Source organism: Mustela nivalis (assembly GCF_964662115.1).
Source record: "Mustela nivalis genome assembly, chromosome: 3".
Taxonomy (NCBI): domain Eukaryota; kingdom Metazoa; phylum Chordata; class Mammalia; order Carnivora; family Mustelidae; genus Mustela; species Mustela nivalis.
Genome location: NC_139022.1, coordinates 178,400,404 through 178,472,055, shown reverse-complemented (window position 1 = coordinate 178,472,055; position 71,652 = coordinate 178,400,404). Strand labels below are relative to the sequence as shown.

General features: G+C 50.8%; 1 pseudogene across 1 annotated transcript; it reads left to right on the top strand.

The window, feature by feature from the left end:
- Positions 1-32,814: 32,814 nt before the first annotated feature.
- Positions 32,815-53,875, top strand: LOC309860977 (ras-related protein Rab-7a pseudogene; annotated as a pseudogene). The gene is made up of 3 exons: positions 32,815-32,944; positions 38,659-39,274; positions 53,794-53,875. The product of its transcript is annotated as a ras-related protein Rab-7a pseudogene (transcript).
- Positions 53,876-71,652: the final 17,777 nt, after the last annotated feature.

The following is a 71,652-nucleotide window of genomic DNA, read 5'->3' as shown; positions in this document are numbered from 1 at the left end:
GGGATTTACTCCAATTCCATCTTGTTTCCATGTAATAAACAACGCAATGCCTAGTTTTGCATAGCTGGAGAGTTAGGCGTCAGCAAGTCAAAAACAAGCTGTCAACACAGTGTTGCTTAGCGCAGAGCTCTGCGTTATTCTGAAGGTTAATTGGGAGGAAGGGTGCTTTTTTAAAAAAGTTTGATCACTTTCAAAACTTCCTGAGTATGGTCTCTTGAAATGGTTCCGTAAAACGATCCACACTCAACAGGCTCATGTAATCTCAGAACTTTGTGTGGATGGATCTTACAGAGAGTTAACGGTCCGAAGCCAACATCGGCCCGGTACTCAAGAGTCTGCACCTTCTCTCACCATGAGTGATGCTGGGAAGAGCGGATGCAAGCAGATGAACCTCGGGATGGTAAATGCATCCCCTATACCTTGATATAGACCCTCTATGCCCACAGTCGTAAGCCCTGATTTCATCATCTTGACTCATTAATGAATAAAATATTAAACCAGGCTCTCAAAAGATAGAGGATTTGCTGTTTTCCAGCTTCTTCTCACGTACTTTGAGGCATGCAGAGACAGTGTTTTTCTGGACTCATCTGTAGAGATTCTGTTTGTAGGGCAAATATGCTGTGGTGACACAGAGCATTGTTTATGGTCCTTTATTATTGACTTGGGCATTAATGGTTTGGTTAAAAAAAAATGCCTTAACTGGACAAGGAAAGAGAGGCTTTTATTTCTGTTCTGTTTCCTTTTAATCCCTAGCAACTTGGCCAGGTGAGCCGCACTAATGCGACAGGTACCCAGTGAAAGACAGCTCCTGTCTTTTCATCCGGAGCTTTGCTTCAGGCTTTTGCTTTTGCTTTTCATCCGGTCTTTGCTTCAAGCATAGAATCTAGAAAAAGAGAGGCGAGATCACTCTGCGAGTTCCTGGGCTGGTTTATGCTCTACAGTGGCCATTTCGTACCTGGAGTAGCACATCTGGTTTGAGAAGCCACATTTAGAAAAGAAGCCCGAAGAAGACAATCATTAGAAGGGGCTCTCACCATGGCAAAGGTCTTCGATGACACGGTATGAGGAATAGTTGAAAGCACTAGAGAAATTCAAGCCAGGAAGTAGGACGCTGAGCTGGGATCTTGAAGGATTGGAAAATACATGGGGAAGAGACATTACAGGATGGTTCTGGTCACGTTGGACACCTGCGCTAGGATCCCACGAACAGTCAAGTTATAGTGAACTAGGCATGGGGCGAATTAACGACTCTGCTCGGGAGAGTCTCACGCCGCGGTATTCAGTGAGCATCTGGGAGACGTACCTCAGGAATGCTGGAGAGCAAAGTCCTTCCTCCGCGTGGGAGTTTGAAGTAAAAGCGTCCGAATGTTTTCTCCAAGTGTACGATTCAGTCACAAACTATTCAGAATTCTTGGGCCAGGATGGAGCCAGGATTTCCCTTTTCATTATAGATCATTTGAGCTTTTTCAGACTTAACACCATGAAGGTTTGTTTTTAAACATAATAGAATCGATTTATCAAGTTTTCTCCTATTAAGTCACACGTTGATTGCATATTCAGTTTGGGTGGCTATATGTCACCTTGGAGACAACCGGCTAATATGAAAGAAAAATGGAATGAGCCTCAAAATGGTAAATGTTGACCGCCTGATAAATAGACCCCGAAGATTCAATAATTCAGCACTTTGAGTTATTTATCTCTCTCAAAAGGTTTCTGAAATCACTCTTTACTGTTTCGCTTGATTAATTCTTTCATCTCCACGATGAAGATCACTTTATCCATGGCCACTGCCCAGACGGAGTTATTAGACCAACAGCGAGGTGATCAACAAGATGCTGTTAATCAGGTAAAACTGTGAAGAGCCCGGGCGGGCGGGCTGGGGACGGCCACGTCAGGACTAATCCCGGCTCGGAGAGCCACAGCTGCCTGCGCCTGCGTATTCAAAAGGCAGAAGTGGCTACTTTGCAAGCAAACTGGCCACTGGTCCAGTGCTATCTACGTGGCGAGGAGCAAGTCCCAATCACTTGTGTGAAGCACCTACTTGAATTTCTTTAGGGCAAACTGGTTGTCAGTCTTTTTATTGGGAGAGGAAATCTGTAGCGGCGGCTGGAGTTTTACCATGGCCCCTGAGTGAGAATCTGGGAATCGCATAGATGCCCCAAGAATCACGGGTTTGGGAAGGTCGTCTTCCACTCCAGAGAAAGAGTCGGTGCATACTTGCAAAGACTGAATTAACATCCGTGGTTTATTATTATTATTATTTGCACGTTATAGGAAACCCTGAGGTGAGCTATAGCATCACTTTGTCCTCGACACTCCACAGACACGGAGCCAGGACCCAAGTCGTCATCATGGCTGGCTGATGAGAGGTGACAAAGGTGTGCAAGGGGTCAATGCATGCGAGCAAAGTGAGTCATAAACCTCCTTGAAGCTGCCTCTTCTCATAAATGGGCACAATAAGCTGATGACACTTTTCTAGGTAGAAGATGCTTCCTTTGGTGAAAAGATCAGATCCATGGTTAATATTTAAATATCTGAGCAAGGGTTTGACCCATGAAGCTGCTGTCCCTGTGCAGACTGGAGTTACCGGCTGGGGGCCTCCAGGGCAGGGCAGCAGTGGAGGGCTGAGCGTGTCCACACTGGATTACAGGGAGAGCTACGTGTCCCCACCGCCTCCCCCGAAAGATAAAGCAACACAAGTTGGAGAACAAGGATAAGATATCAGATTTCTCATTTTATCTTGCCCAGCCTCCCACCTTCCACGGTATCCTGTGTTGGCTCCAAAAGCTGCACATGACGGTTGTAGAAAGGACACTCAGCTTTATTCATCACACATCTTCCCAAATTACTATAGATCGTTTTTCTGGAAAGAAGGAAAGAGAAGTACAGGGACATCTTCATTATTAGCTGCTCCTGGGCAATCTGAACCAAGCCCAGTAGGTTTTCTGGGATTCTCAGGAGGCTTTGGTGTGCCAGCCTTATGCTCTGAGATGGACAGCACATAGGGCTTCCTCAACGTATTTGCCTGTGAAATCCTTTTTCATGGAATACTATTCATATCTCAGAACACAGTATGGAAAATCCTGGTTTACTCTATTAATTTGCTTACTAAACCCTTTCTCCATGCATAAGGCAGCAGCAAACATGGTCCTTGGTCAAGTCTGAATTTGTAACAAATTCTAAATTGGCAAAGACAAATTGGTGACATTTTACCCTTGTGACATTTCTTTTTTAGGATGTGCACAAAGCAGCAGCTACCATGATACCCAAAGTGTGCTCAGAGTTTGCCTGTTCTGTGAAGTGTCTTGAGAAAAAAGTCTTTAGTTCAAAATCTATTTGCTCTACCTGATGCCAAACTCACATCATGGAGATTCCCCCAAATAATAATAGTAATAGTAATAATGATAATAATAATAATAATAATAATAAGAAGAAGAAGAAGAAGAAGAAGAAGAGGAAGAAGAAGCAGCTGCATCACAGAAATAAATGAAAAAACAACAAAACCAAACCCAACCAAAATCTGCATACATGTTTTAACCTAGTATTTCACAAACATAAGTGACATTAAATTGTTTTTTGCAAAATACAGAATCACCTCCCCACAAACTGGTCTTCTGACGCGACCTTGCTGGCAAGCAGATGTCAGCTGGAAACATCTTGGAGAAGGCGCAGTGGTCATAGCCTCCTGCCCTCGCGATGCTTAGGAAAGCTTGAAGCGGGAACAAGGGGGGGTGCTAACCATGTCATGCTGGAAACTCTTCGTGGAAGTAGAACAAAGCCGGAGATACAGTTTAACTACATTGTTTTAAACTGAGCTGCTGTGAAGCCCTTTGTTTTATGACCCGGCTAGGATGGGGCGAGGGGGGGGGTCATGGCTGAGACACACCCGGTTCTCATTGAGCTCATTAACACTGTTCAACACTCGCCCTCCTCTGTACGCAAGAAGACACTGGATCTGGGTATGGATATTTCTCGGGTGTAGCTGTTCTATTTTACAACAAAAACAAATCTGATCTCCGTCTGTTGTAGCAAACTGACTCGACCAGATACATGCGGCACTGCCATGGCCAAATTCTGAGCTTGTTCCCATATTTAGGCTCTTAGACTTATTAGTAAAATAGTAAAAATTATTTGTAGTTTCATAGCATGTGAAGATTTCCTAAAAATAATCTCAAAAATCGTCTAGCTGGACGGCAGTACACAATGACTCCTTGCTTTAGTACGTTGTCCAGGGTTGACAGAGAACGCACAAGTCCTGCTCCAACCTGAGATCTTCCTTTAGATCAGTGCCCTGCAAGCCCACAGCTCTGTTCTTCCCCTCTTAGAGTCCAGCTTTTATCACCTTTTATAAGAGTGATAATCCCAAATACTAATATGTTCTCTCCATGGTGTGATTAAGTTTAATAGATAATGGCAGTGTGGTATATCTATCTGCAGGTAGAATTGTTTTATGATATCAAAATTGTTGTTAATGTTATCACCATCATCATTACTAATATTAAAACAAGTAGTATTTGCAACAACTCAGTAATTCTGACTGTCTTAATGTAGATATTTTTAAAACTAATAACCTAAAATTATTAGGTTTGATTAAAAACTTTAAATAAGAAATAAAGTTTTTGTCTTATTTTTTTGAAAGCCAAAATGATATAAAATAATTGATACTCCTCATTCATCTAATTATGCTCCCAGAAATATATATATATAATTACAAAGAAAATAGATTTACAAAAAGGACATCAGACTGTGTACCAACCACGTACTGGGGATTTTCCAGCTGTTGTTTCTAACATGTATGAAGACCGAAGGTGTTTCCATACAAGGCACTGAGTCTTAGAGTAGGAACAGCCCGTAAGGGTGACGCTAGGACTGCAGACTCTTCGGTAGCACTGGGCTCCTTGGCCGGCAGTCTCCTGGGTGACAAAGTGTTAAATGTACCCGAAAGAACCACGGTCACCAACAGAGCCACACTGGCTAAGGTCTTAGGCTTGAACTTAACCGTACCCTTCGGTTGTGTCCGTTACACGAGAAGTACTCAGTCATTCCTACTTATGGTGCGACGGGGTTGCACAGGGGACGTTCTAGGTCACGGCAAGGCTGTCTGCTGCTCTGGGCGAATGCATATCTGATCGCTTTTGCTAAGAAATCATTAGGAAAGATGTCCGAGCACTTAGACCAGTGCTACACTCTCGCGACCCGTAACCCAGCCGCCATGTACCGATTGTCAGAGTCCCGCAGCCAATCTAGAAACACGATGTCCACACCAAGCAGAAGATCAAGGACGTCAACACATGCAGCGTTTGGTGGTGTTTACCTGTGCGTTTCTTCTGCTGTGGCTGAAACAGGCTTGGCCTGTTTGTCCCGTTAGGTGTCCTCCCTGACGGTTTCTGAAGATGACAGAACCATCGTCCCCGAACCCCTAGCCCTTCAAACCTGATGGAATTTTATCTCCCCAATGATTGTTCTTGTTACATCTTATTTATTAATATAAAAAAACTAAATAATACTTATTAGTACTAGTTTAAAAAAAGTGCAGATCAGTAATTTTTAAAAGTAAATATCTTTCCTCGTCTTCTACCCAGAGACTTGTTTCGGAGCTTAACCCGTTAATAATTGTAATATCTGTCCGTTCCTTGGTGTGGCCAGGTGGTGAATGAATCCAACAGCACCCACAGAGAGGGCTTTGTCGTTGTTGTCATTTAGCAATCATAGGGAAAAGATCATACCAGACCCATTGCTCTATGATTCAGTTTTCTCAATACTGCTTTATGGATATTTCTGTGAGTCAGTAGCTATACAACCCATTCTTAGTAATCGTTGTATCAAACTTCAACATAGGGGTAGATACACTTTGTTTACCCACTAGCGGATAATAATAAATATCCTTATAGATCTTGATTTCCTGGCATCACGCAGAGCCATGTGGAGACATCCTTACGTATTACTGATGCTTGCATTTCTGTATTTTATGTTCCCAAAAGAAAGACTGCCAGAACAAAGAAGATGCACTTCTTAATTTAATAAATGACTCTCCGATAGACTGTAAGAATTTAAATTCCTGGTAATTTGTGAAGATGAGTGTTTCTAAGTACTCTCATTCATACTGCTTATTACTGTGCTTTAAAACATTCAGGAACTGGTGAGGTTGAATAAAAATCTCCCACTGTTGCCTTAATTCTCATTCCTGCAACAGTGAGGTTCAGCATCTTTCCTTATGCGTACCGGTCATATGGACTGCTTTTTCTGCAAGGCAACCCATCATTAAATCTATCTTGTCTTTTTCTGGACGGTCTGAGGAATCCTGATGATAGTCAGTCTTTGCCGTGTGCATACACTGCAAGCATATTCCTGGTACATTGTTTGTCTTGGACAATGTCACCTTCTGCCACTTAAAAAAATGTGATCAGATAGGTTTTTCATTTCTGCATCTTTGTTTTTTAATAACACAAATATCTCCCAAAGTGTTCCCACACTTTCTATGTATTTTTTTTAAAGATTTTATTTATTTAATTTACAGAGAGATCACAAGTAGGCAGAGAGGCAGGCAGAGAGAGAGAGAGAGGGAAGCAGGCTCCCTGCTGAGCAGAGAGCCCAATGCAGGACTCGATCCCAGGACCCTGAGATCATGACCTGAGCCGAAGGCAGAGGCTTAACCCCTGAGCCACCCAGGCACCCTTTCTATGTATTTTTAAAAATTTTTAAAAAGATTTTCCTTAGTACATAGTATAAGTAGCGATTGAGTTTTGTTTCCCTCTAAATGAGTAACTAGCTATGTTTAAACCATTTTTAGGTACCCCTTCATCACACTCCTGAATTGAAATGTCCCTTTTGTCATACTCTGCTTCCGCTTGCACTCTCCATACACACTTTCCAGTATGTTCTTTCATGCCAGTGTCAGATTTCTTGTCATGAGAATGACCTTATATACATTATGTATATGAGAATGACCTTGTCTACGGCCATACCACCCTGAACGCGCCCGATCTCTTCTGACCTCGGAAGCTAAGCAGGGTCGGGCCTGGTTAGTACTTGGATGGGAGAATGACCTTACGCATTAAGGCAAGTGTCTGCTAAGTATTCTGATATTTAAAATTCTACCTGGGCTCCTCGGTGTCTCAGTGGGTTAAGCGTCTGCGTTCAGCTCAGCTCATGATCCCAGGGTCCGGAACTGAGCCCCCTTTGGGCTCCGGGCCCAGCAGGGAGCTTGTTCCTCCCTCTTCCTCTGCCGGCTTTCTTTCTCTGTCTGCTTTCTCTCTCTCTCTCTCTCTCTTTCTGTCAAATAAATAAAAATGTTTAAAAAAGAAGAAGATAAAATTCTACCATCCATTCTAAAATATTTACTTTCCCATATTGTTTCAGTCAGATTAGTCTAGGCAAATAGGACAGAAATAATCCTGAAGTTTTAATGCTTAACCAAAACACAGGTGTATCTCACTCAAACCCCCCGTGGGGATGAGTTAATGCAACTCTTCTCCACTTGATGACTCCCATGGGATCCAAGCCTTCCAACTTGTGGAACCACCATTTTAAAGTGAAGCTTCTGAATTTGTCTTCACAAAAGAAGAGTTAATAGAAAACAAAAACAACAACAATACACACTCAGTCCTAAGTACTCCACTGTCCAGACTGGTCATGTGGTCTCAAATCAGAGTAGAGCAGATTGTGATATGCTGATAAGCACATGGAATTTGGGTGAGCAGAACTGTCTCTGCCTCATACCTGGCCTTTTAACCCACTTTGCTCTGTTCAAAATAAACTTTTATTCTAAATAAAATTACATCACATGTGCATGTTACATGAGAAAATTAAATTTGTTTTATGATTTTAAGATTTCCTACTCAGGAAAGTGACATTTGTAGAGAAATGTCTCCCTGGCCTGTTCTATATTCTTCAATAAAATTATGGAGCACGTCTTTCTTCTTTCTCACTCTTCTTTTCCCTAAGTATTTTATTGTTCTCGTTCATTTAGAAAGATAAAATAATTTGTTTCTGGTTTTATTTCTAATTATTGACAGTGTAAAGGAAAACTGTGCTTTCGTTTATTTAGCTTACATCCAGCCACCTTACCAGATTGTAAGATATAGTCTATAATTTTTATTAGCATCTTTGTCTTTTTTCTGGAAAAACAATATCATCCTCAGAATCAATGCGTTTCCTGCTCTGCACTGTAGTAAGCCAGTTATGTAGCATTTTTTCTTGTATGACCTCGACTCTCAGAAACAGTGTGTCACAGCTGCATTTCTTCTTTTCATTGACGGTCCCTGACAGCCACAGTAGAAAATGCTGTACTCTTCCCTCCTTGCGATCTCCTCCGAAGCCCTCCTGTGATCCATCATTGAGTTTTGAGCTCTGTCTCTTCCTCTACATTCTTTCAGCTCAGACCATAGTTCCACCATTTTTACCAAATTATTAGAATAATCTTCTCATTGTCCTCTGGATGAAATCTAGTCTGCCCCTAGCACTGCGTTTCCATACCAGAATCTAACAATGATACTCCTCTTGCTAAAATTCCAGTTGCTGACAGTCTTAAGAACAGGATTCTTAGCATTTACTCTCCACTCATGTCCATTCACATCGGGTACTTATCTAATTTGGGGTCATTATGTCTAATTTTTTGGTCAATATGCACTCAGAGTTCTGTCAGCCTGTCACTCTGAGCATGCTTTCTCCTCAGCATAGAGGAGAAAAAGTGGGTCATTTTAGGCCGTATGGGCAAGTCCTTTTTTGTCATTACAATGGCTTCTTTCTTGCAGGATTATGATGTTTTAACTGAAGTAACTTTCAAAAACCACTACAAAACCCTCTCCTCAGATTGTTAATGTTCCTCTCCATTCTTATCATTGACGTGACTCAGAATGCATAAGATGGGATCTGACCGACCACCAGATGAAGCTTCTATGAAGCACCAAGCTACTCAGTGTAACAGAGTAATGTTTCTACATTACTCTACGGAGCTTGAAGTAGCTGCTCAATTCAAAAGGTTCAGAAAATGGCATATTACAAAAGAAAAGATTGTGGACTTTGTGAAAAAGCAACTATTGTTACTTTTATAATATTTACAAAATATTGTAAAATTTGAAATACAAAATTTACCTTTTCAAATTAGTTGTTGTTGTTATTTCTAAAGGAGATTGAAGTGAAAACAAAACAAGACAAAAAACCCCTCGCAAACTTAACATTGTTAAGACCAGATATAGAAATACACACAGGCTTCACTTCCATCCAGAAGCAGCAGAAAATATAATCAAGATGCAGTTTCATGAATTCAGATTTTTGTGTCTTTCTTACTCATGTACTGCTCAGCACTTTCTGCCTGCCCCAGAATATGGAGGCAACAGGTCTTTTCCTTTTCAGCACTTTCACTACTGGGAGGAGGAAGAAAAGCCCAGTCTCAAGCCAGTTGCCAAGGTAGCTACCGTCCATTCTGTGCCGTGTAACTCCTCTAACATCCCCCATGCTGTGCTTCTCCCAGTCGCCGGATACTCTGCCCGCCCTGAAAATTTTGAGTGAATATTTCAATATCGCTGTGATTCTGTTTTACAACAGGGCCATGGAATCTTGGCCACAGATCCATATCATCCAGTTTTTCATACGCGGAGTCTCTATGAGGATTCAAGTCCAGGGATGTCTTTCAGGAATGTACTCAGCGAGGCCCAAGAGATTAAAGATACTACAAACATGACCTTATCCTTATTCTCATCTAGAGAAGGAAGCACCAAAAATAGGCCTAGTGGTTCCCTCCAAGAGTAAAGAAAACAGTGGTATAGCTTGTCAGTTGTCATTTAGTCTTTGTTTATAGAACTTCAAGGTCACAAGAGAACCACTGATCCCTGGAGAGCTGTGTTCAACTTATTCCTCAGAAACTATGTTTGGATCCTTTAGTAGCAGCTGGCTTAAAACCATTTTGCAAGACAGTCCCCTGCCTGACTTTCCTCCCCGTCTTTTCCTCGTCTTCTTTCTTCCTTGATGTTGTCATGTTCAGTTCCCAAAAAAGCACAAAATGATGGGCAGACTTGCAAGCATGACCCACAATGGAGGGTGAAAGCGTGGAGAGAGCAGGGCAGCCAGGCCTGTGTTCGCCAGGGCAGCCCCAGGCTCTGCATGGATACCGAGCCCCGAACCTTCTCCAGCAAGGCGTGAGCACCTGCCTACATTCCAGGAGGCCCATCTCACCAGAAAACCCACGAGCTTAAATGTGATACTTTGCCACTTTATGGCTCAGGCTTCTGATTCCTTCCATCTTCCTGGAAGGGGAAGTCAGCCCCATGGGAGGGTCTGACTTGGCACATGTTCCATCCCTCTTTCTCAGACTTTGGTCAAAGGAGCTAGTGTTTCTGATCAATTCCCATAACTCTTCACTGTTGGGTTGATGAACAAGTAGAGACACAATGTGCCTCTGCTGATCATTTTAATCTAAAATGACGCCTTCTTCATCATGGATTTTTATGTTGCTGTGGTTACTGCTGCTGTTTTACTCTTGCCCTGTGATGTGATTTATCTTGCTTACCCTCTTCGGTCCCTTCTTAAATTTTGCGTCTGTGTTTAGTGTCTTACTCACCTCACCTCACATGGGTCCCAGTCCTCAGATTAAGAAAAAGCCCAAGAAATGCTAAAAATGTCAAATGAATGGCCAGACTGGTTTAAAAATGTTTAAGAACAGTTAATTTTTACTTCTCATTCTTTGTTTTCATCTGCAAAAAAAATAAAAATACCTTTATTTTAGGTGAGAGGAAGGAAAAAGGCTGAACAATGATCCCAGGGGGTTCCATACCCAGGTCAACACATCCAAGTAGTTTTTAAAATAAACAATAAGCTTCCCAAACAAGTATTTGGTCAGATGTGTGTTGAAAACAACTATGAAATTGATTTAGATTTTTTATGGATCTCATCAAACTTGTGGTCTCTCACTGACGAGACGGCGCTTGGAAACCATCTTCAGTGGTCCCTGCTGTGGAGGTCTGCTTTCCTCCTGGAAAACCAGTTACCAGAAGGGCATATCACGGAATTGTAAAGAAGACAGTACAGATGCATTTCTTCTATGCGGGGACCATTTTCATGAAAATGTAGAATGGCTTTAATTATATTCTATAAAAACTATGATAAAAAACATTCTAAAGTTTTTTTTTAAATAAGGAAATTGTTTAATTGTCTTTTGTCTACCAAAAAATATCAAAATATGGATTTTGTGTGTGTGTGTGGAACAAGATTTTAGAACGCATCTAGCACTGACCCATAACTTTACAGATGAGGAAACCAGGCTAAAAAGAAAGGGGCAATTTTGACTGGTTGAAGTTTTACACCTCATTAAGCAATTCCAGTTTATTCGTGGAGAAACTTAAATATCCAGTGTTTTATGGCTTAAATAGTAAAGTCTTATTTCAGTTAGTTGATTGCTGGGAGTTACTGAATATTTTACTTTTAATAGTAAATTTTCCCCTTAGAAATCATGGGAGCCAAACCATGAGAGACTGTGGACCCTGAGGAACACACTGAAGGTTTTGGTGGGTTGGGGGAACCTGGTGGTGGGTATTAAGGAGGGGACGGATCGCATGGAGCACTGGGTGTGGTGCATAAACAGTGAATTCTGGAACACTGAAAAGAAAAATAAAAAATAAAAAAATAATTTAAAAAAAGACAAAGAGGGTAACCTGGGTGGCTCAGTGGGTTAAGCCTCTGCCTTTGGCTCCGGTCATGGTCTCAGGGTCCTGGGATCAAGTCCCCCATCAGACTCTCTGCTCCACAGGGAGCCTGCTTCCTCCTCTCTCTCTCTGCCTGCCTCTCTGCCTGCTTGTGATCTCTCTCTGTCAAATAAATAAATAAAATATTTTTTAAAAAATAAAATTAAAATTAGAAAAGACAAAGAAAGAAAGAACAAAGAAAGAAGACATGAAGCTGGTGCTTCCCCATTAAGCTGTGCCTCCCCCATGGGAGGGAGCGCCTCCAGCTTTATTTCCCTCCCTGGCATTAGACTCTTTCTCCCCAAGTAGTAAAGACTTCACGACCGATGGAAACAGATGAAGGATCCCATGATGCTTGTTTATTTACCTCGCTCCACCAAAGTACTAGATAATGTAGCACAGTAGCGCGTTCATAGATGACAAACGGAGCGAGGCTAGCTCGTCGTCGGTCACTTCAATCTGGCCTCTGCTCTAGCCACGCCATCAAAGAGACAGAAACGAGCGGGCTCGCACTGGGGAGCGCGTCCCGTGAGGCCAGCCACCCTGAAGCCCCACGTTTCTGGCCCTTACTTTCTTCTTTTCTGATATACTTGAGAGTGACCTGCTGATGAGTATCTTTCAACATTCCTATTTTCTACATTTTAGTTCTTTCCCTCTTGAGCGTGGGTTCTTGAGCATATGTGTATGTGTAACATATTTAGTGCATATGAAGAGACATCTATTAATATAAAATATTTTCACTCTGCACTTTCGGAATAAACATTTAGGAAGTATTGCTAAAAATATTCATAGCTATAAGCCCCACTGAAGGTAGAATTTATGTCTTTTTCTGAAGACCTTTGTACAGTTGCTGGCACATGGTAACCACTCCAGAAACCTTTAAGAATAAATGAATGAATATAGGATGAATCAATGAATATCACCGACACTTCTTATCTCGTCCTTTCAGGGAGACCTTCAGTTACTTATAAAGCTAACAATTTCCGTAGATCAACAACATATTGTCACTTTATGTATCATCTTTCACGGACTTTGAAAGGCAGACAATTTTAATTTGCATTTAGACAGATCGAAGTCAGTAAAGAATAATAAAAATATAATCAATGTGAGAATTGTTACTGAAACGATGGATTCAAGCACACACTAAGCTTTGTTGTTTCTCTAAGGTTTATCATGGTAGAACTATCTAAATACACAGATTTGAATAACTCCCTTTTTACCGATTTGTCTTTTAGAATTCGGGAAGCATATTCTAAGGTTGGACAGAGAGTACAAATCGGAAGGAGATCGATGCAAAGTATTCTTTTAACGTCCTTGGTCCAAGCTGCCTTGCCACTGAGGAAGCGTCGGGATTCCAGGCTTGAAGCCGAGCTCTGCGGCAGCCAGGCTAGCCGCCTGACCGGTCCTGAGCCGTGCGGCCCTCCTGCAAAGTCTGCCCTTGGCTCAGAATTAAGGAGGCGCAAACGTGCTCCGTCATTGAGATCATTAATATTTCAGTGCAATACTTTTAAAAAAATATTTTAAAATCACAGCTTTTAGTAAAGGCAGGCTCAACGGAAGAGCTGACGTTTCTGACTGTCCGTCCAGCCAGCAGAGAGGATTGTGCAAGCGGATGGCAAACACTAGCTGAGCTGACCAGAGTCAAGGGTGGACGAGTTGGCTTCCTACGGCGTTCCGAGCCTCCCCACGCCAGCAGGCCACTGCGCCCCCCTCTCCCCGCTGATCAACACTTTCCTACCCAGAACCTCTCATCTGGGGCACACGCTTATTGAAAAATAAGGCATGTAGTATTTGTAAGCTTAGTCGAACAAATTTTGAAAATATCATCTGTGGGGAAGTATTTTAATACTTTGGCTTAAAAATGTCTTTAGAATATGAGATAAAAATATTAATTTGGTTCTACAGAATAACTCCGTCCTAACACAACCCATTATTATGTGACTTTTGGTGCGCCAGGCATCTAACTGAGCGACTCCAGCAAAAGGGCAGCATCTAATAAAATGCACAGCCGGCCCTGCCAGCCCATTGGCCGTTTCTAATTCTGAACATAAATATTCGAAGAGCTACTAGGGCAGTAGGATCTGCATTATTTCCAGCAGATAATGCATCCCTGGGACTGTCCCTACGCAGCCCCGGGAGACAGTCTACTCTCTGCTCTGGTGAAAAGATGAAGTGCGTTGAACGCGAAGACGTGTGCTGTGCTGTAGTGTGGGGGCCAAGGCCACAAAAGGTGCCCGAGGCAGGAGCAGTTGTGTCTGGGTTGCTACTTGTGGGTTTTGGACACTCGGCTTCTTACAGACACGTCAGACAGAATAAAGCTGGTTGAAATGCTCGTGTGTTGGTACAGCACATCCCCAGCTGCTTCTGGAAACTTCTGCAGTCTCCGCAGCCCTTCGGCAGCCCCCCGGGTGTCCCGCAGGGCCTCCAGGCTCCCTGGTCTAGGCGGCAGGAGTCCTCTGTGTGGCTCAGGGCTGCCATCTGCACAGGCTCTTCTGGAAGAAGGCTACACTCTGAGGCCACGGTGACCAGCAGCAGGCTTTGCCGGGCCGCCTGGGGACCTTGCCCTTGACGTACAAAGTTGGGGGCCCGGCCTCCTAAGCCGCTCCCTCCAGCAATTTCAGGTCTGTGCTAAGAGCGTTAAACAAATTATAGCCCTGGGGGAAACGCAGAGAGAAAGATGGAGCTCGGCCCTCCCCGTGATTTAGGTTAAAAAGAAAATGAAAACACAAGAAAGACTTGGTCCAACCAGCCATGTCTACAGAAATCTTTTTTTCCCCCAAGTCCACAAGCTTCGTTACTGAACTTGCAGATGAATGTGGTTCTGGGCATCACACAGCCCCCCGGCCCGTCCAGCAGGCCTCTGGGCACACGGTGCTGCCCGACTGGGGTCGACCCCAACAGGCTTTGGCGGCTGCTTGTGCCCCGCACGCCCCACGGCCGTCAGACCTCTGGGGTCTGACCTCAGTGACTGGGCATGGCAGCGCCGTGCTGGGGAGGGTCTCTGCTGTCCTCACTCTGCAGGCCGGCCGTAGAGGCCCAGCTGCGGTGGGAAGCCTGCGGCCTGGCCCCACACCCTGGGGTCCCTGCAGCGCAGCAGGCACAGGAGGGCCCCGGGCGGGCTCACCCCTGGCTGGGCTCTGCTGCTCCCCTGCAGCTGAGCGTGCCCAGCTCTGCACTGGGTCAGCCACAGGGGCGCTGAGCTGCCGCGTCTGCTCTGATGTCCTCGGGCATCTCCTGGAGCAGCCCCGGGGTCCGATCGCCTCCCCGGCAGCCCACCTGTTCGCTGGGGGCCACTGAAGGCTTGTGCGATACTGCTTGGAAGTGTGAGCTCGGCGGGGCCCCCCGCAGCTTGCCACCCGCCGAGCCTGCCGCGGGTCTGCCTCGGACGGCCGCGCCCTGAGCAGGAGCCGCTGGCTGCATCTGTTCCCCGGAGCCACAGGAACAGAGGACCAGAGCCTGGGGGCCCGACGTCCAACATCCTGTCGTCCCAGAGCCGAGCTCCTGCCGGAGGCCAGCACCCCAGTGGCCGTGGGAGCTGGGGTCCCTGACTCGTGGTCACAGGGCTTCATTCTCTGCCTCCACCTTCACGTGGCCTCCGTCCGTGTCTCTACGTCCCCATGTCCTCACAGGGCCTCCTGACAGGGACACTAGATGCTGGATTCAGGCCGCACTGACTCCGGCACGACTCGGCTGGGCGCGTCTGCGAACACCCTGCTTCCCAACGGGACCCCGCGCGGGTCCTGGGGGCGCTGCTTGTCCTCGCAGATGAGAACTAAAGGCGCTTTTAAACCAGGCCGTGGCAATCAAGAAAAGGAATTGCGTTTTTACCCTCAGAAAATGTGAGACAATATGATTTAGAATTTGCCACTGTTTGGAGTTTTAAATACTTACCTAGTTGTTTTTCCTCTTTACTGATTAATTAATTCTGCAAGCTTATGTTTCCACAATCAGATGAAAGTATTTCGATGTCTAAGTGTTTGCTAGGTACGTAGCGGTCTTAAAACTTCTTTAAATAGAGAGGGTTCGCTTGAGGTACGCTGACGAGGGAGGGAGCGGGGTCTAAGGACTTGCCCAGCCCCACAGCCCTTCCTCAGAGATGCGCTTGTTCTCCTCAGAGCCTGGAAAATCCAAACAGAATTCCGTTCCCGCCAGAAGCCGGAGCGGGCTTTCTGCGCACACCCTCCTCCCACTCGGAAGCAAGACCTGGCGGAGAAGGAGTGTGAGTCCCACCGGCCCGCATCGGCCAGACCCCGCTCTCGAGCGCCTGGGCTTTGGGGTCCGAAGGCTCGCTGTCGTGTTTCAGTGACGTGAATTCCCCCACCCAGCCCGTTCCTGTGCCTCCTGCCACGCGTCGAGAACCAGAGGCGTGGCGAGACCTGGACTAGAGGCCATGCAAGCAGAGCAGGTGTTCGCCGGCCGGCCTGTGACCGAGACACACGGGAGCCAACGGTGAGGGCTCGGGCACAAGTCACCTAATCCGTTTCCCAATCATTGGCAATTTGGAGACCCCCCAATAAAAACTAATCCAAAGATGTCTTACTTTTGGATGCTTCACGGAGCGTACGGACGTGGTGCACGCTGGGGAGGGTGAGTCTCAGGGTGTCTGGGGAAGGGCTGGCGAAGGGCTTGTTTAATTCCCAGAAAGTGTGTCTGAGCTCTGGCTTTACGTCGTGACCACAGTTCTTCTTCTGCAGACCGTCTTGACTCAGACATACCACTGCCTTGGCCTCCCTCCTAATGCCCAGACGGCCGTCCCGAAGCCTCAAGTCACCACAGGCAGTGGAACCCAGCAGGCCCCGCTGCTGCCCCACCCAGACAGCCCCCAACCCCAAGGTCTGGGAATGCAAGAGCCAGTTGAGGTCCTCGCAGTGATGCGTGAGGCTTTGCCTCGTCGCCAATCCAAAGTAAGAAAAGCTGACAGCTGGGGGGGATCCTCTCCAGAGTGATAAACAGCCGGAGGACAGTGAGCAGATCTTGAACCAGAATGTGTGGAAGGACAGTTGGAGCCACAGGACAGGACAACAAGTTGGAAACACCAGGAGGGAGAGGATGAGGAGGGCCAACAGGATGGCCCAGGAGAAGGAATGGGGTCCAGCAGTCGGGGGACCAGACCCCGGGGCTGTTGTAGTAGAGGTCGGAGGAAATGAGGAAGGCAGGGCTTAGGCTGTCTCCGCTTCTTCCCTGGCCACATCTGGGTGACAGCAATGCAGAGAAGAGCTTTGGAGCCCACGGTGCTCCAGGACACTCTATGCACATCCTCAGGCAGGGGACCCCATCGTCTGGGGGAAGCCGTGGTTGTGGCATCACGTTGTGCCCAAGCTGGGGCTATGCTCAGCGCCTTTGTGTCCCACAGGGCCTCTTCCTCCCAGATGTCCTAACTCCCCGTTGGTCGCCTACAGCGCCCCCAAGAATGAGTGTTCAATGCCCTGGACATCTACCGGATAATTCTTTTGAATTCTTTTGAATTTTACACATTCCTGACCCAAGACTCAAAGGTGCTCCTTTGACCGACCAGGCTAATCCACAAGTCCATGTCCTCCGTGGCCCACCTGCCTCCGCGCCTCCTCCCTCCTGCCTGCGTTCCTCCCTCCCCCTCCCCCTCCCTCCCCCTCCCCCTCCCTCGCCCTTGAAAGTCGGTCCTGAAACCGAGTCTTCCGCTGCCGTCTTGTCGATGTGAGGAAGCGCTCGCAGTTTCGCATGTTTACTGTTTGTACGGCAAATACTAAGCCAAGGGATCGAGTAATCCTGGTTGTGCACAAACCAGGAGTGACGAGTTACTGTATACCGCAGGGTTTGCTGATCTTGCTACAGTCTTTGGTCGTGTGCACGTAGGGAAGTCACATGGGTTACAGGTTCTATCTGAGTCACGTTTGGAACTGTAAACTTTGCGACACAGGGTCTTTACCTAAGAGGGCCAAAGCCCTGATACTGTTCCTGTGCTGGGAAGACAATTGTAGGAGTTCTGTTTTCGGATATTAAAAGTTACTTAATGCTTGTTTCCAGTCAAGAAAAAGAAGAATTTTCACGTAGCAAACTCACGTTTTGATTCCATGTTTTCCAAGCTTCGAGGTCTACACGCGAGGAATGAGTAAACCCTCTGAGTGCGCTCTCCGCTCCTACAGCGCCTGGTGCGGGTCAGGGATGAGACTCCCCCGCAAACACCGACTCCGACTTCGCTGTCGACCCTCCTCTGGCCCCTCCTCGCTTCGCATCACCTGGTGTCCGGCTTGTTGTCTCTGCGTGGCACACGCCCTTCAAGCGGTTCTCCGCTTGTTCAGAAGTTGTCGGCAGCTCTGTGTTTTCCGAGTAGGTAGCCCTCTGCTTTGCTCCCTCATGGCAAGTAATTTTGGTTTTCGGTCTTACGGCCACTCGTTGACAGGATCAACTGTTTTTTCATTTCCACACCCTCTATTTCCTTCCCGGCGTTTTGTCACTTGCCTGCTTGTGCCGACGTCAGAACAATGTCAAATGAATGTAGGACAAGCATCCCCGCAGCATCGCAGCAGCTGGGAAGACTCGATCATGGGTCCATGTGGCGGGACAGGAAGCTGCAGGTCTGGTCCCTGCGGATCGTGGGATGGGGATTCTCCACTGGTGGCTGCCCCAGGGAGAGCCGCACGTTTCCTCCTCGTGCGCGGACACAGGACTTGTGACAGATCTTCAGCTCTAGCTGCGCGGGGGCCTCTGCACCGGTTCTGAGGTCTCAGAGCTGGCGTCTGTGGCCCATCTCAAACGGACTGTTTGCAAAACAGACTCCCGTTTCAGTGCTCTTCTGTTTACCGCTTGGGGCAGAATCGGAAAAACTCCCAAGTATCCTGAGTCTTTCTCACGTCCCCGGAACGGTGGTCCAACACTTTGGTGATGCAAAAAGCCCAACGGATGTCGAGGTGAATGACGAGACGTGGATTTCATTGCTTCTTATCCTGTGGGTGACCCCATCACCCCCGCGTTCTGATCGCGTCGGGCGTCCTGAGCAGCGCCGGAGACGGTGAGGACAGATGGAATCGTGCCTGGAACGCTCAGATGGGGCAGGGCGTGGGGACACGGGGAAGCGGGCCCTAGATCCGGCTTTGGTGTCAGACTCGCGGAAGCGGCCCCGTGGCCCCGACGGTAACAGGAGGTGGAGCCGTCCCCCGGGCTGACAATGGCAGTAAGTGCTGTGATGACGGACAGTGCAGCTGTTTCTAAATAAGTGCCTTTTCCTTTGTTCTGTGGGGGACCTGTCGCGACCACCGGCACTCCCGGACAGGGAACTGCCCACGGAAACCCACTAACGGACTGTGGGTGCATGGACGCTGGGGCCCTGCGGGCTCTGAGCTCACGGCCCCCCAGGCCACTGTCCTGAGAGAAGCTGCGCTGGTTCCCATGTGAATTTTAACATGTGGAAAGCTGGGAATTGCTTGAAACGAAAGACGGAGACCACGGCCCAGGGCGTGAGGCGCTTACCAAGGGCGGTCAGACGGGAAATCACCATCGCCACTGAAAACATGGCCCGTGTGGCAGTCCCTCGGTGCTGCGCCCGGACACCGAGTCCTCCGTGACCGGTTTTCCTGCGACCTGAGTCCGGGGCCCCTGGCCTCCAGGCCCGCCTGTCCACCCCTGCAGGCAGGACAGCCACGCCTTGCAGGGAGCTGTGAGCGCAGACCAGAAACATCTAACACTCTGGGATGCATTTGGTCTTAGTTGCCTTGTTATTGAATCGAATGTCAGCTCCCTGATTAGAAGCTGAACTCTGAGACAACCCACCGCAGCAGCAGCAAAGAGCCCTTCATTCAATTTCTAACTCAGTGAGGAAAGAAAGACAAAAGACTTCTTGCTGGTGACACATGTGGCTCCCGGGTCCCGGCGACCTCCAACAAGGATGAGCCAGTGACAGCGAGGGGGCAGGCAGGGTTTCGGACGGGGCCAGATGGCACGGCACCGGCCTTTACAGCCCACAGGACCCCGGGCAGCGAGGAGGGGAAAGCAGAGCGGCCGCACGCAGCCTTGTGGGTCCCAGACCTCCGCGCCAGCCTGCAGGTGTGCACACCTGCTCTGGTATGACAGGGCCCCCACGGCTAGCGTATACACAAGCAGTCTGGGGCGAGAAAATTGAGAATGTGACCCAGTTGTGCCAAAGAAATATTCTGGATGGGTCTCCCATTTGCTCCCATATAGCTCTGAATTCTGTCTTGTCTTGTGGGAGTGATGCCTCAGAGACAGCCACTCCAAGACATCGTGAGTTTAGCCTGAATTGCTTTTATGAATCAAGGAGCAAAAACCAGAGAGGGAGAGAGACAGAGAGAGAGAGGGAGCGCTAACATGTTGTTTTTATTAAATTGAGTTTAAAGGAGCTTCTTTCAAAGATTCATGTTTACCCACATAATACCGGGCGTTAAGACCGCCCTACCGAATGGACCACCTTTGGAATTAGTATTCCTGGAGCAGAGGGCTTTAGCACCAGTGCGTCAGACTTTCTGGCAATGCAGTGCTGCTGAAGGGTGAGTGACTTTATTCTTTAGGGCAGGAGCAAAGAGGAACGAGGCGGGAGCCGTGGGCACCGCGGCTGGGCTCCCAGGGAGCGTCCTTGAGCTGCGCTCGGCGTGCGGGAGACCGTCCCGGCAGCCCGGGTGATAGCCACACTGGAATCAACACTGGCTTGATGTGGAATAAAACTGTGCGAACATTTTGGGCAATTGAAAGATAAAACATGTGTGGCTTACTGGGCTGAAAAGGATGACTTCTTGTTTCTTTTTTTCTTAAAAGAGTATTGAACATAAAAGCCGGTCCCCTCAAGACCCAGGAGAAGCTAACGGGGCTGTTCGCTGGAAGGCCCCTCGCAGGACGCCGGGCTGTTGTTCCGGAGAACAGAGCCGGAGCCCCCGCGACGTCAGCGACCCTTGTGGCCCTCGCACACCCGGCACCTCGCCCTCAACTGCAAGCTCCCACAGCCACGAGGGGCTTCGTTCTGGTTCAGTGAACAAAACCTTCATCTCAAAGTGATAATGCGTACATTTGGTTTACGTGTAACTTATCTTTTCTGATAAGCACAAACAAGTCATATTACTTTAGCATTAAAATAATGATTGTTTTATGTGCCTTATAGCATAAGCCCACACTGAACCGTGGGGATGCTGAACTTGTATACAAACAAACGGAGCAACCATTTACTTCTCTGGGCTCCTGCTGTTTCCTTCTGGGGGTGTGTGTGTGAGCCAGACGTTACCCAAAACGGACAAAACAGACCCACATAATTAAGTAACTTATCATCTTGTATGATAAAATAATAAACAGGTTTATTTAGCTGTATTAATCTTTTATTTGTTCTTAAATGTGGTGTTTACATTTAATTTCAACAAAACATATAGCATGTAATTTCAACAAAACGTGTAACAGTAACATTTTAATTTATAAAATAAACTTTGTTGATTTTGTCTTTCTCCTGCCTGTTCTCTGGGTGCACATCTCTACCCATACCTAGATCGTGTATATGTATGTGCAGGTACATGTGTGTCTGTAGGGGGGGGTGTGTGTGTGTGTGTTATATGCAGATGGGTAGGTAGACAGATGGACAGAAAGACAGACAGACCAACAGGCAGACAGACAGACAGATAGATAAGCAGACAGATAGGTAAATAGGCAGACAGGTAGATAAGCCCCTATCCTCACCCGTACCTACACCGCCGTTCCTCCGAGTACCCTGTCAAAAGTGTTGAGCATCTACGCAGAATTACTCAGTTACCAGAGTTCCTGTATTCGGCTCGCGCGCGTCATAAACAACCAAATACACTTTGCGTGCCTTTTCCAGGGTTTCAGAAGAGTTGCGCTGGGTTCCTAATGGAAGCCACTGTTTGCTCAGATAAAGCAAATCACTCTGGGGCTTCCCAGTGCCCGGACAGGGCACGGTGCAGACGTTAAAAGATAAAAGAAAATGGAGCTGTTGGCCGAGCGTGTCAAGCCTGATGCTGTGCAGATAAGGTCCGGGTTCTCTACGGGGTCTGAAGCCAGCCTCGTGTGAGGAGCTGCAGCCCACCCCCCCGGCGCCCCCCTGAGCCCCATCTCTGCCGAGCCCCGTGCGGTTGCCGGACGACGTGCCTCGGCTCTCTAGTACTTGCCGGTTTTCCAGGCACGGCCGGTGCACTTTCACTGATCACGCACTCGCTCAAAAAGCTCCTTCACTGAACCAACAAGCCCCTGGGGTGCGGCTTCACCTTATGTACACAGGCCGGCCCTGGCAGCTCACCGCGGTCTCCACCCTTCCCCGGCGGAGCGAGTCGGGCTCGGAACTCACCGATGCCAGGAGGGCAGAAGTCAGGAGTATTAGGTCCGGGTCTGTATCCACAGGTGGGTCATTGTCACGGAGTCTACCGTACAAAGCTCCCGTCATAAAGCTGATGAGAACGAGACTCAGGAGAACATGGCTGTATCTGCCCAGATGTCACTGGGGCCATCCAGAGAAAAAAGAATTCTGTTTCAGGATAGTACCAGCTCCTGCCTGACCCGCCAGCCTGCAGGCCTGTCTGCCCTGTATGGTGCAAGCTGTCCAGGAAACCCTGGTCACCCAGAGGAGAAACGTGGTGTACCTACGGAAATTAAGTGGTCACAAGTCAATGTACAACAGAATAATTTACATACAAGGAAACACAATGAAAGTACCGACATCCCCGCCCCAGAAACACATCCGTAGGCTTTCCCTATGGACTTCAGACTTGCTGGCTCCAGCACCGTGAGAGCCAACTATTGAAAATGAACTTGTTTTTCTAATGAAATCATGTAGACCCCATAATGTTAGATCAGTGTGTATCTAGATATATAGAGAATACATAGAAATGTGTAATACATACAGATATAAATATAGATACAGATACCGCATGGGTCCTATTTCCCTGGAGAACTTGACTGACGGTCCTCCAAGGCTACGACTCCGTCCCTGGTGGGAAAGAGGGGTCCCAGAGGAGAAGTGGAGGTTCCTTACTGCTCTCGGACAGGTTCTGACCAGTTATAGTGCGAAGTAGCCTGTGGACTTCATAGTGGTCAGTCGGGACTCAACGAGGCCCAGGGAGGGCAATAAAGGCAAAGATGACCCATCCTCACGTCACCGTGGGCATCGACTAGATGACCCATCCTCACGTCACCGTGGGCATCGACTAGATGACCCATCCTCACGTCACCGTGGGCATCGACTAGATGACCCATCCTCACGTCACCGTGGGCATTGACTAGATGACCCATCCTCATGTCACCGTGGGCATCGACTAGATGACCCATCCTTCACGTCACCATGGGCATCGACTAGATGACCCATCCTCATGTCACCGTGGGCATCGACTAGATGACCCATCCTCATGTCACCGTGGGCATCGACTAGATGACCCATCCTTCACGTCACCATGGGCATCGACTAGATGACCCATCCTCACGTCACCGTGGGCATCGACTAGATGACCCATCCTCATGTCACCGTGGGCATCAACTAGATGACCCATCCTTCACGTCACCATGGGCATCGACCACGCGTTTTCATCAGACAGAGCCTGTGAGGACAGAGGAAGTGTAAGCAGAGTACCGAGTCGAGTGCCACTTCCATCCTCACAGCCAAACAGGAGGCCTGCAGTAATGTCCAGGAGCCTCCACACATCCCTCCCTCTTGAGCTGGGATGCCTCAGAGATGCCTTCACATAGGATAAACTTACGGTTGACCAAAAGACAGTGTCTCCTTCCCCATGTCCTCATTCTGGTGCACTTGCCTGGGCTCGTCAGGCTCAGACCCCCAGGAAAGGGGTGTCTTGCCGTGAGCACCAGGGTTGACCTCCGGACGCACCTGGTTCACACAAGTCAGATGGGTCTGCCGTCTCAAGCCTGGGCTGGTCTTACCTCACACACCTGAGAGGAACTGCAAAGGTATGGGTGAGTTGTTTATTAAGAGCAAAACAGTCACAGTGACTCCAGTTTCTGTGGCCGCTGTCACAAATGAGCTCAGCCTAGGTGTCTTAGAACAACAGAAGTTGTTGCTCCCACAGTTCTGGGGCGCAGCAGTTTGAAATGAAGATGCTGACAGGGCCACGCTCCATGCAGAAGCTCTAGAGAAGACCTCCTCCTCCCTCCACCTTCTGATGGCTGCTGCCATCCTTGGCACAACTTGGCTCGTGGACGTGTCACCCAATTCCTGTCGCGGTCAGCACGTGGCTGTCTTTTCCCTGAATGTTGGTCTTTTCTTCTAAGGACATCACTGGACGAGGGCCACCTAAATGCGCTACAACCTCATCATAATGGGTCATAACAGGAAAGGATCTGTTTCTAAATGACACCACATCCTCTGTTCCAGGTGGACATGACTTTGGGAGGGGGCGGGGACACTGCAGCCCGGAGAGCCACATGCAGTTTCCATAATCCCTGCAGTGAGCGTGTGAGCCCAGAGGAAACCTGAGCACTGGGGTTCCTGCTCAAGCAGAGCCCTCAGTAAGGACAGGATGAGGGGCCAGTCGCCCAGTCTACCAGAAGTGAGGAGTTGCCAGATCATGGACTTCCAGTGCTAACCTTACAACCTGAAAATCCCGTCACCTGCAGGGCCCTACTTAAGCACATTGGCCACAGGTGAAGCCACCATCCAGCCCAGCTCTGCCGTCCTGCTCTTTGGGAGAACGTGTGCCTCTCAGACTTGCTCTCTCCACTTCTTGGGTCTCAGCTTTTCTCAGCCTTGGGTCTTCTCCGTCCACTGCCCAGAACTCTGCCACACCGTGCTTACTGGTTTTAGCACTTGATTTCCTTCCCACAGAATCCTCCGCCACTGCTGCGTTTTCTCCGTCCTTCTATCGTCCTACCAGGACATTCTTTTTCTTCAGGCTTTCTTATTTCCTGAAGGAAACCTGGACCCTAGAGTTTACAAACAATGGAGCTGGAACAGAACACAGTCTCTCAAGTTCGATACTTCAGTTTTTGCCTGTTCTTATGGACACTCCAGTCTCCGTCAATAACAAATTCCGTATTTCTCAGACATCTAATGTTTGGTGGTTCTAGTATAGACCATGACCAAGACCTCATTTCATAACTCGTGGAGCTGGACCAGAGCACCAAGAACTCAATGAGCCCTTCTCCTTTCCCAGAAGACCTTTTGAGAAGTCCGAATTTCTGACAGGTTCAACTTTCTGATGAAAGTGAGTTCCTACTGACCCTAGTTACTCTTCTGTCGGGAGTCACGGCTCTGATTTCTTGACGTATCCACCTGACAGGGGTTCTGTAACAAGGCATGGCTATTTGGCGATCTTACCTCAACTCTGATCACCTGACATGTGCCTTTGACTGAATGGGACCGCAGGGTTTACACACTCAGGTAACAAATTCAGAGCAACTTCATGGAATCTGTATGGTACACAGCTAGGTTAGCAGAAGAAGCCCTCATTGGTCCTTTGATATCACTGGGGTTTCACCAAAGGATAAAAGAGTAACCTTGTGGCTCTGTATCAACATCCCAAGCAGACCCCACACACTCCAGTCACAGTGAATTCCTATTATAGGAAAGAAATAGCAAGGTGGGAGCCTACTTAGAAGGCGGCTTGTTCAGAGGAGTCCTTTCAGATCTAGGCAAATTAAGTATACAGTAATCTACATGGTGCGAATCACGGGGCATGGACAGCGGTTGACAGCAGCTTTGCTTGGTCCTTCAGTCGGTGGCTCACTAACCAGCAAGATGCCTGGTCAACACGGTGTTTCCTGCCAGTGATTCCTAAACCCTACCCTCGTGCCCAGAAGAAACGTTCCATCTCCTCTAGAGAATGAAGCACCTCTGTCCCGCGAGGCACTGGAAGGAGGAGCAAGTCAGACCGCTCCTCCTGGGTAAGAGCCGCCTCACTTTCATAAGGAAGTCAGACCTATCAGAAATGCGGTGTCTTCAAAGTGACTTCTAAGGTCCTTGGCAAGGGCGGCCAGAACCCACATGAATGCAGTGCTGCTGTCCAAGGATGTTTGGAGCCTTGAGTCCCGCCACATCTTGCCTCTACAGCATCTTGAGCATGCATAATTGTTGTCTTTGTGTTTTTCGTATTCCTACTAACACTAAGATTTTCAGGAGAACTGAGGGTTTGTAGACCTACAGGTATCGTGTCCCTGGTTCTCCTGATGCGTGTGTCCTCAGGGCTCCCGTTAAGCACGAGGTAGACACAGCCGACATGTGAGAGCTGGAGGGACAGACGGTGCCGCTGCCTTGGTAGGAGACAGCGCCCGGCCAGAGGCGCTCGCCGGCGACCACCGTGCGGAAGTCGGGGCCCGGGGCACCCACGCTCCCAGGGCTGGACACAGACTACATCAGAGCCAGAGAAGCCTGGGCACCGGGGGTCAGGACGGAGGCCATCCGTAAGCCCAGGTTGCCTTGTCAAATCTTCCATGGTGGTGATTGGGACATGGACAGTCCGCGCATGGAAAACAGTGTAGAGCTACAACGGGACTCTTGAACCGAGAAAGCTCGGGAAACCCACATCAGGAGGCCAGTGTCTTATCCATTAGGCCACTGGGGCCTCTGGAAACTGGCGTCAGAGCCAGGTCAACTGATGCCCTCATGGCCAGACTGCTGGTTGCCTTACTCTGCAGGTCAGTGGTACTAGTCTAGTTCCCCGAGAGGAGGCCAGGTTGCCGTATGCCTTCCAAACGCCTTGGCCATGAAAGCTCTGCTGCACAGAATGTCCCCAAGGTGTGGGAAGCCTGCTATGGGAGAGGTTTTCATCCCTGGGTCACAGGAACGTCTGTAAGAATGGTACAGCATTAGTATCTTTCTTGAGGGGACACGCAGAGGCTGGTGGACACAGGGGACCCGGCTCCGGGCCTCCCTAGAGAAGACATGTCCACCCCAGACCCTAAGTTACCACATTTGAAAGGACGACGTTGTCCATCTTTCTACACCAACCATTGTTGAGTGTGATTCATCCTTTTCTGTCTAAACGTGTGTGAGTCTGAGTGTGCGTGTCCAAACCCGGGTGTGCATAGAGACCAAAAGCTGAGCCTTCACAGAAGACTGACCCTTGAACCTAAAAACAATAGTGATGAGAAAGTAGAAAGGACTGGACATGGTGAGTTCACCCCCATGGTTCACCCAGTACATTGCACACAGGGGGTTGGTGGGTATTTTGCACTTGACCCCTTGGTCTAAAGGTCAGAAGTCAGGCCTGCCCAGGCTCAGGAACAGACTCCCTCCCCCAGCCCTGATCTGCTACGGCCCTCCTACTGTCAAAAGACTTGGCCAAATATATGCCTTTTGTGCCTACTTTTCTGCATATAACTGCATTTTCTAAATTTAGACCAGCCTTCTGAGATTTAAAGACAGCTTTGACATTTTTATCTTACTTTTGTCTCATTTCTACTAAGTTGTGTAAAATATTACAGTGAAACACTGAGTGTCGCCGTTGAAGGGCTGGGTTGAATTGGCAGTTCTAGAAATGAGTTTGTCCTTTTGGGGAAAGTCTAATTATTGAGGATTAAATGCTCTGCTACTTTCTAAAAATACTCAGTAAGGATTCAGAAGGCAGATTCCCAGAGTAGTATGACAACAGCTGACAGCGGAACCGAGCTCTCCCTGTGTTCTTCAAGGCGTATTCTCATTACAGCGGGGCCTCGCGGCGGAGCGGGGCGCAGACGCCCGGCACCGTGGTAGATGCGACTCAGCAGATCCTCACGAAAACAGAATATTCTATGGAGTTAAAAATCAATAGATTTTAGCCAGTCTTATGCTAATGAACTACTCAGTTTTCTTTATCAGTCTCTCGGGGGTTTGAGAAAATTATAACAGCAAACCTCCCCCGAAGTCAGGGTCAGCACTTTTGCCGGTGGGTTCTTTCTAATGCCCCCTTTCGAACATGTGCCGCGGCGGATAAAGCCTGGATGCTCAGTTATGCCGTATTGATTTAAAGACATATTTGTTCTCGTCTGTTCAGAAAGAATACCGAATCCAAATGCAGGATTCTTGTAATTGGATTCAGCATGTTTTGTATTAACTAATTAGGAGTTTCGCCTTTTCGAGCTTGCTCCTTTTTGCCCGCTCAGCTCTTTTAATCCTCTTTACTCCGTGAAGCTAGAACGTAAGATTCATGATTTTCTTTTTCAATATTTGACGATGCACTTTCAGCCAGATCGGGGTGACTGGGGATACATTAAAAGAAAAACTGATCTAATTCCTCCTTCCCTTTTGAATGTTCTTTTGTAAACTTTCCTGTAATGTTGATGTCCCCTCCCCTGCCTCCGACACACGCACACGCACATGCAGCTCCTCCTGACCTCGGAGCTCACATGTGTGTGTCTGAAGGCTCCGATCAGATCTTTAACAGATAATCTTGTGTTCCATTAATACAATGCCCTGGATTGCAAGAGAGAAGGTGGCTGGCCCTTGGTGCAACTTGCTGGCTACACCAGCCTCAAATTAAACCCAGTTACTGAATGGCTGTATTTAACTTAGCATTCCAGAGGCATTTGATCTGAGTGAAGCAAATTTTCTGGAACCAAGAAATCCTGAGTCTGACTCTGCATCGCCTTTGTCCTGGCTGAGTTCCCCGAGCCCGGAGCGTCTATTGAAATCCATGGGAGCCCTGAGCCTGGGCCAGCTCTGCAGAGATGGGCAGGGAGGGGCGAGGCAGGCCGTCGTGGGGGCCGTGGAAGAGGGGAAGGACCCCTGCGACCAGGTCATGCAAGCCGGGGCAGGGGAGCTGAGCCGGGGGAGCCGTGTGGGGGCAGATGGGATGCAGCGGACTCCGCGAGCTCTGCCCGCCTGTTGGACTGCGCCGACACGGAGGACAGTCAGTCTTCGACCGCAGAAACTACAAAAGCGTTCCTCCCTGTAGGTTATATCCCTCAGTCCTTTCTGACAATTCTGACCTGACGTGTTCATTTTAACTGAAATCTGATAAGTGGTTCAATTCGGGGCGCCCCGTCAGCAACGAGCCAAGACGTGGCTTCCTGGCGCCCCGCGGCCCGTCTCTCTCCAGCAGCAGGACGCGGCTTCTCTCCGGGCGGGCTGAGTGGGCAGCAAGCACGGCTGTGTTTTCATTTTGGAAGTTTAAAATAATGCACTTTTTAAATCAGACAACGTCCATCACCATACCTCCGTGGATAATCGAGAACACGGGCCTGTGGCCGCGTCTGTGGTCCCTAGAGGTGGGAAGCAGGTTAAAGGTAGGCTCCTTGGGCCGGGCCTCCCCGCGTGGGCTCATCTGCCAAAAGGAGGAGATAGCGGGCTGCCTTCAAAGGAGCCGCACGGAGTCGCGCAGGCCTCGCTGTGCCCGCGGCGTCATGTCCACCAGGCTTCTCAGCTCACCCGAACCTCGTACTCAAAGCACTTGGGACCAGACCCGTTCGGACGGCTGTGAGACACCGTGGTGTCCTCGGTCACCTGAGAAAGTGTCCTGGGGTCAGAAGACCTGCATGCCGGGGAGCCTGCTCAGCGCCTGTGCTGCCTCGTCTTCCGGAGCTTTCGAGTAACAGAAGCACCAGACATGTTTCTCTCACTTCCAAAAACCCACATTGAGCAGCGTTTCGTTTGTCAGATACAAGGAAACTCTCCCCTCGTGGGAAGCCGTCCCGTCTGCGGACGGCGCTCTTTGCCGGGCGCGGCTGCCAGCCGCCGGACTCCAGGATTCCTCCTCTCGGCACAAGGTAGGTCGGAAACGGATTTGCTCCATCTGGTTTGTCCGCTCCGACTCCCTCCTGGGACGGCGCCGCTTGCTTCTCGCAGGAGCGTCTGCAGCTCCGACCCCGAAGGCAGGGCCCTTCCCAGCCTCCCGGGAGGGCACCCCTGCTCTCTGGACCCCGCTCTCTGGATCCCACTCATCTGGGACCCGCTGGGGTCGCCCTGTCCTGAGTGCACCTGTTCTGCTTCACTTTGAGCAAAACGACGCACGACCTCGCGGGGTCCCTCGAGCCCCGGGTCGTGTGAGATCCCAGCGGTCTGAGGAACCATGTCGGCCTGGCTGCTGGGGCCGGAGCGGTGGGAGGCACGGAGGCCGGGCCGGCCGTGTCGGGGTGCCGTGAGGACATCGCGTGCCCCCCAGGCTCTGCGCAGGGGTGCGAGTGTGGGTTGTGGCAATGAGCATGCCTCCGCGCATTCCATCGTGACGTCCTGCCCACGGACAGCTGAGAATCATGCTGGCCGGCTCTCCTTCGGCCCGGACCTGCTTACCTCTGTTTTACTGGGAATTTTCTGGAATGGGAAGGGGGAGAGGTGCCCTCTTAGCCTCTTATAACTGTTTTTAATGATGTTTCTTTCTGTCACTTGACTCTTCCCTATGTGGTCCTTCTCTTGTCCTGAGAACACAACATAAAGCATATATGAAATACTCATCCTCGCTCTTCAGCCTGAGAGAAAAAGGAAGGAAGGAAGGAAATCCTGTCCTTGGCAACAGCACGGATGGACAGAGGACATTGTGCTGAGCGAAATAAGGCGGACAGACCAAGACCAGCACTGTGTGATCTTACGCACATGGGGAGCTTATGGAGTTGAACTCAGAAGCATGGGGTAGAGCGGGGCTTCCCGGGACGGGTGGTGGGGACAGCGGGGCAGGCTCGGACGAGGTACAGTCTTGTGGGTGTGAGATGAGTCCGTGCTCGGGACTGAGTGTGCAGCGCGGCCGACGTAGTTAGCAAGGCTGCTGTACACCTGGAACCGGCTGAGGGCGCGGATCTCAAGTGTTCTCACCACACACACACACACACACACACACACATGCACACTCTTGCACACACTGGCACACACACACACACACTCATGTGCACGCACACACGCCGTGACCGAGCGAGCCGAAGGCTGTGCTGACCCATGCGACTCTGGTAACTATTCCCTGTGTGTGTGCTCGCGCACATGTGACGGTCATTGCACTGCACACCTCGAATATATGTGATTTTATGAAAAAACAAGAGAAACAGATCCCATTCCTTATCACACCCCGGTGTCTAGGCCTATTTAACAAAATCCCAGCCAGGAGGTAAGAGAGGAGGAGGACAGCAGAAGGTCCAGGTGGTGATGCGTGGGCCTCCGCAGCTGCCACAGCCTTTGCCTTCTCGGGGCCCTGTGCTGGGGCGCACCCGGCTTTCCTGTGGGCGGGTTCCCAGGCGGGGGCCCTGGAAAGGCTGCCTGCCTCCTGCTGTTCCGCTTCCGCTTTGGGAGGTAAACGCCACAAGGCAGAACCAGCGTCTTTGTGTGTGCTTAACCTGGGACTGAAAACACGAAAGAATCAGACGATAACAAAGTACAGGGACAGGGCCGGGCTCCCTGCGTAGTTCGTCTGTCTGCCAGGGAGGACGGCCTTTGCAAACCTTCTCCAATGGTCATGCTGCTGCCCCTCAGGGGCCTTCCTGTCCCCCATCCTTGGAGGCCCTACGTCCGCTCCCTCAGCTGGTGGCCCCGCTGGGGTCAGACGGGGAGAGCTCGCTGCCTTTGCGTCCCTCTGTGCCTTCCTTCCCGCCCCACGTACCCCCACAGGCCAGCCCTGTGCACACGGCCACTTCTGTCCCCGCCTATGAGGACCCCCCCCCATCTAGTGAAGGACACACGCAGGGAAGTGTGTCCTCATGACGGCAACAGGATGCAGGTGACAATCCAGACGCAGGACTCAGGAGCGGAGGACGGATTCTCCCGTGACGTTACAGTGAAGGTGCTTCCGACCCGACTGTAAGGAAGGAATAGTAGTTTGACCGTTAAGGGGCAGGAGTAGGTGTGTGAAATGCCAAGGGATGAACCAGCACGACGGATGCAGGGGTACATGTGACCAAGTGTGTGCCTCGGCTGTGTACGGGAACAGTGAGCTGTCCCAAGCTTTCAGAGAACACAGAGCGAAATACAATACATGTCCACTTACCTACCAACTAAAGTTACCATTCTGTGACAGTTCTCCAGGGAGAAGAAGGCCGATGAGGTGTGTGGGCTGAGGTGTGCATAAATGAAAATCCCACGCTTCTCTGCTGAGAGTATCCGCGCCTGAAGACCACTGGAGACAACCTGGTTGAGGCTCATGGAGTCAAGGGGTTCACCCAGCAACGTCCCTCTGGCAAGTCCATCTCAGTGGTCCTGGCACAAATGCCCAGAAGCTCATGAAATAAGATGATAGGACTGGGTGAAGGCTGGCCCAGGTGAGTGAAAGGAGCATCGTGCCAGGCAGGTGGAGGAGGTCGTAGGACTTGCCTTGCTCCTTGTCTGGGAGAGCTGGCAGTTTCCAGGAAGGGCATGGCTTGGTCACATTTTGTTTTTAGAAGATGTACCAGTCAGGTTGTGCTAAGGTCAGGTGTGGTGACAAACATCCCCAAAAACTCAGAGCAGGACAGGATGGTGGGGAGGCTTGGAACATGCCGGATCTTCCAATGGAGTGTCCAAACTCTCTTTAATCACTCCTAAGTTCTGTGCAGATTTTCCATCTTCTTTGTTGTCTATCCCGCACTCCCCTCCCTAGACACCCTGTAGTGCCCGAGGCAGAACCGTCCCCTGGGAACTGACAGACCCTCGGGATCTGAATTGTGAGAGGTGTAGGAAGGAGTGGGATAAGAAGGTTGGGGTCAGGGGTTACTTAAACCTTCCTGATCCTCACATGTGAGATCCAGATTCTACTCAAGGTCTAGATATATATACCCATTCACTTTCGAACTGCATCTGAAGGAGTGATCTCACTGTGCTTTAAAGCCAGCAAACAGGTAATAATGATGTCCTCTAGAAGTGAGTGTGACTCCAGGGAGAACCTTCCACATTTCACACCGATGTGTTTACCACGCAGAGAACACTAACAGGAGAGCCTCTGCGCAGGTTGGAGCCGTGTGCTCCTATGCCAGGAAGCGGCCATAATATACTTATCTAGAAGACAGGGCAATTTTAAAGTTGATGCAAGGAGGTCTTACTTTTGTGCAAAAAAAAATGAATTAATGTCAACATACACTGAATTAACATCAGACAGTGAAGCAGAGGTATTAATGCAAAACCAAACTGACTTCTCAAAGGCTCAAGAAAGCACATACATTTTTTTTTAAAAAAAGTTTTATTTAATTATTTGAGAGAGAGAGAGAGAGATTGAGAGAACCAGCGAGAGGAGGGGCACAGGGAGAAGCAGGCTCCCCGCTGAGCAGGAAGTCCGATGTGGGACTCCAACCCAGGACCCTGGGATGATGACCTGAGCCGAAGACGGATCCATTCTTCACCCCCATGAGTGCCATCACCCTCACCCAGTGTTTGCACTCCCCCACGGAAGGGAGGAACATGCCGGTCTGCCTCAGGTGTCCTGGGGAGCACCATACTCGGCAGGAGAGGGAGCTCATCACGCTGATTGACTCAGGTAAGGTCTTAAACAGGTGTGTCTACTGAAGTAGAGCCAAGATATTTATGCAAATTCTTAAAAGGTGTGAGATGCTTATCACTTCTAATCCACCAAATGAATCATTTAAATAAACTTTTCAGCACATCGAAGAAGAAACAGCTCAAATGACAGCCAAGATTCAATGTACTCAACAGATTTCTGCCAAGTCAATCAACCAAGAGGAGAAAAATGTATTTACTCTGACAGAATGTCAGGAATGGATTGATGACGCGGCTGCTTCCTGCTCTGCACCTTTTTCACGACATTTGCACAGAGGGTTTGATGGTCGAGGAAATCATTTCACAGATTTCATCAAAAGTGATTATCTAATAACATCCAATACAACTAATGACTTTAAAGGGGGCCACATGTAAATGTATTAGCTAATATATTAGCTAATGTATTAGTAAATGTATTAGCTAATACATTAGCTAATGTATTAGTTAATGTATTAACTTAAATTAGTGAATTTAAGTTGAAATTTACTTATTATTATGTGTGTATGTAAACATGAAGCCTCACTAGTTTTTCATAGTAAAGCTAAGACAATGTGCATTGTCATGAAATCTGAATTAGAGAATATTTGGTGATAATTTTTTGTTTATTTTATACAAGAATGTGTTTCTTAGGGACTTTGTTTTAATAAATATATAAGAATGATTAAGAATGTACGAATTAAGGTGAATGAACTAATATTTCTAAATTAAGGGACTCTAAGTTATTTATTTTACTAAGTGCTTCATAAACTCTCTCTGATCTTATGTGCATTAATAATTTGTTGAGTAAATTCCTCCTTTTGTTGTTGTTGAAGATAGAAAACCCACCCCCTGACAAAACCACTCTTTGGCGGGCTCTCAGGAAGAGGGGGGCTCAGACTGCCCAGTGGGCGCATCCCCGGTGAGCTCCGTGATGGCCAGTCCTACTCTGGTGGCCAGCTGCTGGTGGGGCAAAGACACCTCCTGGTCCCAGGACTGCAAGCCTTGGTCTCTGTGGAAACTGCCCTTTCTCTATCACAAAATCAGATCACTTTCCACCTCAAGGTTCCACTTCACTTCAACTGAGGGAAGACGGCTTCAACCCCGTTACGGGCTTCCTTCCTGTCCTCTTTGTCTGGGTGAAGGATCACAGTCCTCAGGCCTCCAAGCATCACAGCACGAGGAAAGCACCCGGTGACCACCAGTTCTGAGCCCTGGCTCCCTTTCAAGGCACGCCCTGTGTCCCCCAAGCCTGCTTTCTGCTTCAGGGAGAGGGACAGCTCTGAACATCTCACCTCCGTCTGGCCACCACTCGGTGCCCAGTGTCCCACCGAGTGCTTCATCCTCCCCCTCTACCCACTCAACAGGGGGCAGTTCAGGGACCTGCACACCCTTGCTGGCAAGATCCTCCAGTCCTGGGAGGACCGAACTGGCTCATCATCCTTTCCCCTGGGTCTGCTGGCTGGGGCAAGAGGGTGACCCCAACCCAAACCAATTATTGAGGATTTAGGCTGAAATCCAACAATGCAGACAGCTTTATCTGTCACAGCTCTTATCTCTGGTGCGAATCTCAGAAGCTTACTTTGGAACTCCTAAAGCCCCGCTTCATTATCCCTTCCTGAAGTGTAAGCCTGGAACGCCTCCCCGTCCGTGGTGACTTCTAATGGGGAAAAGGGCCAAGGGGTAAAATAAATTAGAGGGTATGAAACACCTTAATTCATACACTTATCTCTCACTTAATTTAACAACTTCGGCTTATTTCTGAAAATTCTGCCCTTAAGAGAAGAAGCAACCAGATTAAAAAGAAAAAGTTTTCATTAATTTCAGTGAGATTAATGATGACGCGTCCAAGCTTAACCCAAAAGACTCAAAACAACGTTCACAAAGAGGAAAAAAAAAAAGTATAGTTGAACAACAAATGCAAGCTTATGTAAACAGTAAACAGCGACGCTGACGTAGGTCCGTCCAGTTTGCACATAAAATACGATAGATAAATGTACACATTTTTCTTCTTCCTGCCCAACATTCTTTACCAATTTAAAAATCTTTTTAAACTCATGGTTATATTGCATTCAACATGTGGTAAAAGCAAAGTGAGTGCAAAAAACCACTTGTAGGGGGTCATAAACTGTCAACACAAGAGCAGCCTCCACACCAGTGGACACAGGCAAGTGAGCCATGAACCCAGCAGCCTTCCAGGAGGGTCACCTTCACCTCCCGCACCCATAGGCGGAGCAGTGGTCCCCGACGTGAGAAGGAAGGTGTCTCGGCGTGTCTGTGTTAGGTAGCCCCAGCTGGAGAGCATGGTGCTCCCTAGAACACTTGTTTCTCCTCTGGAAACTCAAAGCCTCGTGTCATCTTCCACGTGAGAACCCATCCGGCACCTGTTCACCAGCTTTTCCTGTCCTGGGCAAAAGCATCCGTGCCTACCCCACGAAGACAAGCATTTGCTTCCTGAACAGGACAGCCTTTGATTGTCTGGATGAGGCTTTCTCATTGCAGCTAGTCCACAAAACACAGTGCGCTTACGCAACCAGAGCGACCTTCCTTCAGGAGAGCTCTCCACTGTTGTGAAAGGCATTCTGATTTCTCTTGGAATGTCAAGTAAACTGGTAAGGATTTCTATCTGAGAACATACCATGAGATGTTACTTTTCATAGCACACCTATTTTCTGGGTTTTCTGTGAAAGTTGTCACTACATAAGGGTCGTTATCCCGAGCCCCTGCTGGGAAATGGTGCTACCAAACCTCCTCGTACCAGAGAAGTGTATATCCAGATGCTTGGGGTTGCACTGGCAAAGTGGTCTTTCTCTATCGCCCAGTTCTTCCTGCTCTAAAACATACCCTTACCATTCTGCTTAAGTGAAGCAAAGACCTAGTCTGACCATCTTACCCAGTTATACCATCGTATTATGGTATAAAAATTGTGTTGAGATACAAGTGAGGATAATTCAAATAAATTAATTGAAGTTGTTGCTGTTGCCTGAGTAAAGAAACCAGTATTTCATGAAGTCAGTCTTCAGACCACACCTTCACGGTCAGGAGATGTCTTTGCAAGGACCACTGCTGGAGACGTCCACTCCCGTGCGGAGGGTGTGGCACCGTTAGCCGCACCACGTGCTCACAGGAAGGTTCTCATACTACATACGTGGTCTTCTTGTCCAGGCAGCATCGGACAGCTTGGAGGACACACTGTGCTTTATGCTGAGATGAACATATCACCTAGCCACTTCGTCCTAAACTAGTCCTAACAGTACATATCTGAGCGAATGAAGTATCCATAAGTATGGGACAAACACAGTTTGGTAATGCTAGCTAGAAAAGCCTAAGACCCCGGCTGCATTTCGACCATTCATAACCGTTTTCCCAGGAGCGGTCCTTCAGACTCTCCAGTGATGCCAATAGGCAGCTCAGCCCCAGATGAAGAGCTTTGGGTATGTGGCTCTAGCTCAGTGAGAAGGAAACTGCCCCCACAGGAGGGTTAGGAAGCAGAAGTGCGAGCAGTTCCCAAACTCCCTTCTCCAGGCTAAGCAGCCAAGTGCAGCCTCGGTTATGATGTGCATGGGATTCTGCACCAGAGCCCTTGTCCAAGCCCTCCAAAAACGGTCTGGATTGCTGGGCCCTCTCTTGAAGCACCCGCCCAATGCCTGGGGCTTAACCACGGCTCGGCTGCTGTCGGCATCCTTGTCCAGGTGCAGAAAGTCGTTCTCATTCCTGAACACAAACCTCCCAGAAACAGAGGCAGCAAGCCACGCTGTGGGAAGCTTCATGCTAGGAACTCCTTTGCTAACATCCTGTGAGCCATGTTCTCCTCTATTCACATGTAAAGAGGCTAACACAGCGGACAGCAAGTGACTTACCGTGGAGAGAGGGTCTCAGAGCAAGGCTGGAACACTGCAGCTCCTCTTGACGGTGCTCCACCTACATGGCAGCAATTAGGGGGATAAATCCACTTGTGGTGGACTAGCTAATCGAGGAATAAAGACCCCACAACATAATGAAGAACTTGGGCATTTCCAAGAAATTGGATTAACTCGTCATAATACAGAGCTTGGCACTTATGCAGTGACTGTTTCAAAAATTTGAAAACGAGCCACAGAGACACATGTGGTGTCACTCAGCACAGAGCATCCTGGGGGGTGGGGAGGAGGAGGCTGCTATTGTCACCGCTTTGTGTGTATGGGGTGGCACTGAGGCAACTTCACTAGGAACCGACACACTGACTCAGTCAAAACTGGATCCTGTGAGCAAAATCCGCTCTCTTTAACGTGAAGTATCTCATCATGTCATTACAAATAAACTATTTTTTTAAGATTTATTTGTTTATTTGAGAGGGAGAGAGAGCAAGCAGGGAGAGGGGCAAAGAGAGAGAGGAAGAGAGAGAGAGATGGACCCCCCACTGAGTGGGGATCCTGACGTGTGGCCGGATCCCAGGACCTTGAGGTCAGGACCGGAGGCGAATGAAAGAGCTGGATGGTTAACCAACTGAGCCACCCAGGTGCCCCACAAACAACTTTAAATCATTTAATGCATTTTTAAAAGGCCAATGTCATATTATACTGGAAATGTGGTTGGTAATGGTGGTCAGCGAAGTTTCCAGAGATGTACCTTGTTGAGGATAGAATGCAACTAGGTCCTGTATGATGGTAAGTCTTGAGCATCCTAATTCCAGTGACCTGTAATGAGATCAGAAAACAGAGGACAGGATCATAAGTGCTGTTGTTGGAAAGTTCTGGAGGCTTGGAATAAGCTGGGCTGTTGGGATCTGTTCTAGGAATAGGAGACTTAAGCAAACAGAAGATAAAATAGTTTTCTGCTGACTCATCAAACTGGAAATTTTAATGACACAAGGGGGTTATCGTGGATTATTCAGAGGGGCCCAGTCTAGGCCCTAAAGGTGTCATAACAAAGCACAACCTCCTGGGTGACTTTAACAACAGGAATGCTTTCTCTCGTAGCCCTGGAGACCGTGGGTCTGAGATCAAGGGGTTCACAGGCTGGATCCTCTGAGGCTTGGAAGGACCTCTTGCAGGCTTCTCGCTGGCCATCCTTGGCATTCTGGTGCTGCTGGCCATCCTTGGTATTCTTTGGCTTGTAGAGGCCCTCCCCCGATCTCTGACTTCATGTTCACATGGCATTCTGCTTGTGCGTCCGTGTCTGTGTCCAAATGCCCTTTTCTTGTAAGGACTCTCATCGTATTGAATCAGAGCCTGCCCTATGACCTCCATCTTAACTCAGTCATCTGCAGAAGTCCAATTTTCACATAAGGTCTCATCCACGGGTAATGGGGTTCAACAACTTTTGTGGAAGACGGGACATACTTCAACCCATTACAAGCCCCTAAAGCAGAGGCCTTTCTCTGGCTGGCATCACAGAGCTGTCGTAGAGCGGAGGTGAGAAGGCCAAAGTCCAATGCGGGCCTGATGCACGTTAGTCCTAAAGACAGAGGACGTGGACAAGAAATGCTAGTGAGGGGAAGGTGCTGAGGGTGACTACCTCCTTTGTGGTAACTTGCCACAAAGCAAGTTAGTGTCAACCCTCCTTAGTGCAACAAATTAAAAGGTCCACGAGAGGCTGAAGGCTTGGGGAGTGCCGAGGAGCCTGCTAGAACCGCAACTTGAACTTCCGCTCAGCCCCTGTCCTCCCTTGTACTTCCTCCTCGGCCAGAGCCCCGGCAACACACCCGACCCAGAGTCCCCAGTGGAGTGGCTGGGTTTTGACGGATCACCTCTAGGAAGAAAGTGTTGCTGAAGGTTGCCATCCTGGGAGATTCTGGAGTTGGTAAGACATCACTCAAGAACCAGTATGTAAAAAAGAAATTCAGTAATCAGTACAAAGCTACCACAGGAGCCGACTTTCTGACAAAGAGGTGATGGTGGATGACAGACGAGTTATGAAGCAGGTCTGGGACGCAGCAGGCCTGGAGGGGCTCTAGCCCCTCAGTGTGGCCTACAGAGGTGCAGACTGCTGAGTTCTGGAGTGTGACGTTACTGGCCCCAGCACCTTCAAAACTCTCCACAGCTAGAGAGATGAATTCTCATCCCAACCAGTCCCCGGGACCCCAGGAACTTCCCCTTCATTGTGTTGGGAAACAAGACTGACCTTGAAAACAGACAAGTGGCCACAAAGTGGCCACAGGCCTGGTGCTACAGCAAAAACAACATTCCCTACGTCAAGACCAGTGCCAAGGAGGCCATCAGTGTGGAGCTGGCATTCAGACAATCACACGGAATGCACTTACACAGGAAACAGAGGTAGAGCGGTACAGTGAATTCCCCGAGCCCATCAGACTGGACAAGAACGGCCAGGCCATGGCCTCAGTGGAGAGCAGCAGGTGCCGAAGGGGCCGTGAGAGCAGGGCAGAGTCCTTCGGCAGACAGAGAACACACTTGGGCCTTCCAACACAAGCCCCTCTCCTCTTCCAAACAAAACAATTCGTCTCTCCAATCCGGCTGCCTAAAGAAGCCCCATCAAGCACACCCTTACACACACACACAACCCTGACGCAAGCAGACAGACCCAGCCCAGGCCTGTGATGCGTCCATCGGGGTCTGCCCACCCACCCCATCAGCCCTCGTACGGCAGCGGGACAGGCAAGCCGTAGAAATCGTTCTGGTGTGCAGTCGGCATCGGAAGATTATTCTTTTCGTCCACTGGGGAGAGGGAACTGTTTACAGTTAATCTGTGTCGAATCAGTTATCCGATTTTTTAAATGGTCTTGTGGTCCCTTTACCCCCTCCCCACCCCCACCCCATGACGGCTACCACCCGGGAAGGCTGGTGCCCCGCGCTTCATTGCGGGCTCACACCCCGCCTGGCCAGGCGGAGTTTTGTCTGTGTCTGTTGACGCTTGTGACTTTTAACTGATCAGGTTTTCTACAGTACCCATTTATTATGTAATCCTTCTTAGAAAAGAATCTTGTACTACACTGATATCTGCAACCAATTAAAAATGTATAAATTATTTCACTCAGCATCATCTCCTCCAGTCCCGTCCGTGTTGCTACAAAAGTTGGGTATTCGTCCTTTCTGATGGAGGCATCATACTCCATAGTGTATATGGACCACATCTTCCTTATCCATTCGTCCGTTGAAGGGCATCTTGGTTCTTTCCACAGTTTGGCGACTGTGGCCATTGCTGCTATAAACATTGGGGTACAGATGGCCCTTCTTGTCACTACATCTGTATCTTTGGGGTAAATACCCAGTAGTACAATTGCAGGGTCATAGGGAAGCTCTATTTTTAATTTCTTGAGGAAAATTAAAAATAGCCTCCAAAGAGGCTGCACCAACTTGCATTCTCACCAACAGTGGAAGAGGCTTCCCCTTATGTGTGGAGCATAACAAATAGCACGGAGGACATGGGGAGATGGAGAGGAGAAGGGAGTTGAGGGAAATTGGAAGGGGAGGTGAACCATGAGAGACTGTGGACTCTGAAAAACAATCTGAGGGGTTTGAAGGGGCGGGGGTGGGAGGTTGGGGTACCAGGTGGTGGGTATCAGAGAGGGCACGGATTGCATGGAGCACTGGGTGTGGTGCAAAAATAACGATACTGTTATGCTGAAAATAAATAAATTAATTTTTAAAAATGTATAAATTAGTGTAAAAAAAAAAAAAAGGTCCACTAGACTTAAGGCCACAGTGTGCCACACCAAGTCAGCCTCGTTGTTAATTATGTGGACAGCTACATTTATTGAGCACCTACTGTGTACCAGGAATTAAGCTCAGAGTTTGTTTCACATTATTTGATTTAATACTTTCAGAACATGATCCTGCCTCTAAGAGCTACACCATTTCCTCTTTCTGTGCAAATACTGGAACCAGACATAAGTCACTCAGCTGTTGGTGCTAGGAAATACCTGCTCCAGGAAGATATGACCATTAAAGCAGTTTACTTATCAAGGCTGATCAAGACTTTTGCTCTTCAAGACCTCCCATTGCTGAATGGATCAACCAGACTATCAGTTGCTGCCTTCCAGCTCTTCAGTCTCAAAAGAGGTGACGGCAGATAACTCCCTTCCTGACAGATGACGCCATGGCCCCATTTCACAGAGCTGGAAACTGAGGCAAAGAGAAGAAAGTTGCTCACAAAGGCAGAGCCTCCTTCTCCCCGACCTTATACGTTGGTTTCTGTAACTGGGTTCTTGTTATTCTGAGCCCCTCTCCGATGTGTGGGTCTCCGTGTGGATTCTCATGCCTGGCTCTCTGCTGCAGACCTCAACGGCTGTCCCCAGGACTTGAGTCTACCTTTGAAGCCGGGTGAGAGGGCCAAGGACCGCATCCTCTGGGCCTGCAGAGCGAGTCCCCTGACTCCTCACCACACTTCCTGGGACCGATGCCTTCACCTTGTCCCGCTCTGGGGTCTGTCTGCACCCAGCGGATAGCCTTTCCCAGCCTGACCCGTCCTGCCCCAGACCAAACCTTGGTCTTGATGTTCTTCACCTCAAGTGAATCCGTATTTAAAACACTTGAAAATATTCGCTCTCTGGGTCTCTAATCAGATTACCCCGTGCCATCAATGACAAGAAAGTTCAAATTGTTTATATATCCTTAAGTTAAGTATTTCGGGATGATTTCCGTCTTATGCTTATTTTGACCAGTCGTTCACTTTTGTGTTGGTGCTAAACAAATCACCACAAAGTCAGCAGCTTTAAATAACATGGTTATTATCCCTGTGTTTCTGGGGATCAGGAGTCAGGACATGACTTAGGGGGTCCTCACCCAGGATGGGCTCCCACGAGAGGCTAGACTGGGAAGGTCTCCTTCCGAAATCCCCAGCCTGTTGGTATAATTCATTTCCTTGATGCTATAGGATTGTCCTGACTGTGTTTTCTACAAATATATTTGTCCACTGGGCATCCATTCCTCACAGGACCAACTACGTTAGCTCTATTTTCCTTTTTTTCTTTTTGGGGGGCTGGACCTATTTATTTATTTGAGAGAGAGAGAGCACAAGCAGGAGGGGCTGAGGGAGAAGGACAACCTCCAGGGGTCTCGGCATTGAGCAGGGAGCCTGATGCGGGGCTCAATCCCACGACCTTGTGATCATGACCGGAGCTGAAACCACGAGTCAGAATTTCAATGGACTGAGCCACTGCGGCGCCCCATAACGATATTTTCTATATTCTTGATACTGTGGAGCCCTTCCAAGTCTGGGCAGGGATGGGCTCTGCCAGGGCTGACTCCCAGACACAATGACTTGTCCAGGAGCACACCTTGCATTTGCAAAGCAACCCATCCCAGGCCGGCAGCCCCAGCGGCCTCCCTACCTGAGGGTCACACAAGAAACTAGAGTTTCCCCATCCCAACTCAACCAGGGACAGGTATCCGGCAAAGGAAGACACTAAGTGACAGCACCAAGGCTCACCGAAACCGCTCACACTGGCCTAAGCTGTTCATTTCTCGGTCGGGGGACCCCGAGAGAGGCCCTGGCCTGAGCCTGCCTCCTTCCCGCTTCCATCCCTGAGCTCTGCGCGGCCGGCGGGGTACGGCAGGGCCTGCCCTCTTCCCTCAGAGAGTCTACGTAATGGGAGATGCCTTCCCAGGGCCTCAGCCTCTCTGCATCATCAGGGTCATACCTCCATGAATTAAATCCCAGCTAGAGCTTAGAACAAGGACTTGCGGCCGCTTGCTTCTTCCAAGACAGCACCAGGGAGACAAAGGCTCCAGAGTGAGCCCCTCGGAGTCCTATGCAGAGCCGTGCTGCCCCGAGCGACCCCCTCCCCGGCTTTCACTGCTCAGACGTCCTGCTCACAGGTCCTGCCCCCACTCGCGGGGAGGGTGCACTCGGCTCGAGGGACCACCTTAATGGTTGCCTGCCCTCACTCAGGCGTTCCTAGAAAGACCACGGGAACTGAGGTAAGGAGAAGGCGGAGTGATGTCTACAGTTTACCAGCCAGCACTTCTCCCTCTTAGTGACGGTGGCTCGGTAAATAGGAGCTCTGCTATATTGTGCAATCGTCGTTTGCTGGAAATCCCGGGAGCTGCGGGAGCCTGCAGGGTGGCGCGCCGAACCAGCTGGCACGCCCCGCTCCGTGGGTCTGCACTGTGATGGAGCAGATTAAGTGTCTGATTCAGCAGAAAATTCGTGTTGTGTCAACAGGTCATGATGTATATGGCTCAACTGGTGATCTATTTCTTTTTAGTTGGTGTTTGTTTTTCCTATGAATGATTTATCTGTGCTAGAATGAACTGTGTCAACTACTGCACGTGGCAGATTAATTTCCGTGTGTTCTGCAAACATTTCCTTGGTAATATACCTTATTCCATCTTTATTTGCTCTCACTGGCAACATCATATCCTTTCTTTATTTGAATTAAATAGCTTTTTCAAAGTAGGCTATTCTCCTTGGGGATGGGGAATGCATAACACATGAAAAGGTAGTTTTTGTTAAAAAAAATTTTTTTTATTAACTTCTGCATGAGAGTGCTTAACACATTAAACATTTTCTCCAAATAGTCCAAGATAGGCTGTCATTTAATTCCATAAAGCTGGAATGTATCTTTTTCTGTAGTTACAATAAAGATACCATATTGGAACACTAACTGAGTTTTATAAAGTATTTAGAAATAACCTCCTAACACAGCATGTGGCTTAATGCAGTCGGGGGTGGGTCAGTATGACTGTTCACATTGCAGAGAGACAAATGTGGTTTCCCAGATGAGGGAACAGCCACGGACAGAGATGCCAGGTGGGCTTGTCCGAGCACTGGTTCTCTTCCATTGGAGAGAAACTCTCTGGCTTGCTTCCCAATGCTAGCACGTGTTTTCCAGATCCTTACTCCAAAATCCACAATCATATTGGGGCTCAATCCAGAACCATCAGTGCGTACCAGGGTAGTCCCTGGTCTGGAGCCATCACTGTGCACCAGGATAGCATCTGGTCTACAACCATCACTATAGTGGTTGTTGTGTCTGAGATCTCTCAGAGCAGGCTAGTGTCTGGTCTGCAACCATCACTGTACACCAGGTTAGCATCTGGTCTGGAACCATCACTGTACACCAGGCTAATGTCTGGTCTGGAACCATCACTGTACATGAGGCTAGCGTCTGGTCTGCAACCATCACTGAACAGCAGGTTAGCGTCTGGTCTTGAACCATCACTGTATTCCAAGCTAGTGTCTGATCTAGTTGCATTTATGAAACATTAAAGGGGTTTTAAACTGTTTAAAAATAGTCTTGAGGGTAGTCACCTCACTTTACCACTTTTACCACCTCACTTTACCACCTCACTTTACCACTGACAAATGTAATGTAATGTAACGTAACATAAGTAACAACAGAATAGTGTTGGACCCAAACTATGACTCTTCACAAGACAGTACCTAGTCCAGACCATCGCTGAATACAGGGTAATGCCTGGTGTGGAACTCTAGCTATACTAGGCTAGTGCATATGTGTCTGTGTATGTAATTTTATAGTATAATATGCATATATGAAATGTTCAACTTTAAATGTATCATTTAATCAGTTTTTGTAAATGTATTTCAAGACACAGAACACATCTATCACTCCAGAAAGTCCTTCCCTGCCCCCTCCTGGTAATGCCCTTTTCCCTGGAAACAATCACGACCCAACATGAACCACCATATGCTAATTTTGCTTAGTCTAGAGAATTTCATGTGGGGGGAGTCGTGGAGCACTGACCTTTCTATGTCCAGTTTCTTTCACTGGGCCTCCAGGTCTGACGCCCGTCCGTGCTGTTGCACACATCAGTATTGTGCTCCTTTGGACTGTGAACCATCTTCTGTTGTGTGAATACAGCACAGGTGATGTACCCACCCTCCAGGAAATGTTCTTTCTGGCTTCGATACCATAGCATGGATTCTTGTAGAAGACTTTTTGTATATGTAATGTCATTTATCTTAGACTAGTCCTTAGAAGCAGGACGGCTGGAGGGACGGCTTGGTGGCTCTGTCAGTTAAGCATCGGACTCCTGGTTTCGGCTCAGGTCATGATTTCACGGCCGTGAGTCCGAGCCCCGCACTGGGCTCCCAGCTTAGGAGGAGTCTGCTTAAGATTCTGTCTCTCCGTCTCCCTCTGTGCTGATCCCCCGCCCCGTGCTCCAATGTGCTTTCTCTCTAAAATAAGTAAATAAATCTTAAAGAAAAGAAGTAGAACTGGTAGATCATAGGACAGATCCATGCTTAACAGTTTAAGAAACTACCCCAAAGTTTTCTAAAAGATGTTTTAACATTTTAGAGTCCTAACACCAGTAAATGGGACTTCTGGTTCTTCCCTACATTCTCCAGTATTTTGTGTTGCTAAACTTTTTAAATTTTAGCCTTTCTAGTATATGTATAGTTGTATCTCATGATGGTTTCAATTTGCATTTCCCTGAGAATGACATTAAACACTTATTCATTTGCTATTTTTATATGTTCTTTTCTGAAACTCCTGTTTCGGGCGTCTGCGCCTGTACTGGGCTGTTGGTCTTGTCTTTCTGTTGAGCTCCGGGGCTTTCTCATACAACTAGACATGGGACTTTTCTGATACTATGATTTCAGGATTCTCCTCCAGTTTATGATGATATTCATGGTAGTATTTTCTGGTGAGAAGACATTTTTAACACCGATGAATTTTCATTTATCAATATTTTACTTTATAATCCAAGCTTTCTTTTTGTTTTGTTTTGATTTTTAGGGAATCTTTACTTGCGCCAAGATGTAGAAGCAATTTTTCCAGATCTTATTTCATTTCATTTCATTTCCAGAAGATCATTTCATTTCATCTGTACAGTCTCTCATGACTTCACCTCTCTCATTCCTGTTATTAGTAACTTGTGTTTTCTCTCTTTTTCATTTACCAATCTTGCTAGAGGTTTGTCAGTTTTATTTATATTTTCAAAGAAATAAATTTGCACTTTTTATTTAGGTGTGATCTGTCTGCAGTTGATCTGGGGCAACTTGTAGGACAGGAAACAAGGCTATTCTTTTAGTGTGTGGATATTCAGTCATTCCAGCACCATTTGTTGAAGAAATTTTCCTTTTCCACTGAGTTTCTTTGGCACGTTTTTCGAAATCACTTGATGTTATAAGTGAGGACCAAGTTCTGGATTTCTTATATTGTTCCAAGGGTTTAGTTTTAATCATTACTTTAATACCACACTATTTTAAGGAGGTATAGTATATATAGTATATATATAGTATATATAAGATATAGTAATACCTCCACAGCAAATCTTGAATTCAACTAGATTATATCTTTCATTTCTGTCTATATGTGTACTATTTTTCTTCCTTCTTCTTTTTAAGTTAATTTCAAGTCATCTTGTTAATTTCTAGAAAAAATCTGTTGAAATTTTAATTAGAATTGCTTTGGTATAGATCAATTGAGAGAAAATTAATATCTTAATAATACTGAGCCTTCCAAAAAACAAACGAACATAATTGGATCTTCCAACATATGAACATGGTACATCTCTCCTTAACTTACATATTCTTCAATTTCTCTCTTTAGCACTTTATAATTTCCACTGTAGAACCTTATGCTTCTTTTGTTGCTACTACAGTTGATATGTTTTTGTGTTCTTATAAGTGATATAGGCTTTGCAATTTCATTTTCTAGTTATCCATTTCAGATACATAGAGATATAATTTCTTTCTTTCTTTTTTTTTTTTTTTAAGATTTTCGTTTATTTATTTGAGACACAGCGATCACAAGAAGGCAGAACAGCAAGCAAAGGGGCGGGGGCAGACTTCCCGCTGAGCAGAGAGCCCAACTCGGGGCTCGATCCCAGGACCCTGAGATCATGACCTGAGCTGAAGGCAGAGGCTTTAACCAACTGAGCCACCCAGGCGCCCAGAGAGATATAATTTCTTAAAATTGAATTCTGCAATATTGCTATATTTGCCTGCTCTAATGATCTTCTTAGAGGTTCCTTAGGCTTTTCTATCTACACAATTATGAATAAATACAGTTTTACATCTTTCCTATCTGGATTCCTTTCTTTACTGTATTAAATAGAGTCTCTGTCTTCACTGTTGAATAGTAGTGAGGAAAGAAGATCTTCTGGTCTTGTTCCCCATCTCAGGTGGAGAGCACATCATTATTTCACGGTAAGTATGACACGAGCTGTAGATCTTCCCGTGTGTGCCTTTCCCATTACGTATCCCCTCATGGTCATTTCATCTGTACAGTCTCTCATGACTTCACCTCTCTCATTCCTGTTATTAGTAATTTGTGTTTTCTCTCTTTTTTCTTTTACCAATCTTGCTAGAGGTTTGTCAGTTTTATTTATATTTTCAAAGAAATAACTTCTGGCCCTGTTGAGTTTCTCCACTGTGTCACACTATTGGTTCATTTGTTTCTTTAATTTTATTTCACTGACTTCCACTTTTATTTGTAAAATTGCCTGTCTTCTTATTTAAGGTTTAAGTTACTCTTTTTCCTTTTCCTTGCCAATTTAAGATGGAATTAGAAGACATTAATGTCACAGCTTCTTTCATTTGAATACAGGCATCTAAAGCTATCAATATTCCTCTCATGACTGATTTAGCTGCATCAAATTTTAATGTCTTATAATTTCATTATTACTTAATCAAAATATTTTCATCTCCTCTTGTAATTTCTTTGATTTGAGGGTTGTTTAAGGTTTTCTTATTTAATTTTCAAATACTTGGAAATTTTCTAGAAATCTTACTGGTACTGGTTTCTTTGTTAGTACTAGTCTTGTCAAAGAAAATACTTTGTATCATCTCCACCTCGAATAGACTCTATCCAGCCAAATGCCTCGTGTAGTTTGAGAACAGAGTATACTCTCAACAAGTAGAAGAATGGGTGCCGTGTTCCATAAATGATAGATCAAACTGGTTAATAACTTACCTTTTTAAACTTATGGGAAGTTTAGTGACACAAGCACTGTCGTATTCTTTTGTTGAGCGTTACACAAAAAACTAAAGAAAAGTTTCATAAGAGAAGACATCCTAGTGTGGTGAAGACATCACTTATGAATGGAAATGTGTGGTGAAGAATGAATCCTGGTGGGAGAAACTGAGTCATGGAGTGACATCCTGCCCTTGGGAGAGAGAGAGCCCACTCTGTGGAAAACGGGTGACCTCGTCTTCCTCCTCAGCCTAATCTAGGGTTTGGTGATCTTTTATCTTAAAAGGTCAAGTAGTAAATGTTTTAGGTTTTGTGGACGAAGAGGAAAAATCAAGGCTATTCTGCAGGTGCTAATATAACATATAAAAATGTAAAAGCTATTCTTAACGTTGCAGGCTGTGACAAATCAGGCTACTGGCTGGGTTTGGCTCACAGACCCCAGTTTGCCAACTCCTGCATCGTGTCCTGAGTGCACTCCGCTGAACACCGTGGAGAGTGGCTAGAGCAGATGGCACTGGAATGAGGCCCCCGGTCAAACTGGGGGGGGGGTCTCTGCATGAAACACACTTGGGCAAACCGTGTTACTGCTGAAATTCACGGATGCTTCTGCATACAACGTGCACTGAGGACTTCCATGCGAGTCCTGTGAAAGGAGGTCCTTCCTGGAAAGGTCTCGCAATAGAACAAGTTCATTTTGCTCCGTCTCCTGAGGGTCTGGAGGGCCTTCAAACACTCTTCAGTGAACGCCGGTCCGACCTATTGCTCAAAAGCCGGCCCTCCTTTTCACTCCTTGTATTTCTAAGGTGGAAATTTCTCTGACCCACTGTGTTTCACGAGTATTAGACACTCTTCCCTTTCGTTTCTCATAATGAAGGAAAGACAGGAAGTTGCCAGAGGGAAAGCTGAATTCACATCATCATCGTATCTGGGCAGATTCAGACCACTGGGCAGAGCGGACTCTTGTGTGTTGTGTCTGTCACCTCACACTAGAATGTGAACTTCTGGAGGGAAACTTTTTTTTTATTTTTCTGTTTCCATCACTGTGATGCCCTTAAAACCCTGAAAAGTTTCTAACAGGCAGAGCGTGCTCAATGAATGTGCACTCGGTGAACAAATGAGGCCTCCTGACCTTCAAGAAGCTCTAGTAGGATGTGGCATCAGGTTTTTCTGGGAGCAGTATATTAACAACAACCTCAATGGACTAGGTACCCCTGGTATTCGCAACAAACCAGGGGACTTCAGACAACATAAATGAACTATCTTTCAATTCCGGAGTTTGCACGTCGGGAATCCGGGTGTCTGTAGGTGTGTCCCTGGGGAGAATGGGGGAGGGCCCATTCCCGCTTCTCGCCGACTCTGCTGGCTGCAGGCGTCCCTGGGCTCGTGGCCGTGTCTTTCTCAGCCCCGTCCTCTCCCGGGCCTCTCTCTTACAAAAACACCTGTGACCCCACTGATGACCCAACCAGATATGTCAGAACAAGCTTCTCATCTCAAAATCCTTACCTGAACCACACCTTTAGCCATAGAAGGTGATACTCACAGGTTTGGGGATTCGGACGTGGGGTTTCTGGGATTCCCATCATTCAGCCACTACATCGGGCGCTGTGGAAAGTCTGGAACCTTGATTTCCATCTTGGTTTCCATTAGGAACTAATTTTGATGCAGAGATAGGCAGCTCCAAGAAAATCCCACTTCACGCGGCCTGTGACAAAACTATGTGCAACAAAGAAGTCTGGCTCTTCAAAATTACCAACCGGTGATGAAAGACCAGCATGCTGTCACATTATCAGCTCCAGATTTGTTTTACATCCTTTTAGATGGAGTGTCTTACACAGCAAAAGGTAAGTTATTACTGAATACATTAGTAAAGAAAAAAATAAAGCTGGTTCTGAATTGTTTAAGGTAGTGATGTAAAACATAAAGAAAATGATAAATCCTTGCAAAGTGGGTTATAGAAACATAATGCCAGAGGTCTTGAATGTTTCTATCAGTTCTCACTGTCTGTATATCACGTGGGGTTTTACATTTTGGAGCAGGTTTTAAGGTAAACAGAGACTGAATTCCAAACGGCTTCTGTACTCATGATGACCCTGACTTTATTAGTAATGAGATCTAATGACATCATCTTTTGACAGTCATGATCTTTAACCTGGTTTGATCTAAACCAGACTCCTCAGGAATGATATCATTAAGGTAAATCCCTGAAAAGAGACCCAGCCACTTCAGTATAAACCGTTGAGAGGGATTGAGTTACTGAGAATGACTTCACCCACCCCTCCATTCTTCCTTGGGCGATACAGAGCATATCGAAACTGCAGAGGAGGGCAGCGGATTAGTGATGTTGTTTTTAGGAATAACACTCAAAATCATACCAGAATTCTAATTATGCATATGGGCAGGCTTATTTAAATACGGTCTAAATCCTTTTTCGTTAGACAGATTTTAACTCTGAGAGTCCATACTTCTCTCCGTGTTTGAAAAGAATGGCTGGCATTTATGCAACGGTAATTTTAAATAAACCTCATGTCTGGAGTGCAGGATAAGGCAGAGGTTTCTGCGTGAATGTGCCACCTAGCTGTAGGAACAAGTTGTGAAAATAATCTATAAATAACATTTGCATGAGCCAAGAGCTGTGCATGCAAATGAAGCCTGTCTGTGGGTCCACGTCTCTCCGTCTCCAGCAGCACTGCCCCAAATCCTGGCTGTGACACCTGTCTCCTGCCCTGGGATGGCCTCCCTGCTGGTCTCCTGGCTTCTACCGGCCCCCTTCTAAAAGCATTTCTCTGCGGAACCACAAAGTGCTGACCTGGATGTGTCTAGGCAGAAACCGCGCCATAGGCGCAGACGACCACGCCCGCCCGCCTAACAACCCTCACCCACGGTTACACACGAATGCCTGCACAACCACAACACGTACCATCGGAGTCCATAACTAACTTGACAAACTATTTCCAGAAAGAACTAACATGACTTTCTTGATCTGACTTCGTTCATACACGTGATTCTCCAAAGTTATCAGTGAACTCTTCAGAGGCAAAACACAAAAGATCTCAAGTCACTAGAAAAAATTCTTAATACTCAGGATAAACGCAGGCTTAGTCCCGATAAAGATACGTTTGAACCCACAGTAGATTTTCATGTCTGTCTTTGCAAAGCTACTGAGAGAATTAACATGCCAACCGGACAAAACCCTAAACCATTTGGCTTAGGCAGAAATGAGCTGATGAGCTCACGGGACACCTGGGTTCCAGAGCACGTGGCTATGTTCCCAGGGGTGTCCTCTGGACTCGGGGCTTGACTTTCCCGCCACAGTGTGCTCTGCGTCTCTCCACCTCAGCTCCGGGGCTTTGGAAGATGGTACGGAATCTCCAACCCCTGGTTCGAATTCTGGGCAGCAGCAGGAACCCCCACCCCAGGAACCTGGGTGAATTTCCCCTTCTACCCCCACGTTCTGATTGGGTTCTGGCCCATCTCTGAGCCATCAGTCTGTCGGTGCAGCTGGAGCTACCCTGTGGTTGTTCTCTGCAAGAAACTGGCTGGGGAGTGGACCATCCCCAGGGACCCGGATCCAAGCAGGCCGCATCCCAAGGGCATGGGGGCTCCGTCCACTGCCCTGAGCAGCTGTATCAGACGTGCCACGGAGGAAAGCCTCGCCTGTCCCTGAACTGGAGGGGGGCAACAAGCAGTTGCTCATTGGCTCCAGGCAGAAGACTGGGTTCCGTGGCCGTGTCTTCCTGGGGGGGGGTGAAGGGGTGGCAAGGCACCCAGCTTCTCTCGGCTCAGTTTCCTCCTCTGTGAAATGGGAATCACGACACGGATCCTTCCTCCAGGAGACGTCGTGCCACTCGGAAATGGGCACATCCCTGACTGCCGCTCGTACCCGCAAATTCAGAGCCTTCCCTTTGATGCCCCAAGCAGAGCCGGCAGATAGAGGGGGTGTGTGGAGAAGGGGTGAGGTTTGGTGTGGCTCCTGAGCCCCAAGCTTGCTCGTGTCACCATGAGCACCCCCCCCCATTAAAGCAGGAGTTCCCAGCACTTTGAAACACTGTACCCCGCGGTAACTTAATAACATGTGATTTATGGAGCCTCAGAAGGAGTATCAACATCTCCATCCTGGAAACAAATCAAAGTTCAGACACGCGCGCAAACACTAATTACTTTTAACAAGTGCAAGCGAAAGGTGACGGAGGGCAGGGCGGCGTTTGGCCCCTCCGGACAGCGAGCCGGGTAAGCGGGGAGCACAGCCGCAGGGAGGGGAGCCCCGGGCCGTCCGCTGCCGCCACCCTTTGAAGTCTCCTGTGTGCGAGGTGACCGACATCCATCTTTAAAGTGTGCTGAGTCCTGAGGGCTGCTTTGGGTTAGTGAAGGAATGTGCACTTATTTGAAACCTGACCCCAGGGCCCCTAAAAAGTTAGGCTTAGGCGGGGCCAGGGGTGACCTTGTGAATTTAGACAGCTGCTAGGCCACCGCTAGGAGCAAATTACCAGGGGCCGCGGGGATTTTCCACACTCAGAAAGCAAAGGGCGCCTCTGCAAGCTCCGCAGGGTCAGCTCCCGCCTCCGAGGCCTGTGTGAGAGCTGGAGCCAGAGGGCCTGGCCGATCCGGTCGAGGCTGAGGGGCGGGGCGGGGCGGGGCGGGGAGCGCAAGCGGGTTCCCCTGCGCCCCTGCCCGTGCGCCCCTGCCGGTGCGCGGCCGCCCCATCGGAGCGCGGCCTCCCGGAGCCGGCGCCACGCGCAGGTGCAACACACACACCGGTGACTCTGCGGGGACCCGAGGGTCGTTGGCTTCCCAGAACGAGGCCCGGCCTACCCGCACACCCGGAGAAGCCGGCCGCTGTGCGCTGGTGACTCAGGCCGTCCTCGCGGTAGAGCCAGGCGCGGCCTCAAGTGGCTTGTGAATAGAAAGTTTCCCTTTATTCAGGCTTACAGAATGAGGAACAAGGGAGATTTTGCCAAGACTCTTAAAGGTTGAACAGTGTAGAAATGGAAGTCAGGTTTCCCCTGGGACCCCCCAGTGAAGAAAATGCATACGGGGAATTCAGATTTATTCCGGAGGTGTTGAAAGAGCCGCGGCCATGGAGCCGGGTCAGAGCTCCTGGGCCGCAGCCTGTGCCCAGGGAGCCAGGGTTCCCCCACGGGCGCTCACCAAGCACTCCCAGTCCGCCCTCCGCACCCTGCACCCGGTGGCTGCGGACGGTGCCCCGGGCTGAGGCGCAGATCCGGGGTCAGGCCACGCTGGCACCCGCGGTGTCTGCTCTCCGCATTCTTCGGTTTGGGTCCTGCGACAGTGAGAAGCCCTAAATACTGTGAAAAGTCGGGGCTGAAGCAAATGGCTGTGGAAACAGGTCCCGCCCACCTGTGCACGGCGGCTCCCTCGAGGCTTCGGGCCCTGCCGGAGCCGCTGGGACGACTCCCATTCCAGGGCTGAGCCGATCTTTCCTGGAACATCCCGTGCACGGTTTGTGGGGCAGACGGGGAGGGGCTGGGGGCCGGCGATGTGTCGTGGAGGGGGTCGAGCCCACGTCTCCGTGTGGGACCCCAGCACCACCCGGGGTAGGCCTGTGGGCGGACAGAGGGAAGGGGTCTTGTTCCGCCGGCGCATCTCGCCACCCCAGAGGCACACAGGACCTGACTTGGTCACTGGGGCTCGCCAGCCCCTGCTCCAAGCTCCGAGTTGGGGGCCGATGGGACGTCCCCTCCGTGTCCGGCCGGCTTCGCGGCAGAGCATTGCTCTCATTCTTCCGAATCGGGGTTTGCAGTGTGGGTGGCCGGTCCGACTGTCCCTTCTCTTGTGGACGGTCCCTTGAACCAGTTCTTTTCCCAGAGTGTTCGTGCCGGTGTCTGCGGTCAGGCCCGCCCTCTGTCGTTTCGGGCACAGGCACTGTGTGGTGTGCAGACGCCTGGCAACACGGGGAAATGCAAGTGGCAAGCTTGGTCTGCAGGCAAGTCAAAGAGAATGACCCAAACGGCCCACGCTGGGTCGCAGGAGGATGTCGGGGCCTGTGGCCTGTGTCGCCCGCTTTCTGCTGATAGACGCGAGCCGAGCCCCCAGCCCCTGGTGGCGATGGTGCGGGACGACGGGCGCCGTGACCCTGGGTGCGGACGGAAACACTGAGCGCTGGGAGCTCTGGGCACATTCCCGCCTCCTCGTCTGTGTCTCCCTCGGTCCGTTCACGTTTTCAGGTCTTCCACGGAAAACAGAAGTTGGAGGTCAAGCTCGCTTCCTTGAATTACGCTCCAGGGCTTCCCCATGAGTGCGGCACAGTGGGCACCGTGGGGTTCCTGGGACCCATGCGTCCTGGGTCGCCGGAGCGGAGAGCTCCCCTCTCAGAGCACCCGGTGTCTGGGGGACCGCTTCGGGGGACAAACTTTGGGAGGTGCGGGCCGATGCGTCTCCCGGGGTCGCCGCCGAGGGACCCGCTTTGGCTGATTGTGAGAAGAGCCATTTCCTCAACCACAAAGTAGTTTGAATCACGAAAGCTGGTCTTCCCTAATTCGGTCTCCTAGTCGGTTATGCAAGAAACGCATTTCACCTTCCTGAGGAGAACTCTCAAACGAGGGCCAGGTTTGTTCTGGAGAACCTGACAGAGACGCGCGATACCCCGACTGTGGGGCACCGGAAGACGGGCTGAGGGTGTCTGTGTCCCCACCCCGAGCCACTCAGAACGTCCTTGCGGCTCAGTGCTGCTGCCAAGGGGGACGCAGGACGGGGCGGCAGGGTCGCCAACGCAAGGACGTCCAGTGACGGCGTCTGAAGGCTGTTGGACGGAGCCGTCCAATGCGGCCCGAGCGCTCCCTCGGCCTTCCTCGGCAAAGGTCTGGAAAAGCCGCTTCCAAGCATGCAGACGGGTGTCTCCGTTCCTGCCACTGTGGACCTGTCCCACGTCGCGTGAGCCTTAGCCCGTGCTGGACCCGCGGGGAGAAGCAACACCGGCCTGTCATGCAGGTCCGTGCGCGCGACGGGCACGCGTGTGCGGTGGAGTCCGTCCACCCCCGGGGATCCTTAGCGGGGTCCTGCTCCTCACCCCGCCCCGACACGCCCGCCCCCACTGGGAGACATTTCTACTCCAGACCCGGGAGGTGATGCCGAGCGAGGGGCCCCCTCATCTCCGACCCCGCCTGGCCCCTGCCACGGGGCCTCTTCTCCGAAGGCGGAGGCAGGGCTCCCGTCGGGGCGCTCCAAGCGGAGAGAACCACCAGCCCTGAAGAAAGTCCCTGCAGCGGCAGAGCAAACCGTTGACGTCAGACAGGAGTCCTTATCCCGCAGGGCCGGTGTCAGGCGGGGAATCGGGGAACAGATTCTCCCAAATGTCAGCCACGCCTGTCTCCCCCCACCCCTCACCCCCGCGCAGAGCGAGCCCCGTGCCTGCTGGAGGTGACAGGGCCCCCTGGGCCCGTCTTGGCGCCATCCAGGGGGTGTCCTGGGAATGACACAGGCCTTTCGGTCGGGGACACGTGATGTTTGCGGGGAAAGGAAAGGGTTTTGTCTTTCTCCGGCGCGCACATGCCCACATTTTTCTCTCCAGAAGAAGGAAAACGCAGGGACACAGAACCTGGGCCCACGTACTGCAGAGCAAAACACGCAGCAGAACCGGGGCAGCCAGTGCCTTTCTCTGTGGCCTCCACGCTGCGCCCATGGGCAGCCGGACACAGCCTTTTGGGTCCTGTTGGCTGCTGGTGGGTGCGGGTGCCTTCCCTTCGCTGCGGTAAGACTCTTGGCCCCTCCGGGAGCCCCTTCTGCCGCGTCCTAGTGCATGGCTTGGGGAGGGGACGGGCTGGACACCCCGAATCACAGCCTGGGTGTGTGTCATGTCCCTGGGGAGCGCTTTAGTCCTAGATGAGCCACAGGTTCGCTGTGCTTCCAGGTGGACCCCCGGCCAATGGCCTGAGTCCACTTTCTGGCCCTGCCCCTCACCAGAACACACTCTGTGGGCCTTTCTGTGCCTCAGCATCCATACTTGCCGAACGGGGCCGAGACGGTGCCGCCAAGGCCAGTGGCTGCAGCGATGGCTAGTGGCGACCCTAGTTGGAGCCCGAAGCAGAGCGAGTCGGGCAGGCGAGGAGGAAGAGAGAGGGGCCCTGGGGGAGGTGACTGCAGGATGGGACAGACGTGGGGGACAGACACCTGGGGGACTGGAGGTCTTTCTGGGAAGGGGACATTCACGCCCTGTGGTCAGCACGGCTCAGGAGAAGACGTTGGGGCTCTGGATTCTGGTCCGCACTCTGAGTTTCATTTTCGGGTGGAGTTTGTGGCAGTTTCTTCTCCCGCTTGCTCAGTTCCTGGGACAAGTAAAAGCGGCCGGACTGAGATTAGGATCTGGCGAAGTGGATGAGAAATCAAAAGGAGAATTTCAAAACAGCACAGAGGCTTCTGCTGCGAATTCCATAAACCTATAACCATAAATCAGAACCTTAAACAAAAACATAGTTATTGCGGGGCTAGACCCAGACCCTCCCGGCAGGGGCAGGGGCAGGGGCAGGGGTCTTCCTTCTTCTGGGGGAGTCCCGTCCCCAGGCACTAGAGGAGGCACCAGAGGGGGGCACCGGCTTGGTCATGACCTCCAGCTTCTGTGTCCCTGACGGCTCCTCGTGGGGAGATGACCTGTTAGGCAGTGGCCCGGTCCCCAGAGCTGTGAGGGTGTGGGACCGCGTGGGTATGAGGACAGAGATTCCCTTGCCTTCTGACGACCTCCCTGGCCAGTGGTTGGCCCCCTCCCAGCCTTAGTCCCTGCGGGGGCAGGCAGACATTTCTCTGGAGACGATGGGGCTCGGGGCAGCTGAGGGGACAGGAGCAAAGGCAGTGGCTGTTACTGGGGTTGGGGGAATAGGGCTCTCACTGTACAGACTGTGGGTGAGGGTCTCGGCCCCAAAGCCCGGGAGCCCAGGGGGAAACCGTGTGCAGCAGCCATGAGGAACCCTAAGCTGGCCGGTGGGGCTGGGGAGGGAGCCGTGCCGTCTCTTCTCTACGGAGGGTCAGAGCCGTAGGGGAGATGCTGGGAGAAATCGCAATCCAGGACTCCGAGGCAGGATGCCGCCACGTCCCTGCGACGTTGTCTTCTGAGACAGGACTGGCCGCTGGAGGGAACACAGCCCTGCTCGCTCTGGTTGACAGTGGGTGGTTCCCGGCAAAGCTGAACACACTCGGCCACACGAGCCGGACGTTGTACACCTCGGTGTTAGTTGGTGGGGGCGGTGGGGGCAATGGGTAAATACGCTGGGGCCCACCCCGACAATGGGGTACTTTTCAGCACTAAAAAGAAACGAGCTTTCCAGCTGTGGAAAGATGTGGGGTGAACTAAATGCAAGTTATAGGTGAAGGAAGCCGGGCTGGTCTATGTCCCCTGGGGTCCCAGCTTGGATGACTCGTGTCAGCTTGGCCGAAACGCCAGACACCGGACATATGGCCGAGCATTCTACTGGAAGTGTCCACGAGGGTGTTTCTGGGATGAGTTTAACATTTGAATCAGGAAATTAAAGAAAGCAAATCGGCCACCCCAATGCAGGTGGGCCCCATCTAATCAGTTGAAGGCCTGAATGCAGCAGAAGCACCCAGTAAGAGGGAACTCCTCCTGCCTGACCACCGTGGCCTGGGGCATTGGTGTTTACAAGTCCCTGGACTCAAACAGAAACATCTCCTGCACCTGGGCTTGGGCCTGCTGTCATCTGGACACAAGTATTCCATTGGCACTCTGGGGTTTCTCACAACTGATGGCAAAGCTTCAGACTCATCAGTTCCCATAATGGCACGAACCAGTTCCCCATAATAAACCTTTCGTTACGTGTATGCGTTCCCTTGACCCTCCTTCTCTGGAGAGCCCTGATTCCTGCAGCCAGTGTACGGCATTCTGGAAGAGGCAGAGGGCCGGAGAGTGTGGGAGCCTGGGGGTCGCAGGAGCTAGCGGAGGGAGGGTGCATGGGGACATCACAGTGGACCCGCGGGGCAGCCCTCACATGCACAGCCCCAAGAGTGACCTGAAGAAAGCTGCGGGCTCTGGTGACAGTGATAAATCTTTGTAGCTTCCCTGCTTTTAATAAAGACTTTTCAGTGGACGGGGTGTTGACAGGGGGAGAAGGTGCATCCGTGGGGTTGGGTGTGGGAATCTGTACTTTCCACTCGTTTTTACTGTGAACATAAAACTGCTGTAAATATCATTTTGATTTTTTTTGCAGTTTTTATGTTTTGTTTTGTTTTGTATTTTATGCTGCTCCTTCCAGCCCTGGATCACGGGCGCCCTGTGGAGTCGGTCCCACGGCATCTGGGAGGCAGAGGACGGGCCCTCCCGGGTCTCCAGGCTCACAGCTCTGACAGCTTTCACATCAAGGTGGAGACAATCAAATGCTTTAACGTTGCTTCAGAGATGCTGGACTGCCTCGGACCTCCCGCGAGAGCTCTGAAATCCGGAGAAAGTCTGGAATTCATTTTTCCATCAATCTAGACCCAGGGATCCCCTTCGTCACCGCACGCTCCCTCCTGTCCGTGAGCCGTCGTACAGAGTCCGGCTGACATTTCAGAAACGTGTCCCAGTAATTTCATTAAGATGCATTTGGCTTGTTCTCTTCCTAGAAGTTGAGACCTCAAGTCTTGCACTTAGGTTTGCCTGGGCCCCCAGAATTCCCGGCTGGTCCATCATCCCTGTCAGCTTGCAGGAGCGCCCTTGTGCCGGGGGCGTGACGGGGGAGCCTCGCGTTCCTCCACTGGGCATGGAGCGGAGGCCCGACGCCGTGAGCAGGTGGCAGGGACACAGGTCTTTCGCTCTAACTTACGTGCAAACAGTGGCGCTCAGACCAGACCCGCCCACGTGTGTTTCCTGCCCGCCCCCCCCCCCCCGCTTTCTCTATCTGGGTGCAAACGGTGCCAGGACAAGCACTGATTTTCAGCTTTTCATAGGCCGGGCTCAACCACCTCTGTTAGTGAGAGGCTCTTGTGCACCGTGCTGAGAACTCGAGGAGACCCCTGGACGCCGGGGCGGGACAGAGGCACGGGGAGCCTCTGCGGTCCCCAGCGCACACTCACCTGCCCAGTCCCGCGGAGCTCTTCCCTCACTCACAGCTCTGGCTCGGTCAGTACACTGTGTACGGAAGTACACGTGCTCGCTGCTGCCTTCAGATTCATTTGCACAGGGAATGCTAACAGCAGACGTGCAGTGTCCCCTCCACCCCAGTGAGGGTGCGGTGGCCGGCCGGGTGGGTGGGAGCAGGGTCCACGGTGTAGCTGTACCAGCAGCGGATACATGTGGCTCCTCACCCCATGCCCAGGCCCCAGTGCTGACCCCGGGGGGGTGCCTTTCAGCTTCCCGGGGGCTGGCCCTGAATTCATCTAACTGCAGGGCTGGGTGCCAGTGGCATTTCTTCACGGGCTGACATGTTTCTTGCATCCTAGTAAACACCTCCGTGGCTTGACTGGTGGCTCAGGCAGGACCCTCCTCCCCGGCTTGCAAGCAGTTCGCAGGTTGGCAGAAGGAGCCGACACCCTGGTTCTACCGTTTCCCGGGCCCTGAGGCCGCTCCCCTTGTCCCGCCTGAAGAGGAAGGGGGTCTTCAGAGCTTAAGCAGACACCAGGGAGCCTCCTCCCGAGGCCACACCCCTGCCCTCTGACCTTTAAGCCAGGAGGACATCTATAACCATGTCCTTGTGGTCCCTTGTCACAAGCCAGTGCACATTTGCTAAAAGGATCAAAATAACATTTGAGAAATGTGGCTGAGAGTTCAGCATGGAGAGTGAGCGATGACCATGGGGCGCGGTCCGCAGCTGCATGCAGGGCTGACACACAGGTGCGGCATGGAGCTGCTGCCACCTTGGACCCCGGGGCGCAAGGTTCTACGGAGCTGCAGCTGGGCCAGGCTCATGGCTCATGGAGAACCGCTGGACAGGGAACCCACGGTGGGGACGCTGGGGGAGGGGAGCGGGAGAGGCTGACATCAACGGAACAGCAAACACGGTCTTCCTTGAGGTTGGGAACCCATGTCTCACATCTCGGGCTCAGCCACCCGTGGAACTTGACAAACTGAGAATCTGTCTTGTGTGCAGGTCATGCAGTGCAGAGAGCCCTCGCCAGTGTGAAATCCACCCCCTGTTCTGGAGTCCACCTGTCGGGTCGCGTTCCGCAGCCCAGGACGCTTCCTGCAGCCGGAAACGCTGGATGCCGCACTCAGCCTTGTCCCGTCTTCACGAGAGTCGTGGGTCATTTCAGCCTTTCGCGTTCGACATTGGATCTTTTCAAAATAACTGTTGAAAGTGCTTATGATATTCGCCCGGATTCCCCACAGATCCCGTGGGAGTGGGAAGCCCTCCCTGGGCCTGGGTTTTCTCCCCACCTTGCGGCCCCGGGCACGTGCACACCCTCGTGCACTTCCCTGCCCTCACGCCGTACCGCGCTGACCCCGCACGTTAGTCTCAGTACTTGCCTGTCCAGCCCAGCTAGCCTCCGGCAGAGGGAGAGCCTGGCCTCTGTCCTCCGCCCTGCACGCCTCCCGCAGAGGCACCCTGGGTCTGTGGCCTCATGCTCTGGCCAAGGACGGGAGGTCCCGCTGGGACTGAGTCTCTGCTTTGACGACTTCTCTTTGAGCAGCGTGTGTTGGAGGCGAGTGGAGTGCAGTGCAGTGCGTGGCCCTCCTTGGCGTCCGAGCGGCTCTGTGTCCTGCGAAGACGTTTGTGGCAGCGTTACTGCTCTGCCACCGAAGGGTCCTGTGCTAAAGCCAGGCTTTAGGAAATAAGGAAAGCTTGAGTAGAGTTCGAACAGATCATAACGAAGCTCAGGCTGTTCGTAGGGCAGCCGCGGAGGAGCTTGCCGGGCGGCTTTGACAGCATTTCCTGCCGTGGGGAGCTCAGTCCCTAGGATGGGGGCCGCGGACGAACACGGCCGGCGTGTGCCGCTCGCGCGTGGCTGCTGCACGGCTGGTCCGGGTCGGCCCTTCCAGCCGCACTGTGCCTCCGCAGCTCTGAATTTCTGGCGGCCGCGCGGCCGAGCGCCCCTCGTCCGTGAGGAACCGTGGGATGTCGGCACAGGGAACCGGAACCACCAGGCCGGACACAGGTGCCAGCTCGAGGGCCACCCCGCTGGGCGCGAGAGCGAGGGGCTTTCAAGCAGGAGGATTTCAACACGAAGGACAGAAACACGTGCCGCGCGGGGGCTCCCGTGGCCGCTGCTGGGGGTCCTCCCACCCGGAGAACCGCCAGGAGGCCGGAAGCGCCGCGTCCTGCATTCCGACTTGTTCATCTGAAAAACCAGCATCCTGTGTGGAGCCGACGGGGGCTCCAGCAAACCCTCGGGAACCTAACGGCGGCGCTGGCGAGGGCGACGGCGGCCCCGGCTTCTGTTCCTTGTGCTGGAGCAGGGGACACAGCTGTCCCTTGCCCTCCAGCAGTTTGTTCCCTTGGTTGTCCCCAAGGGGACTCTGATGTGAGGACGTCCCGTTGGAGTGGCCTTTCGAAGCTAGAACAGGCACATCCCAAGGGATCTGCCGGTTCCTGGGATGCTAAGTCACTTCTCCCGGCCTCGGGGGAAGCACCCTTCCCGTGCCGCAGGGGAGGCAGCATCAGGGTGAGGGCAGCTGGGTCAGCGTTCAGTCGGTCGGCCCGGTTATATTCTGGCAGCGCCACTTGTCCACCGGCCTCCCACGGAACGATGACCACACGTTCGCGGTTTTCCTCAAGAACACAGGACGGGGCAGGGAAGAAAGGGGGACACTCAGTGCGAGGGTGCCCAGCGCTGTGGGCAGGAAGGAAGGGCCATCTCGCTGTGCTCGGGAAAGCCTAGTGATATCGGAGGCCGCAGCTGGAGGAGGAGACCGACAGGGAACGTTCTAGGCCAAGAGAAGGCAGCAGGTTCCCCAAAGGTGGGTAATGCACTGAAAACTGTGTAAGTAACGTCGCCAATTATATTTCTGTCCAGAAAAAGTCAGCTGCGGAGCTGATCCGTGGTTCTTGATCTGAGGAGTAGGGCTGGAAGACGCCCTCCGGACAGACGGCCACCTCGAGCATTGGGGGTCGCTGTGGACTGAAGGCACTGGCAAGGGGCTGGTTGCTCCAAGATCAGAGAGTGAGCAAAGAGAGCAGAAGACTGTGTTCTGAGGAGCATCGGGACGGACAAGGTGGAGCCAAGACCGGCAGCTCGGTCAGACGCGGAGGAGAGTGTCCCCGGGTAATCGGGACCCCCGAGCCACCCAGACATTAGCCCCACAGGAAAACAAGGCCAATAAAGACAGCAAAATAATGGTGAAATGGCCCAGCGTTCTGCTTCCTGGTGTGTTGATTAGTATTCTTTCACGTTAGTTTAGGGCTTTCAAGTTCATAAAACGCTATCGTGTAAATTCTCTCATTTAAATATTGAAATACTTCAATAACCCTAGGAGAGACACTGAGAATGCGTTTTTTCCAGGTTTTAACAACCAGCAAACTGAATGGAAGGCGCTTCCCGTTGACGGTCTGGCTACGGGAGCAGCTGTGGTCCTGCTGCTGAGCTCTGAGCGGGGCGTGCAGGACAGGGCAGAGAGGGGCCCAGCCCGCGCACACTGGCTGGGGGCACCTAGGGCCAGGAGGGTCAACACACTCACAGGCTGCAGGTCACAGAGAGTCCGTGCCAGGAGCTGTAAGCAGAGGCAGCAAGTCCACCCGCCTGCCAGCAAGAGAGAGAGACCTTACCAGAGCCCGAGTGTAAGCGGAGACCTAACAGAGGAGACCGCCTGAGCCCTGCCTGGAGAGCCAGTGGGGGAGAGGTCCCAGCGCAGGGAAGCTGGGCAGACGCGCATGTGGGATGGGCACGTCCTCCAGAAGGTGCAGACAGGTGCCCCCAGTCACACGGTTGCAAAAATCCGTGGTGGCTTAGACCGATGACTCCCCAGGGCCTGCCTCGGGGTGCTGGTTGTACCTCCCCTCTGGCCCCCTGTCTGTCTATCTGTTCGTCTGCCCGCCCACCCATCCCTCCCTCCCTCTAGCTCTCTATTTATGTGCTCACTCCGCCCCGCTTCCGTCTGCCACGTGTCTCTCTACTTCAGTTTTTGAAACTTAAACTTCCGACGTCAAAAGCTGCTGCTCTGTGTGGAGCAACAGGAACCGTCAGACGTCATCGAGAGTGTAAAATGGTTCAGCCATTTGGGAAACCTCTTTTTTTTTTTTTTTTTAATTAAACTGTATCTATTAATGACCCCAAAATTCCACTCCAAGGCATTGAACACGGAAACATGAGAACAGGTATGTGCGCTGTGACGTGCCTAGGAGTGCTGGTGGGAGTCTGACCGTCCCGTCGCGTGAGCAGGTAAGTCCCCAGAGCTCGTCGTGGGGGAAGACTGACACTGGTGGTTCGTGCGTACGAGGGACACTGCTTGGCAGCAGCCACAGAAGTAGAGACACTCGGAGCCTCCCCTGGAGGACCAGAAGCCGGTGTCCTGCAGTGTGGACATGCGCTCGCCCTGGCGGAGAGCCAGTGGCGGCGCAGGAGCGGTACCGGCAGGGGAGTCCCTGGGCTGCAGGGACGGGGCAGCAGCCCTGTCCACACGGCTCCAGAGGGACGCCTGAGACTGCGTGCTCACGAGAAGTACATTGCCCCTCCGTGCACGAGAAGCTGGACGTGAGGATGGCTCCGGTTGTTCTGTCTTCAGAGAAAACCCCCGCAGCGTGGCTCCAGGTGTGAGCGCCCCGGAAAGCGCCGGCCCCAGACGGGGGGTGGGGGGACAGACCAGCCCGGTGAGGCTGTCAGCAACCGTGATTATCCAGTCTGCATTTTCGGCAAAAGCCCAGCTTCTCCTCTTTTGTGCCTTCTCAGTGTCACAGAAGTTGCCCAAAGCATCATCTGCAGGAATGAGCCGAGTGCTTGGCGCGACCTCGAAGTCAGCATTACAGTTTTCCTGCAGACGCTGATCTGTTTTTCCTAACTGGTAGAGGTCACTCTGCGTTTGCTGCTGACGAGGTAGGAGTTCCGGGTCACTCGCTGGGCAGGATGTGTGAGGGCAGAGCAAGGGGAGTGGGTGTCCTGGGAGGCAGAGCCCCTGCTCTCCACGGAGCCACAGCTGCGCAAGCCCGGGAAGGGGTCCGTCAGCGCAGTGGGGGTGGGGAAGGCGCGGAGCTGCTGGTGTTCGGTGACCTTACCCCCAGATAGGTGCCATGTATTAAGGGAAATAGAAATAGATGCCTTAAAAGTTTTTTTTTTTTTTTTTTTTTGAGACTTAGTCAGTTTTGTCTCAAGACTTGCTAAGTTTAAGAGAGATGATATTTCCACCTTACACAGAAAAAGGTCAGAAGCTTCCTCCCAGGGAAGCTGTGGCATCTCCTGTGGCCTGTTCTCCAGGAAGCAGCTCCCCACGTGTGCCAGTTTGTGGCAGGCACCAATCAAGGGGACTGGGTGTGCAAAGGTGCCAGGAAGAGGGTGGGCCTTCTAGCGTTTTGTTTGGACAAAGTAATAAGCGTCCACACAGACGGACCCCAGGAGGATCGCAGACCCAAAAATGCTGGCGGAAAACTCTGGGTTGCAACATTTCGTAACTGTCCCTCCTGTGCCACAAGCTGGGCTAGCAAAAGCTAGCAGACCCGGATGGAAACGGGCCAGCATGTCCGGGGGGGGTCAGCTGCCCGTGCCTGGGACCAGCTCACTGTGTGCTGTGTCCAGGAAAGCCAGGGGACCTCTGATTAAGGACCACATGGCCACACAGAAGGACTCCTTCGGAGAGGGCCAGCGCTTGTCCCTCACAGTGCCTGTACTAGGGTCATTCCCGAGGATTTCTGTTCATGGTTGGACAAAGGTCAGTTTGTCGTTAAAGTGGACACATTTCAGTGGTTTCTGTGTTAGGGACTGAAGGTTTGTGTCTCTTCCAGCCAGACTCACGTGCTGAAGCGCCAGGTCCCAGGGGGATGGTGTTTGCAGGTGGGGTCTGTGCAAGGTAACAGGCGATGAGCAGGGTCATAAGGGCGGGGCCCGGGATGGGGTTTGTGCCCTTCCAATAACGCTCTTTCTCTCCACCCTGTGAAGGCCCCTGCAAGCAGGCGGCCATCCGCGAGCAGCAGCAGGCCCTCTCCAGACCCGGATCTCCCGGCAGGTCCATCTTGCATGTCCCAGCCTCCAGACCAGGAGCCGTGTCTATGGCCCCAGCCCACCGTCTGTGGCACTTTGTACGGCAGCCCAAGCTGATTCATACGGTGGGCTTACGTGATGTGCCGCTGGGCGATCAGAGTCGGGAGGCTCACTGAGCATTTGGAGCCAGGATTCTGGATCCAAATAGCCCTGGGGTGTGTGTGTGCATGTACGTGCATGTGCACCTGTGTGCGCGTGCGTGGGAGCCCTGTGCACACCTCCCTGTGTCTACACCACCACCCAGCTGGCCTTCCCAATGGAGGACTCAGTACATCACTATCTCTTTTATCTCCTTCCCTGACGCACACAGCCCGTGCTGTCCGTTTTGAATCATGAGCCAAACCTTTGACCCCGTTTCTGTCCATCAGGGCCCTCGCCGCCACCCCTCGACGGGCCCTGCCTGGGAGCAGCCCCGGAGCTCCCTCCACCTCCACCGCCTCCACCTCCTCCCTAGTTGGGTACCGCCCGACTCAGAAGGGCTGCCCGGACGTCCTGAGCAAGGCTGGGGGCGGTGGAGGGTCGGTGTGTCTCTTGGGCGCAGGTGGTCTCACACTTGGAGAGTTTCTGGCCTCTTAGAGACGGGGATAAGAAATCAGAGCGAGCCCGTCACACCCAAAAGGGCCTGAAGTAACACGGTGAGGAAGAGCGTGGAAGATACAGCCGTCCCTGCCCACGTGGACATCTGCGAAGCCCAGATCTGCACACGGCACGCGGAGACGTGCGGGTAACACGCGGTGCGGAGTTTTCCTGAAAGCGGAGATGATGGAAAGAGACAGCTTGGGTTCAGCCGTCCGTGCGCCCTCCGTCAGCCGCCGACTCACGAGCCTCCGTGATCAGGCTGATGGGTTCACAGAGAGCCCGTCTTCCAAGTGGGACAGAACAGTACGGAACACGTGCAAGGTCAGGGCTGGTTGGAGGCCACGTTCACTGAAAATAAGTGGGGCAGAGCCACACCGGGTCGGGGCAGCAAAGGACACAGCGGCCCCACAGGTGGAAGGGCAGGCGAGGCGTCACAGACCAAGGAGTGTGTGCGCCCTGGGGACAGCGGTGGGGGCGGCGTCTCAGCGGCTCGCTCAGGGCTCTGCGGGACAGCTGGCAAGGGTGGCGGCAGGGGGCTCTGGAGCAACAGAGAGGCAGTGGACGTTGGGCCCGTCTGGCCGGTGACCACTTCTTGGGGCATCATGAAAGCCCGGCGTATGGCGTGTTCCCTGGGTTGAGCCATGTCCTGAGCACGGAAGGGAGAGGGACGGGGAGCTTCTGGGCATGGTGCACATGCTGGCCCGGGCCCACACAGACGCTCAAGCAACGGAGACTCTTCCCAGACTCTTCCCTCCTCAGGGGCCTCCTTGGGAGGAGAACAGGTCAGGATGACGTCTGCAGCCGGCAGCTGCGTCTATGGGAGAGAGCCAGAGGCAGGTGGAGACAAACACTGCCATGTGGACCCAGAATACATAGGAAACGGGATTCTGCACTGGGTGAGAGATTTGGGATCGGGTTCCTTTCACCCTTTCCTTCCTCCCCGTCTCTCTTTTCTCATCTGTGTTTTATTGTACTCTGATGAGCTCTTTATAATTAAAGAATAAGGAACAGACTAAAACTTGGACAGATTTTGAATGTTTTATTCTCAGACACCGGATGGACGGGGAGGGACAGCCACTTGGAAACCATGATGGACCCTGCGGTTCTCCACACAGGCCCCTCGTGCTCTCCGCTCCCGCACCTGGATACAGCCCTAGCCCCCATGTCCATGGGCAGCAGCCTCTAAAGGCCTCCGTACTTTGGGGAGCTGAGGGTGACCAAGAACTAGGCATGTCATAGAGCAGATTTGAGGCAACAGAATCAGAAACGGGCTTTGTTTATGTCTGACCGAAATCTGGCCGGGGAACAGAAGGAAGGAGAGACAGAGCAGTGGGTCATGCGCGTCCTAAGGAGAGTTCAGGCTTCTCCGGGAGGGCCGTGGGTCATGCGCGTCCTAAGGAGAGTTCAGGCTTCTCCGGGAGGGCCGCGGCAGGCATATCTGTCCCGGGTAGCGTGATACTGCCTGACAGATCTGTCTTAGCGTCTTGTGAAGGGCTGAGGCATCAGGAAACACCCAATCGCGTCTGTAGAAATTCCGCACACTGGAAATGACTGAGATGCATCCGGTCGTTTTAATTAAAGACGGAGCCCCTTGGAAGAAGTCACTCACTGAACCAAAAGTAAGTGTTCCCCCACGAGGTAATTTCCCTGTAACGCTCTTTATTTCATATTTGCTGATAGGAAGGGACTCCTGATGAACATTTATGGGCACTTCAGGCTTGAGCAGGGTTAATCTCTTTAGTTCAGGTGAGTTCATTTTAGCCGTGATTCACTTCATTGGCTATCTGTAATGATTATTAACAAGCTTAAAGACCTCTGGGAGATTGTGGATAAAAATGCAGCACCAGGGAAGTAGGCTATCATTATGCTAATAGGGTTGGAATAATAATTACCAGGCACGCACAGTTTCCACCGGAATCCTTGGGACCGGGATGGGTCACCGGGTTAGACAATCTCTCCCCGCGGTGGGTACGCCCCTCCCCGCGCACCGGCGCGCATCTCCTCTTCCAGAGAGGGCTGTGAAATATGTATTTATGTGCATTGCCTTGTCGTTGGCTTTAAATGAATTCAGAGCGAAGATGAAGGATGGTGTAAAGAAATAACATTTGTGCTTTTCATGCACCAGTGACACGTTTTAATAGTCTTAAGTGTGGATTCTGTTAAAATATTTTAAACCTTTTTTTTTTTTTTCCAGATCTGTCACTTGTGTTCCAGGTGCGGATTTGCTGGAAGGGCTTCGATGCTTTCTTCGGGAGCGGAAGTGGGGAGTTCACCGCGGCCCTCGTTGTGCTCCCAGGAGAAGCCTCACGCTGCTGATTTTGCTCTCCTGCGTCTTTCTTCCACGCGCACAGACATCTCCATGCCTTCCTCCGTCACAGTGCGGGGTCCCTGACCGCCCGTCTGGCTCTGGGGTCTTGAGGGCAAGCACTGCTCCCGGTCAGCATTGTGCCTTCCTGTCCTCCTGCAGTGTGTTATGCAAATGCTTGATATGAAAGGGAATGTTGACACGCGTGGACATGTGGTGGTGGACATGAGCGAGTTAATGCCCACGTTTGCCACACCGGATCCATGGCCCGTCTCGGGGCGTGCCAGCCCCTGCACCATCCTCGGAGGCCAGTAGCTGGGGCCCCCATGGGGAGGACACTGGGCTGCTTGCACATGTCGCCTCGTTAACCTGACGCAGTCCTCAGCATGGTGAGGCCTCCCCTGTCCTGCCGGGAGGCAGAGGCGGTCACCCAACGCCAGGCTCTATGCATAGAGCAGGGATATGACAGGTGCTAGGAACGCCAGAAACAATCTCCTGCCTCACAGACCCGGCTGCAGGTCCTTGCTCCAGGAAGGAAGCAGGAAGCAGGTGTCTCCAGCCGGGGGTCCCGGCATGGACAAGCCATGTGCCAATGAACCGGTGATGGCAAGAGCCGTCCTCACTGGGAAGACGGTTGCTACACCAACGCTGGGGCGGTGGCAGCCCTGGAAGCAGCCTCCCTCAGAACAGGTTGCTCCAACAACAATAGACACTCCAATAGACACTCTGGTCTCAAAGCCCACGTATTTTAGGTTATAGCTGAAAAACAAGCAAACGAGCACCCTCCTGTTTGTGACACCGTCTCTGATGTTTGCTCACCTAGGTTGTCGGCAAGTCCGAGATGGGCAGCTGGGGGGGCCCCTGCACCTCTGGACTCTGGATTCTGTACAGGGGTGTTGTGCATGGAAGCCACGGCTCTGCACCTGGGGCCAGAGGAAACAGCCTTGGGCCAGCCCTGCTCCAGCCTGAGGCTGTGGGCACCTCAAGAAAGTGCCCAGACATGCGATGCTCTGGCAGCCCTCCCCTTACCTCCTGTGCACCCATCCCGCTCTTAGGCACAGTCCCCAAAGGACGTGGGAGGTGTTCCTGATCAACTGCTCCTGCAGAGGGAAGGCGGGAGGCACAAGTGGGGGGCCATGGCTCAGGGGCTTGGGTGCTCTCTGCTGGAGCACTTCACCTGTGTGAGGTCTGGGGCAAGGGCAGGGACTCGGGGGGGGGGGCCTGCAGCCCTGGGACACACCATCCCCAAGAGCACAACACCGCTACAGGCCAAGGCAGGTCCCCCGGCCCCCGCAGCGGCGGTGGATGCGTGTGAGGAGACAGAGGCAGAGGGTCTGGGATGCAGCCGCCGGCGGGCCCTGGCCCATGTGCAGCAGTGAAGCCGGCAGAGCCTCTGAAGACATCGGGCTGGACAGGGCTCCAGCCTGGCAGAGCCAGCTCGGGAGCTACGGCCGTGGCTTTCTGCAATATCATCAGCAGAGGGTTTGATTCTGATCCTAAATTCCAGGAAGAGTTGAGAAAAAAAGGGACGGCCTTCCAAGGCCCAATTTTTATACTTGCTTTGTTAACACTTTGATGTCTCAGATTTGATGACATTAGCGGTCGGTTTCATGGACGCCGCCCAAAATGCGCAGGACATGTAACAAATCCAGATTATTGGACAGTTGGGTTTTCCACCTCTAATGCAATATTTTATTTTATTTTAAGATTTTATTTATTTATTTGAGAGAGTGAGAGAGAGAGAAAACATAGCAGGAGAGCGGCAGAGGGAGAAGAAGAGGCAGATCCCCGCTGAGCAGGGAGTCGGACCCGGGGCTTGATCTCAGGGCCCTGGGATCATGACCTGAGCTGAAGGCAGACGCTTAACCAACTAAACCACCCAGGTGTCCCAGTGCAGTATTTTAATACCTAACTAGCTCCCTTGATCAATAAGTCACGTACATCAACCTGCGAAGGGTTATTGGTGCCGATATTTTACCTGGGATCTTGACTTGGGCTGCTACGTACCAAGGCAATTTGTTCCATATTCCCAAATCCAAGTTTTTGGTTTTGTTTTGTTTTTTAAAGCACCTGGCAGGACAGCAAAATGGAATTAACTTCTTGCCTCATCTTGATTTAAATACTTTAAATCAGCATTTTCAGTGAGTTCTTCTTACTTCTCTTACGATGCCAACCTGGGAGAATTACTGATTTCTGACTCAGAAGTGCAGAGGCGCTGATGCATGGACAGTAGGAAGGAGGCGGCTGCCGGGCGGAGGTCAACGGGGCGTCCCTGGAAACGGCTGGCCTGAGTATGTGCCCAGCACCTGTATGTCTACACCAGTGGATCTGGCTCTGTTTTCAGCACATTCTAAAATGCAGCGTTTTCACCAAGTCCACAGCTTGAGCATCGATCCTAACTGGAGCACTTTGTAGAATAGGGGCCTGTGCACGTCAGCAGCGCAAATTAAGCTAAAAACAAACAAACAAACAAACAAACAAACAAAAAACGAACAAAACAAAATGCACATGACTGGCAAATTGCTGGTGCTTCCCTGGGGAGACGGGAAAGTGTAAACACGAACTTGTCATTACAGCAGGCTCATCAGAGTCCGCTGCTGGGGACCCATAGTCTGTCCCCCCAAAATGAATCTTAAACTTACTGTTAATGTTGTGATAAAGTCTTTGCAAGGGCCATTTCTATACAAACTTGGAACTTTTACCTAAAAGCTTTCATTGAAAATTTAATACACTGGATTAAACGGTCACAAAGTTTCTCTTCCAGTAAGGTTACGTGTTGCCAGTTAGGGCGCATGGAAATATAGACTGTTTCAATTTGTCTACATTGTACGAATGCATCCATACAGACCTTCCTCTTTATCTCTAGACATAAGTAATCCCAGGGTGGGGTGGAAAGTTTAAAAGCTTTTTTTTCCTTACTGTCAGGCCCATCTTGGAGACTCCAGGTGAATCCGGCTGGGGGAGGGACAGAAGCCAGGCTTGTCCATGGGGCTGGGATGGCCACGCTGGGAAAATGTGGGAAGAAGATTTTCCAAAGCTCGTTTCTCTCCCTTCTCCGTATCTGCGTAATAAATAGATCAATCGGTGAATATTTTCCATAAATTTGTTCCTTATGTGTTTTATGACTCCGCAGTATAACAGAGTCCTTTTGACGGAGTGACAAGGGTCTTAAATTGCGCGCCCGCCTGCTGGCGTCTCCGAAGGCATGCCCCTTCTTTAAAAGCTTCCCCCCCACATCACAGCTATGATAAATTTCTCCTCTAATATAGAGTTGCAGGGGAAAGCTGAACAAGATGAAGACGGTTTTAAGTGGATGTTCGTTACATCGGAACGGCCCTGTTTCCCCATCTGGCAACCATCTTTCGTGAAGATCAAAAGGCTTTCGACACAGGCCTGTTCATCCTCGCGGTTCGAGCCTGTGAGATGGGCCTGCTCGTGGGCCGGTGGGCCTGCCACAACGCCCGTCTCAGCATAACCCCACCTGCCTGTGAGAAATCCAAAATTGGGTCCCACCGAACGGGGCGGCCCTGCCCGGGGAGTCACCCTACAGAGTTTCCTGAGTCGGAGGACGGTTGCTCCTGGCCACCAGCTTCCTGAGGGCTTCCCTGGTTACTCGTCCAAGGCTGAGCAAGGACACTAGAAAGTCAGTCCACGAACACCTACAGTTGCATCCGTGTTCCAGAGATGCGTGGCGGGGTGGCCCTACCTTGGCAGGCTCCCGCCCCAGCCCAGGTCCGCAGGCACCGGCCCCTGTCAACCGCCCATGCCTGGGGTCTGAAATGCAAGAACCACAGCTCCGTGATCAGTGCCAAGCCACTGGAGCTTGGCTCCACACTAAACCTGTTGGCGATGTATGAGACAACCGTGTGTGAATAGTGCCAGTTATCACAAACAGTCTCCACTTTTAGAAAGTGCTGTACTGGTTTTTAGGTGCTTCCCCATGGCT